The sequence below is a fragment of the Lemur catta genome, chromosome 19 (genome assembly GCF_020740605.2).
Source record: "Lemur catta isolate mLemCat1 chromosome 19, mLemCat1.pri, whole genome shotgun sequence".
NCBI lineage: Eukaryota > Metazoa > Chordata > Mammalia > Primates > Lemuridae > Lemur > Lemur catta.
In genome coordinates, this window is record NC_059146.1 from 31,386,061 (window position 1) to 31,452,343 (window position 66,283).

The window sequence follows — 66,283 nt, forward strand, 5'->3', positions numbered from 1 at the left end:
TACATTTTGAGGGCATTTCTCAAGTAGCATAAAGTTTCATAAGGATTGATTCACTGTACTTTCTCCAGAGGATATCTGCCAAGTTAGTGTCCAGAGGAAAAGACGGCAAGACATGCTTTTGAGGCAAGGTGCATTCCTCAGCAAGAAAACATTGCCCAAGCAAAAAAGCCGTGAATGTATTAAGTTTGGGAAAATATCACTTCTGAGCACTGATCTTTTCTCTTCAATTCAAAGCCACAATAACTGGGACCCTTGTGGAATAAGTTTAAACCATAATTTAGACTTGATTGGTTTTAAGAGAAACTGTGCAAAAAAGCAAGATGAGCGTTATGGATATGGGAAATTGTTACAGTATATAAATCACGATAGAAGACCTAATGGAGAAAAATCCTGGGAATGCAGTCACTGTGAGGAGGCTTTCAGCCATAACCCAGCACTTACATGTAAACCAGCAGTAATCAATTCTCTTGTATATAAACGGAAGAGGGTTCCACCTACAGAAAAACCTCATGTCTGCAGCGAGTGTGGGAAAGCCTTCTGCTACAAGTCTGAATTCATTAGGCATCAGAGAAGTCACACTGGGGAGAAGCCTTATGGATGCACTGACTGTGGGAAAGCCTTTTCACATAAGTCAACCCTCATTAAACACCAGAGAATTCACACTGGGGTAAGACCCTTTGAATGTTTTTTTTGTGGAAAAGCCTTCACCCAGAAGTCACATCGCACAGAACATCAGAGAACGCATACAGGAGAGAGACCCTTTGTGTGCAGTGAATGTGGGAAGTCATTTGGTGAGAAGTCATACCTCAATGTACATCGAAAAATGCACACAGGAGAAAGACCCTATCGTTGCAGAGAATGTGGAAAATCTTTCAGCCAGAAGTCATGCCTCAATAAACACTGGAGAACTCATACAGGAGAAAAACCTTACAGATGCAATGAGTGTGGCAAAGCTTTCTACCAGAAACCAAACCTCAGTAGACATCAGAAAATTCATGCTAGGAAAAATGCCTACAGGAATGAAAACCTAATAATTGTGGGAAAGCCATGAGCAAGATGTCCAGTTTCATTGTACAAAAGGGAATTCATCCTTAGAAGAAATCTTATTGATTTAATGAATTTGGACAAAGTGTTTTATCTTAACAGAAGTCATGCTCCAATTGTGATACAAACTTTTATAGAAAAAACTTGCAGAAAATACTTTATAAAACATAAACATGGTCTGGCATATAAAAGTTTAAAAATATTTTAAATAGAATGACAACAGAATACAAAATACATATGAAGATACTTAAAAGTATACTATAGTATGTTCCACAGTGAGCCACACAATCAGCACTATTTGTATTTTGGAGTGGTAAATGGGAATGTATCATACATAAATTGTGAGTATAAAACACATATGTCACATAGGATGTAGAATGCCATTCACCAAACTTTTCCACTCTAAATATCACCATTGTCTTTTGATGTCTTAACAATACAAAAAATAAGGCCCAGTATTTTAAAAAGAACTTTATTGTACCAGCTACATTTTCTCCACCTTTTTGTAATAAATGTTAATGGCTATATAGCAGGTGTTATTGAGCCCTTTTTGGAATAACAAAGCGATGTTTTTTAATATCTTTTGATAAACCAGCCAAAAACATAGTTATTTATGTTGAAAATGCAAGCATGCAAAGCTAAGGAATAGTTTATCCTGATAGTCAGTAAACCAAACACTGTAAACTTGATTACTCAGCACATTGACTATTTGACAAAAAGTAGAGTTGCCCTTATATATTAATATTATCCACTATTCATATTTTCTTAGTCTTGCTTAAGATGTCTTGCAGCAAATTAGTAGAAGAGATACAATACTCTTTATACAGGTCTTATAACTCGGAAGTGTTTCATGCTGGGACCATGAAGAAGAATTTATTTTCTTTTTTGAAAATTAATTAAGCAATATCCATTTTTATTCTCTATAAATTTCTTTGGGAATGTCCTGGACACTAACCCCCAGGTTTTTCATTATTCCAATGTTTGGGGAAAAAATAACTTTTCTTGAGCTGGCATGTCATCCATATAAAAAAAGAAATGGTTGGTAGACTTAATCATTCAGCAAAAAAAAAAAAAAGAAAAGAAAGAAAAGAAATGGCTACTTGGAATCGATATTTTTCAAGATTTGCCTCTGTGTAAGGCTGCCTGAACCAGAATGAGAAAGAAGACATACCACAGATATAGACATGATTTAAAAAATGATAGAATGATACCTCATACAACTCTAGATTAACATTTTTTTTTTTTTTTTTGAGACAGAGTCTCGCTTTGTTGCCCTGGCTAGAGTGAGTGCCGTGGTGTCAGCCTAGCTCACAGCAACCTCAAACTCCTGGGCTTAAGCAATCCTACTGCCTCAGCCTCACGAGTAGCTGGGACTACAGGCATGCGCCACCATGCCCGGCTAATTTTTTCTATATATATTTTTAGTTGGCCAGATAATTTCTTTCTATTTTTAGTAGAGACAGGGTCTCGCTCAGGCTGGTCTCGAACTCCTGACCTCAAGCGATCCACCTGCCTCGGCCTCCCAGAGTGCTAGGATTACAGGCGTGAGCCACTGCGCCTGGCCGATCAACATTTTTTTAAACAGAGGAAATGGATGCTTTTCTAGCGAACTATAAGTTATGATAATTGCAATAAGAAGTAGAAAACCTTGTAGAACAGTTACCATTGAAAAATTTGGATAAGTGATTGAAGATCTATAATGGAAAAATGCTCCAGGCCCAGATGATTTTATGATTAATTCTATCTACTCTTTTAAAGAACAATACCCGTGTTATTTATTATATGAATATAATATAGTCCACAAACTGTACTTCCCATTTAATTTATGAAGTCAGAATAAGTTTAACACCAGAACCAAATAAAGATAGTTGGAAAAAAGAAAACTCTAGATGAGTTTTATTCATGAATATAGAAATAAAAATTATAATTAAAATAATAGCAAATAGAATTCAGGAATATATCTAAAGAATGACATACTATTATGACCAAGTAAGAGTTATGCCAAGAATGCAAAGCCAGTTCAGCAATAGGAAATATGCCAATAAAATCAATATCTTAAGAAGCATATGAACTGTCAATAGATGCTGAGAAAGCATTTAATAGAATTTGCAAACATTTCTGGTCTAATAAAATATAAATTAACCTGTAATATATGACAACCAAAGAGATTTTTTTTTAACCAAAACCCCATAGCTATATTGTGTCACAGCCATTTTTTTATAAATTAGGAATTTAATATTGTCTTGGAGGTTTCAGTGAAGGTAATAAAAAGAAAATAATTGGTATAAGCAATGGAAAATAAAAGGTAAAATGCATTTTTTGCTGATGTTATGGTTGTATACTAATAAATGATAATTTTTAGTATCTGATAATTTTTTTTGAGTTAAGATAAATTTTCTAAGAAGGCAGGGTGCCAAGATGAAGAGCCATTCTCCATACTGACAATAAACACCTAAAAATGTGTATGCATTTTTTGGTAATTACACTATATCTTCTTTTTTTTTTTTTACTTATGTGAAATGATCTAAAATTTCATATGGAAAAAGAAATACCTGAGAATCTAGATAAGAAAAGTATGAAAAAGAAAATACCCTACCAGATATCAGAAGATAACATGAAGGTATTCTGATAAAGTTAATATTGTGTTGGCAAAGAAACAGATATTAATAAATATATCAGTGGAACAGAATAGAACATTCAGAAATAGATCTTGGTATATATGAGTTTTTTCATGTATGCAAAAAGTGGAATCTCAAACCATAAGAGAAAAGAGTAGTTTATTTAAAAAGAATTCTGGTACAGTTGGCTTTTAATCTTGAAGAAAGTAAAGTTGAACTAACAGTACGAACTACATCCAAAAATAAGTTACAGGACAGTTTAAGACTTAAAATTTTAAAATAACAAAAATTTTAAAAGAAAATCAAAGGAGACTACATCTACAGTCTACAGGTTGGGAGAGATTAACTTTACCAACACAGGACACTCAAAAGCTATTTAAAAATAAGTATTTGACTACCTACAAAGGGCAGTCTTTTCAATGGCAAAAGATGACATCAGTCTGGATGTGTTGGCTCAAGCCTGCAATCCCAGCACTTTGGGAGGCCAAAGTGGGAAGATTGCTTGAGGCCAGGAGTTTGAGATTAGCCTGGGCAACATAGTGAGACCCCCATCTCTACAAAAAATTTTTTTTTTAAGTTTTAAAAAAATTAGCTGGGCGTGGTGGTGTGCGCCTATAGTCCCAGCTATTCAGGAGGCTGAGACAAGAGGATCACTTGAGCCTAGGAGTTCGAGGGTGCAGTGAGCTATGATCAGGCCACCGCACTCCAGCCTGGGTGACAGAGCAAGACGATATCTCAAAAAAAAAAATAATAATAATAATTAAAAAAGAAGTGTCCCTCTCTAATCACCATGGAATTTTAAAAAATGACAACAAAGTCAATAGATTAAATAGATTGGGAAAAATATTTGCAGAGCTGATCAGAGGAGAAAGCACTCTTCAAATTGACAGGAAAAAGGTAACCAATAGCAAAACATGGCAAAAATTTGAATAGACAAATATGAGAAGAGCAAATGTTAAGTAGCTTATAGACCAATCCAAAAATGTTTAGCCCTAGTAGTTGTTGAGGAATGCAGGTTAAAGTTATAATGAGATAACACTATGCAAAAGTGATTTTTGCTGTGAGAACAAAGGGTATTCTTATACACTGTTGGTGGAAAGAAATTTTGAATAGCAGTTCAAATTACTTTTGAAAAGCAATCTGGTAACATCTGTTAAAACTGTAAATACTGTACCACTTTGGAGAATCTTCTTAGAAGCATTTTAATAAAAGCCCCAATATATAAAGGACAGATGAACATGGACATTTATTATAAAATTGTTCCTAATGGAAAAAAAAACAAAAAATGAGAATCAAAGAAAATAACATACCCATGAATAGGGAAATTGGAGAAAGAACTACACCAGTGTACCCATTCCATGGAATGTTTATAAAGCCATTAAAGTGGACAAATTAAAACTATGCTAGTGGGCGTGAATGGAATTCCACAGTATTTTCTTTCTTTCTTTCTTTTTTTTGAGACAGAGTCTCACTCTGTTGCCCGGCTAGAGTGAGTGCCTTGGCGTCAGCCTAGCTCACAGCAACCTCAAACTCCTGGGCTTAAGCGATCCTACTGCCTCAGCCTCCCGAGTAGCTGGGACTATAGGCATGTGCCACCATGCCTGGCTAATTTTTTCTATATATATTTTTAGTTGGCCAGATAATTTCTTTCTATTTTTAGTAGAGACGGGGTCTCGCTCAGGCTGGTCTCGAACTCCTGACCTCGAGCGATCCACCCACCTCCGCCTCCCAGAGTGCTAGGATTACAGGTGTCAGTCACCACGCCTGGCCCACAATATTTTCTTGAGTGAAAAAAGCAAGATAAATATTAAGTGTGTAAAATATGACCTCATTTTTGTAAATCATTAGCAAAATATCTGTGTCTATGAGTGATAAACATGTATCCATATATGTTTATGTATGCTTTTATATGCATAGAGAAAAGTATAGAAGAATATGCATCGGGTTTCAGGGAGGTGGGTGATGCAGGTAGGTTATGGGGGAGTTAGAGGGAGAGGAAAAAGGAAAACCAAAAAGAAAAATAAATAAATGACTGAACCAAATATATCACAAATGTTTGAGTAAGTAAAGAAATTTGGGTGGGAGAGGAGAGCTACAATTCTACTAATTTGTGGGGACATTCATGGTATGTATTGTTAAGTGAAAAGGGGAAATTGCATAATAAATGATTCTATTTAAAAAAATTAAAAGGCCTGTATATGTACATGTATACGAACAAAGAGAAAAGTATGGAAGGATATGGACCAAGGTGTTCATTAACATGGTTACCTTGGAAGAGAAAGATAGTAAGTTGTTTAATTTATATATCATTGTATTGTTTTTAACTTGTTAACAACATATATTGCTTTTGTAATTTGAAAAACATAAAATAAAGGGGGAAAACATTTCAGAATGCATGAAGCCTTGAAAATGTTTCTGTTTTCTGACAAGATGGCATCCTGGCTTGGTCTAATTGCCTTTCCCCCAGCTCAGTCCCGGGGATATCACCAGAGTAAAGGGAAAGTATATAGATCTGAAGAGCAAAAGGAAAAACTTTGTGAAACTCGCAAGTAAAGTCTTGTTTTTATTTATTTTGAAATAATTTTAGACTTACAGAAAAGTTACAAAATAGAGTTCTCATATAGCCTTCACCCAGCTTCCCTTAATGTTAACATTATATATTTTATATAATGTTTTGTATATTTTTATGTATTATATAAAATTTTATATACATATACATGAAACATGTATTTTATATAAAATGTTATATATTTATATGTAAAATTTATGTATAAATATATAGTTGAATATATAACATATACAATTTTTTCTTATATATAAATAAATATAAATAATGTTATATTACATATTTACATATAATTTATTTATATATAATAAAAATTTTGTATATATTTAATTATATATAAATTTTACATATAAATATACAACATATTTTATATAAAATACATATTTTATATATGTATATAAAATTTTATATAATACATTATATAAAAATTAATATACATAATAAAAATTTTGTATTTTATATATTTTATAACTGCAGTACAATTACCAAAACAGGAAATTAGCATTGGTATAATACTCATAATTAAACTATAGTCCTTATTTGAATTTCACCATTTTCACACAAATGTTCTTTGTCTAGTGCAAGATCCAGTCCAGGACCTCACATTGCATTTACTTGTTATTTCTCTTTAGTCTCCTCCAATCTGTAACAGTTCCTCAGTTTTTCTTGTCTTTCGTGAGTTAGACATTTTTGAAAAATATTGGCCAGTTATTTTGTGGAATATCCCTCAACTTGGGTTTGATTCCAATGTCTTCTCTAATTATATGGAGGTTATGCATTAATTCAGAAATACCACAGACGTGATGTGTGCTTCTTCAGTGTGTCGTATCAGAGGGTACGTGATGTTTATGTCTTTCCCCCTCCCCTGGCTTTTTAAAGGTATTTAATATGATTGACAAAAATTATACATAATGGTATACAATGTGATGTTTTGATATATGTATACATTGTGAAATGACTAAGTCAAACTAATTAATATATCCATCACCTCCCTTATTCTTTTTTTTTTTTTTTTTTTTGAGATAGAGTGTCACTTTGTTGCCCGGGCTAGAGTGAGTGCCGTGGCATCAGCCTCGCTCACAGCAACCTCAAACTCCTGGGCTTAAGCGATCCTACTGCCTCAGCCTCCCGAGTAGCTGGGACTACAGGCATGTGCCACCATGCCCGGCTAATTTTTTCTATATATATTTTTAGTTGTCCAGATAGTTTTTATTTCTATTTTTTTAGTAGAGACGGGGTCTCGCTCAGGCTGGTCTCGAACTCCTGACCTCGAGCAATCCACCCGCCTCGGCCTCCCAGAGGGCTAGGATTACAGGCGTGAGCCACCGCGCCCGGCCACCTCCCTTATTCTTTAGTGGTGAGAACATTCACATTCTAATCTCTTAGAAATTTTCAAGTATCTAATACATTATTATTAACTGTAGTCACCATGCTGTAATATGGATCTCCAGAACTAATTCATCCAAACTGAAACTTTGTACCCTTTAACCAACATCTGTTCCCCCCAACCCCAGCCCCTGATAATTACCTTTCTACTCTCCACTTCCATGAGTTCAACTTTTTTAGATTCACCATGTAAGTGATATCATGCAGTACTTGTTTTTCTGTGCCTGGCTCATTTCACTTAGCATAATGTCCTTCACGTTGATCCATGTTATCACAAATGACAGGATTTCCTTCTTTTTCAAGGCTGAATAGTATTCCATTGTATATATACATCACATTTTCTTTATCCATTCATCTGTCCAGTGAACCCATAGGTTGTTTCGAAATTTTGGCTATAGTGAATGAAGCTGCAGTGAACATGGGAGTGCAGATATCTTTTTGACATACTGATTTCATATCCTTTGGCTACATAACCATAGGTGAGATTGCTGGATCATAGGGTAGTTCTAGTTATAGTTTTTTGAGGAACCTCCATACAGTTTTCCATAATGGCTTACTAATTTACATTCCCCCCAACAGTGTACAATGGTTCCCCTATCTCCACATCTTTGCCAATACTTTTGTCTTTTGATAATAGTCGTTCTAAAGGTGGGAAGTGAAATCTCATTGTGGTTTTCATTTGCATTTCCCTGATGCCTAATGATGTTAAACATGTTTTCATTATACCTGGTGGCCATTTGTATGTCATCTTTTGAGAAATCTCTATTCAAATACTTTACCTTTTTTAAAAATTCGGTTGTTTTCTTGCTATTGTTTTGTCTTACTGATGATGTTAACCTTGAGCACTTAGTTAAGGAGCTCACTGCCAGATTTCTCCACTGTAAAGTTACTATTTCTTTCTTTGTAGTTAATAAATATTTTGGGCAAGATACTTTGGAGAGAGTTTTTTAAAATACTTATTAGCAGGCTCTAGTACCACATTATTTAAATCTAATGTTTTAAAAGGAAAGCAAACAAAAACACATTAAAGTTTCATTTAGAAGGCAACTTTTACAATTGCAAATCTTCCAAGGGAACCATAATGTTTATTGGTAGTTATTTAGCAAAATGATAGTTGACCATAGAAAACAATATTATGACACCATTAAAAATAATGATAAAGATCTATACCTACTTCAACAGTAATCATAGTATATTTTGGCATGATAAAAGTATGTTATAGTACAGCATGCATATTATGATTACACTTTTAAAATAAAGTCAGGAAAAGATTTGTTGTAAAAATTTGAAAGCAGTCACCTCTGGTAGGATTACACATAATCCTTTTTATTTTTGTGTTCGTCTGTTCTCTCTTTACAATAAGAAAATATTAATTACACAAAAGGAAAAAACAGAGCTGCCTTCAAAAACAAAATTACAATTCTGCCAAGAACTAAGACTCTATGTAACACAATTTATAGTGGAGTATTGGCAGAAGCACAGATCTATATAGGTCACAGCAACAGAAAAGATGACCCTAAAACATATGCTAAAATAAACACAAATATATTAAGAAGGCAGGATAACAAATGATGAAGGAATTGCTGAATAAGTAGTTCTGAGATAGAATCTTTCTTTTTTGAGGAAAGGGAAGTTTATTTTAGACCTTAAGTTTACATTTTAAAATATATCTGATTAATAAGTTATATATAAAATTTATAAATATATTAGACAAAAGTATTAATAGGGTGTAATGGGTTGAACTGTGTCCCCCCTAAAATGATACACCCTAACCTCTGGTACTTGTGAATATGATCTTACTTGGAAATAGGGTCTTTGCAGATATAATTAAGATGAGATCATTAGATGACCCTAATCCACACACTGGTGTCCATATAAAAGGAGAAGAGACAGAGATACACAAAGAGAATGCAATGTGAAGATGGAAGCAGAGATTGGAATGATGCAACTAAAAGTCAAGGAATACCAAAGACTGATGGCTGTCACCAGAAGTCAGGAGAAAGGCATGGAACAGATTCTCCCTTGTAGTCCTCAGAAGGAACCAACCCTATCAACAAACTTGATTTTGGATTTCCAGGCTCCAAAACTGTGAGACAATAAATTTGTTTTATGCTACCAAGTAATTGGTATTTGGTACTTTGTTACAGTAGCCCTAAAAAACTAGTACACAGGAGAACCTTTGATCATGCACATCCTGACTTATCTGTTTTAAAAAATATTATAAAGGTAAACAAAAGGACCTTACTTTCTTCCATTCAACCAGTATGAATTCCCTCATGGCGAATGAGGTCTGAGCGACTACCAAATGCCTTTCCACATTCCTTACAGTCAAATGGCTTCTCACCAGTGTGAATTCTCTGATGTCTAGTAAGGTTTGAGCCTTTATTAAAGGCCTTCCCACATTCATTACATTCATATGGTTTTTCATCTGTATGGATTCTCTGATGTTGAATAAGTTCTGAGCTCTGAATAAAGGCCTTTCCACATTCTTTACATTCATAGAGTTTCTTGCCAGCATGAATTCTGTGATGGTTAGTAAGTGTTGAGGCACTACTAAAGGCCTTTCCACATTCCTTACATTCATAAGGTTTCTCACCAGTGTGCATTCTCTGATGCTGAATAAGCCTTGAGTGCTGAGTAAAGGCTTTCCCACATTCCTTACATTCATAAGGTTTCTCACCGGTATGAATTCTCAGATGTGGAAAAAGTTGTGAACTTTTAGTAAAGGCTTTTCCACATACTTTACATTCATAGGGTTTCTCACCAGTGTGAATTCTTTGATGATCATTAAGGTTTGAGCAATAATTAAAGGCTTTTCCACATTCTTTACATTCATAGGGTTTCTCACCAGTGTGAATCCTCTGATGTTGAGAAAAATATGAACTACAACTAAAAGCCTTGCCGCATTCCTTACATTCATAGGGTTTTTCACCAGTGTGAATCCTCTGATGCCGAGTAACAAGCGAGCCACGACTAAAGGATTTTCCACACTCCTTACATTCATAGGGTTTTTCACCATAATGGATTCTCTGATGTTGCATAAATTGTGAGTTCTGGTTAAAGGTCTTTCCACATATCTTACATTCACAGGGTTCCTCTTCATTATTATGATTTTTTTGATGTAGAGTGAGAAAGGTAGGTTGAATAAAAGTGGGCATGTCTTCATGAGTAAGTATTACTTGTCTGAAATGTCTCTCCTTTAGGGACAATATCTTGGTCTCACACATTGATTCCAGATCTGAAAGAAAATAAAAAGGCAAATACTCATTTTTTCTATTCTGAGGAAGTTACCTAAAAAGGATATGGAAGGATTAAATTGAAAATAATATGCAAGAAATTAAATGCTTAGGCAATTTTCAAATATGGCTAAGCAATTTATAAAACGGACAGGAAAGGAGCAGACATTAGAGATGTAATAGAAGAATCTGAGGATGGTGATTAGGTAAGTATTAATATTAATAGATGACCTCTATCATTCTCACATTTTGGTGTAGATCAGAATCACCTTAAACCTTGGTGAATACAGAGTGCTCAGGGTCATCCTTGATATTATACAGCAATTCCAGTCATATATACATGTATATAAATATATACTCATATATACAGAGCACCATATTGTATGTTTTACAATTTGTGGATAATTGTCAGACGTACATCAAAGGACTATTCATCCAGCAATCTCACTACTGGTTATTTATCCAAAGGAAAGGAAATCAGTATATCAAAGGGATACCCGCACCCCCATGTTACTGCAGCACTATTCACAATAGCCAAGATACAGAATCAACCTAAGTGTCCATTAACAGATGAATGAAGAAAATGTTATATATACAGAATGGAGTATTATTTAGCCACAAAAAAGAACAAAATCCTGTCATCTGCAGCATCATGATGGAACTGGAGGTCATGATGTTAAATGAAATAAGCCAAGCACAAAAAGACAAATATTGTATGTTCCCACTCATGTGGGAGGCAAAAAAGCTGATCTCATGGAAGTAAAAAGCAGAATCATAGTTACCAGAGGCTGGGAAGGGGGTTGGGAATGAAGAGAAATCGGTTAATAGGTACTAACATACAGATAGATAGAAGGAGTAAGTTCTAGTGTTTGAAAGCACAGTAGGGTAACTATAGTTAACAATAATATAGTGTACATTTCAAAGTAGCTAGGAAAAGATTTGAAATGTTCCTAACACAAAGAATTGATAAATGGTCGAGGTGATGGATAACCTAAATACCTTGATTTGATCCTTATACATTGTATGCATGTATCCAAATATCACATGTACCCCATAAATATGTATAATTATCAATAAATTAAAAAAAAAATCTTGTTAGAGATCTAATGTACAGGAGGGCTATAGTTAGTAATATTGTATTGTATACTAGGAATTTGCTAGAAGAGTAGGCTTTAGGTATTCTTACGATAAATAAAAAAAGAAAAGAAGAACAGTTATAGTTATGTGAAATTATTTGCTTGACCAGTAATTACTTCAGTATGTATATGTGTATCAAAACATCATGTTGTACATTCATACAATTAAAAATAGCTTATTCATAGAAAAAATAAAAATAAATTTAAATAAAATATATGGTTGATTTTTGTTATTCATAGTATTTATGTTCTATGAATTCACTGTGAACACTGATTTAGTGAATACTGAACTGCTTTTGTCAGTTGATCAATATATAATGGTTTAGATATGCTTCTGTTTAAAGACACTTTCTTTAATATGTATTGTTGATTGATTACCACTGAACCCATGGCCAACAGCTCTATAACTCATGCCTGAATAAAGTTTAGCTAACACATATGTTTTCTCCATAAGGCACATTAGTCTTCATGTGCCCAGGGATACTAGGCAGCACTTCAGCACTATGCCTGGGAGGTGATTTTAAACATTGAATCATGAAGAAAAGCACAAAAATGCAAAAGTTGTGCCCCTAAATAGACTACAAAAAGAATACTTTTTTACAGATTGAGAGCTAAAACAAGAAGGCAGAGCAACACCTTGTTTGACCTTACCTGGGAATGTGTGCGTTAGGAGACTCAAATTTCTTGAACTGTACATATATCCACTAAAGCTCTGCAAGTATTGATATTGGGGTTACAAATAAATTTTAGTGAGTTGGTGAATTTGTAAATACAGAATCTGTGAGTAATGAGGAATGACTTTATTTTTAATAAAAAAGGGGCATAATTTCTATTAAAAATGGCAGATTATACATATGTATTTACTATTACTTGTTCATGAATCCACAGTAAAATTATACTAAAAGCTTAACAAAGGGAGGTCAGGAGTTTAAGACTAGCCTGAGCAAGAGCAAGACCCCATCTCTACTAAAAATAGAAACAAAAAATTAGCTGGGTGTGGTGGTGTGTGCCTGTAGTCCCAGCTACTCGGGAGACTGAGGCAGGAGGATCGCTTTAGCCCAGGAGTTTGAGTTTGCTGTGAGATAGGCTGACACCACTCTGTCTCAAAACAAACAAACAAAAAATGTGGTGATTGTGGGAACCCAGCCCTCAACTACCAGAATAAAGTATCAAGAAATACTTTTATAATTTCATGTATCACAAAATTTCAAAATAAGCATACTATTCAAAACATGAAGGTAAGTACCAGAAGTATCAAGGTAAGAGTTGAAAATGTGTTCATTTTGATGAGAGGGACTGGGGCAGTCTGGGTGGGAATATATAGATGGAAAAATATGCTGCTGTTTTTCAATATAAGCTTTTTAACACTATGTGATTTTAAATGCTGTAAATGTATTACTTTAATAAATATCAAACTGAATCTAAAAAAATGAAAAAGGAATAAACAGGGACCACAAGTAGAATGATATGAGGGTCAAGGGAAGATAGAGAAGGGCTCGAATTATTAGCAAGCTGGTAGGAAGGAAAAGTGGTAAGAGAGAGACAGAGAGAAATGAAATACTTAAGGGCTGCTGAGACCAACTGATAGCTGAGAAACAGTGAAGATTCAAAAACTGCCTATGTTCCTAGAGCTTTGTTGAATCCAAATTCTTTCTTAAAGGAGGCACAGATCTTCTATTACACTTCCAAAACGAACTCCATAGGTGACAATATCTGCTTCTCTAAGTCTCCAACTATTAACTTACTACTTGGATCAATTTCACTTCTATATTTTTTGACTGTTTTATAACTTTCTTCTGAGCTTCCTCTTTGATATTCTCATTGCTGAATCCATTCTGTGGAAATTATTTACAGAAATGTCCTAGCTCCTACATTGGACAATAAGTTTCTTAATAAGCCTACATATTTTCTAAACTGCAGCACCTAGAAGCCTACTTAGGTAGTTTTTACAAATCAAAAAGTCAGGCCGGGCACGGTGGCTCACACCTGTAATCCTAGCACTCTGGGAGGCCGAGGCGGTTGGATTGATTGAGCTCAGGAGTTTGAGACCAGCCTGAGCAAGAACGAGACCCCATCTCTATTAAAAACAGAAAGAAATTATATGGACAACTAAAAATATATAGAAAAAATTAGCCGGGCATGGTGGCACATGCCTGTAGTCCCAGCTATTCGGGAGGCTGAGGCAGAAGGATCCTTTGAGCCCAGGAGTTTGAGGTTGCTGTGAGCTAGGCTGATGCCACAGCACTCGGCACTCTAGCCTGGGCAACAGAGGGAGACTCTGTCTCAAAAAAAAAAAAAAAAAGGTCAAATGTTTTTAGAAGATCTGCTATTTAAAAATGTTGATTCTCTACTGAGAGATTTATTTCAAACTGAATCAAAATGCCAAGTTATTTTTTATGAGAATATTAATAAGCTAGTTTTAAAATTTATATGAAAATGCAAAAGACTAAGAAGAAGCAGGAGAACTTGCTCTACTAGATAAGATTTATTACCTGCTACAGTATTAATTTAGTATGGTATTGACATAAAGGTAGACAAATAAGCCAATGAAAAAGAATAAAATTCAGAGATAGAATCACAGATATATTATAGAAACACAGGATTTATGACAAAGATGGTCCTACAGACAATGGGGATAGGACAATCATTTCAATAAACACTGATGGGTCAATTAGATATTCACATGGAAAAAACTTAAATTTGACCCCGACCTCACAACATACACAAATATCAACTTCAGGGAACTAGATGTAAATGTAACAGGTAAAACAATAAAGCTATTAGAATGCAACACGGGAAATATCTTCATGACTTTGGAGTAGGCAATGATTCCTACCCAGAATACAAAAAAGCAACTATAAAGAACATTATAAAGAAAAAGATAATAACCGACTACATTAAAAATTAATAACTTCTTTTCAACAAGACACCACTAAGAGAGTAAAATGGCAAGTGGTAGAAGATATTTACATCACATATAACCTACAAAGGGCTCATATATGGAATATAGAAACAACTTCTCCAAATCAGTAAGAAAAAGATAGACAACCCAATAAGTTTAGCTGAAAAATTTAAACAGGCACGTCACAGAATACACACACACACACACACACACACACACACACACCCCAGAATGACTAAAACTAAAACATCTGGCAATACCAAGAACTGGCAAGAATACATAACAATGGCAACTTTCATACTGCTCGTGTAAGTGTAAATTGGTATAATCACTTTGGAAAACTAGTATCATTTATTATACCAAAGTTGAACATACACTTATCCTATTATCTAGTAATTCCACTCCTAGGTAATTGCTCAAAAGAAATGTGTACATATGTTCACCAAAAGGCATATGCAAGAATGTTCACATTAACATTATGTATAATAGCTAAAAACTGCAAACAAACCAGCTGTCGGTAGTAGAAAGGATACTTAATTTATAATAATAATGAAGCATGATTTAAGATATATTTACAGGGTGGAATACAACATATTCAATGAGAATGCACTAACATCAGATATATGCAACATCATTAACATATCAAATAAAAACAATGCTGAACAAAAAAAGCCAAAGGCAAAAGACTAAATACCATATGATTCTATTTACATAAAGCTCAAAAACAGATAAAATTAATCCATGGTGCTAGGATGATGTTTACTTTGGAGGAGGAAAAAGCAATTGGGAAGGGGCAAAGAAAGAGTTCTGGGGCATTAGTAATGGTTCTATTTCTTTTCCTGAGTGGTGGTTACATGGATACATTCACTTCACACAATTCATCATGCTGTAAAATCATAATCATGAAGTTTTCTGTATGTATGTTATATTTGAATTTTTCAAAAAGTAAAAAATAATCAAATGTTGACAAATGAAAGAATGTACTGCTAAATCTAGGACAAACTGAACAAAGAGGTTAAATAATTGGAAAGCAAATAAAATGAAAATTAGTACAGGGAAAGAAAAATACACATGTATTTCTTTAGGGTGGGACTATCAACTGTTACACAAGTCTAAATGCAGCATATCCTAAGTAGGAATGAAATAGAAAATGTAGGTAGAATAACTGCTTTCCAAATGAAGAAGGAAATTAATATTAATATGCTGTATTGGACTAGAAAGAAAGTGTAAGAAGAAAAAAAGTGTGGTAGCTCACATGGAAGAGGTCTTGGGCCTTTATGGCGAGCTTCCTGATAATATCTCAGAGGTAATGGCCCTGCTCTTGCCCTACCATCTATCATCTATTACTTACCTGAACAGAGGCCTCTGGTCAGCTCTCTCTCAACCATCCATGGCTCTTTTCCTTGTTCCAATAAGGAGATCACAGCTGGCTTAGAATTTGAAAGTCCTGCTCACAAGAAAAGACATGGGACATGGTTATGCTGTGGGTGTCCCAGAAATCAGATCAGTTCCTTGGTGATCAAGGAAGAGATGCCACTACAGAAGGCCCAGAGAAAGATGGAGAAGATGAAGCTTCAGTCACAGCCCACTGGAGCTGCCTATTTCCAACTCTTTCATTCCATTCCAGCTCAAACCACTCCTTGGGGAACAGGGAGTACAAATTCAGCTGGTTACTTGAAGTGAATATTTAAAACGGAGAAAGGAGACATTCTCAAGGGCAGATTTTGAATTTTGGGGGATAGTGATTCTTACCCACTGAAACCAGGTTGCTGAAATTCTCCAACATCACTTCTTTGTATAAATTCATCTGACCAGAGTCCAGACATTCCCATTCCTCCTGAGAGAAGTCTATGGACACATCCCTGAACATCATTGACCCCTGAAACAACAAACATGCTTCTCAATGAAGGAGTGAAGAAAAGGATGGCAGTAGAGGAGATGGCAGAAGGCCCTGCAGGAAAGGACAGAGTAAGCAAACTGAAGGGGCTGGGACTCTTACATATTAGTAGAAGACATATCTCCTGTACACAGAGGGATATGTCTAGGAATGTGCAAATAGATGAACTTTTCCACTGATGTGAAGCAGCAAGCATTCCGCTCAATTCCTTCTCTATTCCTTTTTTCCCTTTAAGCCCCAAGAGAAGGAAATATCTGATGGACTTTCAAAAATATCTTACAAGATATTTTGGAGTAACATTTCAGAATGTCAGGGGAAAACAGAACTTTCTAAAAGCTTCCAGGAAAACACAGATCATATAAAAATGTTCAGGAATCAGAGTGGAGATGGAATTTTCAACAACACCATTAAAAATAAGAAAACAAGCAATTACTTTAATATTACAAAGGAAAATAAATTCTGACCTAGAATTCTATGTCCAGTCAAATTACTAAGCTAGTATGAAGATTAAATCAAAACGACTCTAGATCTGCAGGGAATGATAAAATTATCTCTGATGTAGCTCTTCTTAGGAAGCTACTGGACTATGTGTTTCATCAAAACTAGGGAGTAAATTAGGAAAAAGAAAAGGTGTTATAGTCAGAAACTGGAAACTAACATGAGAAGGGTAAACAAAGTCCCAGTATAATTGTAAAAGGCAAGTCCAGCATAGTATCTGGCAGCAGATTTAGAGAGCAGCATCTAGGAACAGAAGAACAGAGGACTATAGGAAAGAGGTCTCCAAGGAAAAATACGAAGCTAACATATTTAATCACACGGAAAATATTGATAGGCAACTGACAGCAATGTTGGAGAATTTGAAAAAAAATTAGCAACACATACATGAAACCAGGCAAATGAAGAAATAAGGCAATTTATTCTCAAAAAAAAAACTCTACTAGAAAAAATCCAGGATTTAGCATACTAATTGGCTTATAGCTACACTAGCTACAAGTCCTAATCACAAGCATAGCAATGATTTTTTTAATTGTGATATAACTCTATTGCAGGGTCAGAAAATGAGGACTGTGGTATGGGAAATCTCAATCCACATTTATCTACCAGGAAGTCACCAAAAATGTCTATCAAAAAATAGCAATACAGGAATAATAATTTGAAATATAAGAAAAATGCCAAGAGAAACAGCAAAAAGAGTTCAGAGTAGCCACCTAAGGAAATGGGATTGGGTAGTGGCACAATGCCTTGTCATTTTTCACAAGTCTTTTAACAGGTCTTGAATTTTTTAAATGCAAAATTGTTCAAGCATTAATTTAAAATATCAGTATTTTAGACAAAAGCATACTTCAAATTTTTTGAAAACTGTAGTTCTTTTAAGACTGTTACAAGAATTATTTGCTATTAGCATAAATTCTTTAACTTTTATAATTTTATGGTAGCAGAAATTTCTATAATACAAATATTACTGAATAAACCTTGTATTTCAGACATTTTGTTAGGCAAAATCCTTAAGATCCTTCCCAGATATGTACTCCCTTCCCCATACCTTGTCCTAAGCATCTCTTCCATTTTGCTGCTCCTTAGTTACATCTTTTATAATAAAACTATAATCGTAAGTATACTGCTTTCCCGAGTTCTGCAAGTTGTTCTAATGAATTGTTGAACCTGAGGGAGAGTCATGGGAACATCTCAATTTGTGGTCAGCTGGGCAGAAGTTCAGTGCCTTGGGGATAACCAAGACTTGTGGCTGGTGTCTCAAGTAGGGGCAGTCTTGTGGGACTGAGCTCCTTTAACTTGTAGGGTTTGTGCTAACTCTACGTAGTATCAGAATTCAATTGAATCGTAGGACACTCATAAGTGTCCAAGAATTGGTTGTTGTTTGGAAAAGGACGCATAATACCATCTGATAGGGGAAATGAGGCCAAGTAACGGAGGCCCTTTAGACTCCAGGGTCCAAAGTGGAATGATGAGATTCTTCGTGAGAATTTTTGCTATATTCTCTGGAGTTTGGAGGGCACCAAGACTGGTACCTATTCCTCTCCCTGGACCAGGCATGGACCCAATGAAGGGACAAAAGGACTTCAACAAAGAACTGGATCATAGAATGCCAAAGTATATGACAGGTATTATAAGTAGCCATTTCAAGATGTGCTGCCCATATCACAGAAAAAACAATTACAGGTTTCCAATAGGGACTTCTCTGAGAAACCCATAAAAAAACTCTATTAGAAAAAGAGTGTTAAACATCCATCAAGGAAAGAGAGATCAACACCAAAACAAGTCAAGAAAGACTTTCCTTTTCCTTACCTCCTTGTCCCTGCCCCTGTTCTAATCTCATAGGATCCAGAGACTGCCTATTGGGTGGGAGAAAGAGGAGCTCAGGATAAGGAAATTGAGAAGTTTAATATGTCCCTCTTTCACACTGCAAGGTTCTAGCCTGAAGCAAGCCTGAGCTCAGAGAAGAGGCTTTAAATAAAACTTACATATTATTCCACTGAGCTAGGGTTGTAATTAGTAAAATGAGACTGATCTTGTGACTGAAAACCATCAAAGGATACCAAACAATGATCAAAACAATTATAGAGCCTGCACAAGTTTTTATCCAGGGCAACAAAAAATTAGCCCACAGAGATGGTTGAGAGTAGAAATTATGATGATAAAAAAAGCAATTTATTTTGCTTACTTAATAAAGAGTCTTGCTTATTTCAAAGTGCTAGTTAGAAGAGGATTTGCTTTTCCAGGTACAAAGTCATATCACGTATTAAAAGAGAGAATCTTATATTCTTTTTATAATTTTTAACCTATTTTTTTCTTGTGTAAGTGTTTTAGTTAATGTCTCCAAAACAATGTTATATAACATCAATAGTGGTGTATATCCTTATTTTTTTTACAATGGTCAAATATTTCCTGGATTAAACATTAGGTTAGCTTCTGAGAACAAAATTCATTTTATTCCTTTTAAAATTTAAATTCCACTGCAGTATACTGCTTCCCTAGTAATCTCCTTAATATTGGGCAGCAATCTTCACTGTAGAAATGGTGAGTGTTATTAGAGGCTGATGGGACAGAGGAATCAGATACTCTATTTGGGCTTCAGCACTGGAGACAAGATTGAGAGATTCAATCCTCTTATAAAGAAACTCAGATAAAAAGGCCTTACACTGAATAGATTTAAGAAGATTTATTCTTATTCTGATTCTCTTTGCGTCTGTATCAAACACATACATTTTAAAAATTGAAAGTAAGCCCACTCAGAGTTCCAAATTTATACCTTGAGAAAAAAAGATTCCTATTTTGAGTCCTCTACCCTAATATGGATCCTCTAATTTTTAGATAACACTATCATATGGTGAATGGATAACCTTACAATTTTGTGAGTTCCCCAAGATTAGAAGTGCTGAAACACAAATTAAATAAGGACATTTTTACTACTACTTGGGGGAAGAATCCAAAAACTCTAGTTGCCTGCCATGTCACTGCCTCCTCATGAGATGAGGTAAAGTTCTTTTGTTTAATATTGCTTTGACTTGAGCTAAAAGTATCAACTGTAAAAACCAAAAAGAGACTAAGAGGGAAAAAAAAAGAACAAGAAATTATAACCTATGTTTAGTTAGAATCTGAAAAGGAGAAGAAAGAGAAAGAATGAGACATGGGCTCCTTGAAGGGGTAATAACTAAGGATTTTCCTGAACTAACAGTAGACCCCTATACACAAATTAAAAGACTCCTACAAATCCCAAGCAGATAAATAAAAAGAGAAGCATACTTACATATCTTACACTAAAATCACAGAGAACCAAAAACAGAGAGAAAGTCTTTAAAACAGCCAGAGAAAGAAAAGATAGATTACCTTCAAAGAAGAGCTAAATTAATCAAGACTTTGTGATACTGGCACAGGAATATATAAATAGATCAATGCCACAGAAGAAAGAGCTCATAAATATATCCCTGCACATAGAGACACTGGATATATGTGAAGACCAGTACCAATATATGGTACTGAGAAAACTGGGTATTAATAAGGTGGAAAAAATCTGACCCATACCTCATAGCATATACAAAGGCCAGTTACAAGTGGATTAACTATTTAAACAGGAAAGCAAAACTTACAGCTTTAACCATAAGTATAGACGAATATTTGCATGACCTTGGGACAGGTAATGGTTTCTTAAATAAGATACAAAAAAGCACTAACCAGAAAGGAAAAAAATTGATAAACTCAACTTTGTTAAAATTAGAACTTCTGTTCATAAAGTCATCTTAAAGGAAGTGATAAAACAATCCAAATAGTAGGAAAATATAATCAATAAAGGCCCCATATCTAGATTATATAAATAACTCCTATGAATCAATAAGAGCTATTCCAAGAGAAAAACAGGTAAAGATTTGAATAGACATGTCAAAAAAGACACCCTAATAACCAACAAACATATGCAATGGTGTTTGATCTCATTATTAACCATGGAAATCCAAGTTCGAACCTGTGGGGGGGGTAGTGTATGTATCAAAAAATATATATTTTTTTCTTTTCTTTTTTTTTTTTTGAGACAGAGTCTCATTCTGTTGCCCAGGCTAGAGTGCTGTGGCATCAGCCTAGTGCACAGCACCCTAAAACTCTTCGGCTCAACCAATCCTCCTGCCTCAGCCTCCTGAGTAGCTGGGACTACAGGTGCATACCACTGTGCCCAGCTAATTTTTTCTATTTTTACTAGAGACAGGATCTTTCTTTTGCTCAGGCTGGTCTTGAACTCCTCAGCTCAAGCCATCCTCCTGCCTTGTCCTCACAGAGTGCTAGGATTACAGGTGTGAGCCACCAGGCCTGGCCATAAATAAATATTTAAATAAGGATTTTAAAGTCTGACACATATGATCTGAAGAAAAGTATAAACCATAGTTATCTCATACAAAGAAATATATATCTTTGAAAAATGGTATTTACCAAGGCCACTTGATGACACAGGAGAATATTTATGATACTGTTTAGTGAAAATGCAGGATATAAAATGGTAAATGAAGTAAAATTTGATTTTGGAAAAATAATGAAAATACATTAATTTTAGTTATTTGAATGGTCAAATTTTATTTTTTCTTGGTAATTCCATGTTTTTGAAATCTGTAAAATAATCATGCTTTTATTTTAAAATCATATTATATTTAAAAAGAAAAAAATTTAGCAAGCATAAGTGGAACCATTTTTCAATAATTGAACATTAGGTATATGGAGGGTATTGGGCTTTAATACCAAGCTCAACAATCCTTTTCTGCAATGGGGAAATTATAGGGACCTATAATCTAATGACATATCTTTATTAAGCAAGAATTTTCAGATAAAAAAGAAGAAACTCCAACACACCTTCGATATTGCTTGTAGGAGTTCATCATGCATTCTTCTCTTCTGAGTGACTCAACTGGAGAACCATGGAAGTGGAAGAGGAAAAAAGTAATTGCGAGACAGCAGGCTTTTCTTAGTACCCAAATGGGTCAGGTCGGAGGTCATCCCCAACCCCATCCCCATTACCCACCACACACAAGGAATGGAGATCAGAGGAGAATGAGGGAGGCATCCTGTCCAATTCATGAAAATCAGGGAAAGGCTGAGTTCACTGTCGTCTAGGGCTAGAATCTGATCGGACCTCAGAAAGGTTTCCTAGGGACAGAGTTCTGGAGTCACAAATGACACAGCTGACAGGAGCCCCACAGCCCTACACACAGTGCTACATACATTTAGGCACAGTCATTCATACTTAAACCATGGGGATACACACGGTAATACAGCTACAATCACACACCCATCACGGGACACACAATTAGAGTCGCTGGCACCCTACAGTGTCGCACACAGTCACAAGACAGACACACACAGTCACAACCCCACCATGACAGGCATCCCATATCCGCACATAAAACCGGGGTGTCACCTCTATTTCACAGACAATTCCACAACCTCCCCTCTTCAGGCCCCTCCACCCGCTCAGGCCCGAGGCCCCAGCTCCCCACTGGCCTTGGGTATTCTCACCGAAGGCCTTTCCGGTCTTTCAGGATCGGAACCTACAGACCGAGCCGGTTACCCGGGGAACCAGAATCTCCCACCTCTCTGATCTAACAGTCCCGCCAGGCGTGACGAAACATTCAGGTTCCTGTGAGAAAAGAGGACACCAGGCCTTCTGGGAAATGTGGTCCACAGAAGAACCCAAGCCGATTTCGTCAGCGCCCCACTGTGCCCACCCGAAACTACTGCTCCAGCAACTCTCAACGTCCAGCTGAGGCTCAGAGTTGCGCGTCGCCGTAGCGCCGCGGACCCGGCGCACCCCAGCTCCTCACATAGGAAACACTGAGTGCTTCCGGCCGGAAGTCGGGTCGGGCCGCAACGCCTTCTGGGAGGTGTTGTGCTCTGGAACGTCGTGGGAGCTGAGGGATGGTTTGGTGTTACCGGCGTCTGTCCAGGTCTCATCTCCCGGCCACCTTCTCCCAGCCTCTCAGAAACTGCGAGCTCGATGCACATTCTGGCGTTTCCGGCAGGTGATGCTGCGGAGTCCCCGTAGCGAGGGGTGAGGGAGGGACTCGTACAGCCTGGACTCGGGACCATACCGGCCGCGGGCGGCTGACGGGACGGAGCCTCGTAGGCCCAGAGTGCCCGGAGTAGCAGCAAGGGGGAGGGCTCGGGGTGCGAGTACGCTACTGGAGAGCTGTTGGAGCAAAAACTGTGGTGGGAGTTAGTGTGGGTGTGTGATTGTGATGCCATGAGTAATTGTGAGGGAGTGATTATGATGTGGATGTTTGTGTAACGGTGATGTCTTTGGTTGTGACTGTGGTGAAGTGTGTGATACGTATGTGATTGTGATTAAGGGTGTTGTGTAGTGAGTGTGAGCGTGGCGAAGTGTGCGTGTTTGTGATAAATATAATGGTTCTTTTCTTACTTGAATTGACTTCTCTGTAGCATTTGGTATAGGAGGTAACCGCTTTAAAAAAATTCTATTTTTTAGTGATTCTTCTTCTTTTTTGCCCACCCCTCCTTAGTCTCCTTTGCTGCTTTTTTCCCCCCCAACAGTCCTTGGCCCTGTTCTGTAGCTTTCCACTTTTCCTTGGTGATCTTCTTCAGGTCCATTATTATTTTATGGCTTGCTTCCTTTATTTTGTGTATTAGTTAGCTATTGCCATGATAATAATGATGTTTAACAAATCTCCCCTAAACTTAGTGGCATACAAGGGCAAGTATTTATTATGTTCATAGGTTTGCAGGTTCCCTGTGTTCAACTGTTCTAGGCTGGACTTGGCTGAGTGGTTGGGCTGCAGGATGAGTTCAGATCTGCTTGGCATGTGTTCTTTCTGGGGCTCAGGCCAAAACGACAGTAATTACCAGGGCATGTTCTTATAATGGATCAACAGAGCACAGGACAGATCATGCAAACACCCTTAAAACCTCTGCTTCCAAATGGACTAATATTACATTAACCAAAACAAGTCGCATGGCTAAGTTAATATCAATTATACCCACAGGTGGAGGGCAAGGCAAAGTTACCTGGCAATGAGTGTTAATGTATTAGTATAATTCTATTAGAGTGGGGTGAGGAATTGGGACCAAAATTGCAATCTGCCACACTAAGAAACATGCCTCTTTATCCTGGTGAGTGCCTTTTAGTCCAAGTTCTCTTTTGTCTGATAATATTGCTTTTCAGGTTTTGTTACTGTATTTGTCAATAATTTAATTTTGTAACCACTTAACTATGTCCTTATGTTTCAGATCTGTTTCTTATAAAGGAGCATATTCCTGGGCTTTTTACCCTTTTATCCTGCTTGACTTATTTTAATAGGTGGGTTTGCTTCAGTTGCATTTATCATGATTGTTGATAAAATGTTTTATTTTCTATTACTTTGTATTTCTTATACCTTTTTAAGGAAATTTTTATTGATATATAGTAGTTGTATATATTATACCTTTTTAATATACATTATACCTTTGTGCAGTTTCACTTTATCCTTTTTTCTTTCTGTGCTAGTTTGGTTTCTGCTTTTATTCTTGAATTTTTAACATGCGTATTTAACAAAATCCAAACATGAGTAAGACTTTAGAACACTTGAACTCCAAACTACACACTAATTTCTATGTTATTCTTGTCTGATGTATTACTTTCTTCTAGTTTTAAATCCCCAAATTAGCAGTAGTAGCTCATTTGTTCTATATACAATTGTCCCTTGGTTCGAGGACCCTCCACAGATACTAAAATCCGCAGATGCTCAAGTCCCTTATATAAAATGGTATAGTAGTATTTGCACATAACCTACACATATCATATCTTGTCCCACAGGAAAGTTTTCAGGGACAATAAACTGCATAGAACTGTCATAGTCTATGACAATAACACTGCCTTCTGGAATACCTCCTGAAAGACCTGCCTGAGAGTGTTTTACAGTTAACGTTGCTCTTGCTCAAGCTGGTCTCAGACTCCTGAACTCAAGTGATCCTCCTGCCTTGGCCTCCCAGAGTGCTAGGATTACAGGAATGAGTCACCACACCAGCCTGTATTATCATTTTAAGTATTATATACTGTACATAATTTTATATGCTACACTTTTATGTGACTGGCAACAAAGTAGGTTTGTTTACACCAGCATCACTACCAATATGTGAGTAATGCACTGCAGTAAGAGATGTTACAACGAGGACAAGATGTGGAGGTTAAAGACAGTGATATTGGTGATCCTAACACTGTGTGGACCTAGACTAATGTGTGCGTTTATGTCTTAGTTTTTAACAAAAAAGTTTAAAAATAAAAAAAATTTAAATAGAAGAAAGCTTATATAATAAGGATGTAACAAAGAAAATATTTTTGTACAGCTTTACAGTGTGTGTTTTAGCTGTGTTATTGCAAAATAGTCAAAAAATTTTTAAAAATTTAAAAATTTGTAAAGTGTAAAAGTTACAGTAAGCTAAGGCTAATTTATTATTGAAGAATGGAAAATATATTTTTATAAATTTAGCATAGCTTAAGTGTGTATAGTGTTTATAAAGTCTACAGTAGTGTATCATCGTGTCTTGGGCTTTACATTCACTCACTACTCATTCATTGACTCACCCAGTGCTATTTTCAGTCTTGCGAGCACCATTTAGTAAGTGCATACATACTAAAGGTATACATACCTGTATACCTATACAGGTATACCACTTTTTATCTTTTATTGTGTATTTTTACTGTACCTTTTCTATGTTTAGGTATATTTAGATATACAAATCCTTAACAGTGGTGTTACAGTTGCCTACAGTATGCAGTAAAATAACATGCTGTACAGTTTTGTAGCCTAGGAGCAATAGGCTATACCATATAGCTTAGACGTATAGTAGTCTATACCATCTAGGTTTGTGTAAGTACACTCCTTCATGTTTGTACAACAACGAAATTGTCTAATGACACATTTCTTAGAACGTAGCGCCATCCTTAAATGACGCATGACTGTACAACATAGTTTGTTAGAAGGTGGTAATCGTCATGAAAATAATGATAACCATGTGAGGGGTATTAGGAGTATATCCCAAGCATAGCACTTCTTAAAATTTATTATAATTTAATGTTTTCTGTTTTATTATTTCTGTTCTATCATGTAGGGCAAAGGTTTACTTTCTTATGAATCTTTTTTTACCCTTTGCTCAGTAAAGGCTCATAGCAGTTGGTAAATTAATATATCTTAGCTTACTTAGTAGCCATTTCTTTTACTCATTCAATATCATTATGACATGGATATAATTCTTATTTCAAATGAAGGGTCTTGGAATTCTAAATTGCAGCTCTCTGTACTTCAGTTACCAAGGTACCTCAGATAGGAAATGGAATAGCTGGACTTTTAGTGAAGCTCTCTTTTGCTCCATATCTGGAGTTGCTGCAAATCTTAGCATTTTTTGACTTAACTTTATATCTTTCACTGCATTGAGCCTACACCTTTTTACTCATAGAGGATATTTGAAGAGCAGATAGGTGAACATCACTTGTTTCTAGAATCTTGGTGTTTCTGTTGAATACTTGCTTTAGCTTGGATTGGATTGCCTACTCTTTGAGTTTTCCTCCAGAATCCTGCTAGTCTTTGCATTCAGCGTCTCTGGTCAGTGACTTCAGAGAGTATGAGTTACAAACAAGGAAAATTAGTGTTTGGGACTGTTTTAGTTATCTATTACTGTGTAATAAATTACCTCAAAACTTAGTGGCTTAAACAACAGTAAACATTATTTTATGGTTTCTGTGGGGAGTGACTTAGCTGGCTATTTTGGCTTGGGTATCTCATGAAGTTGCAGTCAAGATGTCGTTAAGGCTGCAGTCATCAGAAGGCTGATGTTTCCAAGGATGGCTGGCAAGTTAGTCGATAGGAGGCCCCTCCCTAGGGCTGATTGAATGTCTTCATGGTATGGCAGTTGACTTCTCTCAAAGTACATGATCCAAAAATATTAAAGACAGAAGCCTCAATGTCTTCTATGACTTAACCTTGGAAGTCACACACCATCATTTCTGCAATATTGTATCGGTTATATAGGTCAAATCTATTCAGTGTGGGGTCTACAAAAGGCATGAATACCAGAAGCCCATGATCATTGGGGGGTTACCACAGGGAGCCAGTGACTGAATAAGGCATCAGGTAAGTTGGATTTATGTCCTAACCTACAGGTCCTGGCTCCACAAGGATAAAACAGATCTATGGTTTGAGTAGAAAGAAGCCTGAGGAACAGAATCATGGAAGGAGACCTTCTGACCTGAGACCTGCCTCCGAGGCTGGAGAGTACTGGGAAGGAGTGGATCCTGGAGTTGCTCCACCTACAGTTTATCTTGACGCTTCTATCCAGAGCGGGGAAGGTGTGAATGACTTCTCAACCTTCAGAGATCAGCAATAGCGATGTGACAATGGAGCATTTGACCCAGATGTTGGAAAGGAGAGGTGAGGTGGCTCAGAGGTGGGCAGAGCTTAGGAGAAAAGGGTATATGTTCAGGGACAATGTAAAAGAGTTAGGAAATTCAGTACTCATAGCAAGAAAGTTCACATGGGTGTTATTGACTGTGCGAGGTAGATATTTGTTTTTTATTTTATTCACTTGACTGTTTGACTTTTTAAAATAAACTTTTAGATATTTCTATTTTTTTAAAGGGCACATTTAAATATATTTTTAAATGCTGTTATTAATATATAACTACAAACACAAGTTTCCTATCCCATCCCTCCTCATCCTCTACTTTCATTCTCTAGAGGCAACCACTTTGAACTTTTTTGTCTGGATATTCTGGTATTCAACACCGTTTTTCTGAATAACATCCTTATACTGCTAATGCTTGATTTCTCAGGTTTAGATATTTTCTGTTGTTTTTTGACAAGGTAAGAATTTAGCTCTCTTTTACTACCTAACTCCTTCCTTGTCACCTGCACACCAATACACTCAACTCTTTGTTCTTCTTTCTGATATGGTTTATTGGAGGTTGAAGGTTGTCAGGATCTATAGGCGTTTTCTTTTGGGCTAGTCAATTTTCCCAGCAAGAAGTTCTAAATATTGCTTGAGGAGAGTATAAGCTGGAAATCCTGCATTTTGGGAGGCGAACAAAGGAAGTGGATGGGGGAGGGGGCAACTTATCTTACAGTATGAGAACTTTCACTTCATTCTTTTTTCTCTACATTGCTTTGGCCCCACCTTTATCTGGGTCTGCTATGCCTGAATCCAGAGCCTATCTCATTCAGTATATCTAGAGAAAAAATCTCTAATTTTCTGTTGCCATTGTGAGGGAAATATCACCATACTATGTGAGGTGAAAAAAGGCATCATGTGGTCTTAGCATCTTCTTATAACATTTTACATTCAGTTCCCTGTTTTTCAGCCCTACTCATAAACTCCTGACTGCAGATGTACTTAGTACCTCCATTCCTGAGCCTTACGGGAGTCCTGCCATGGCTTTCCTGCCCTCCCCTCACCCTCACTTAAGCTTCAACTGTTTCTGGTTAAGTTAGATAACACTCATCTGTCTGCTCTCATTTTGCTGACATCACTTATATGCTGAACTCTTCTATATTCTTTGTCCTTGTGAGTTTTAGCTTCCTTTGTTCTTTTACTAACATTGTGGTTGGGTTTGGGAGAGAGCAGAAATAAATGCAGGTATTCTATCATCCATTTTTAACCAGAAGCCCCTGAATTTTGGGGGGTAAAAAATAAATCAGGTTTGTAAAAAAAAGTCATTAAAGTTATGACTGTATTTCATTCTACCATATGAATATTCCACATTGCCTATAACTAGTCTCTGATCAAAGTTTTTTTCTAAATTCTTTTTTTTTTTTTTTTTTTTTTTTTGAGACAGAGTTTCACTTTGTTGCCCTGGCTAGAGTGAATGCCGTGGCGTCAGCCTAGCTCACAGCAACCTCAAACTCCTGGGCTTAAGCGATCCTACTGCCTCAGCCTCCCGAGTAGCTGGGACTACAGGCATGTGCCACCATGCCCGGCTAATTTTTTTTTCTATATATATATTTTTAGTTGGCCAGATAATTTGTTTCTATTTTTAGTAGAGACGGGGTCTCGCTCAGGCTGGTCTCGAACTCCTGACCTCGAGCGATCCACCTGCCTCGGCCTCCCAGAGGGCTGGGATTGCAGGCATGAGCCACTGCGCCCGGCCTCTAAATTCTTTATGGTAAAAAATATCTTTTTTTTTTTTTGAGATGGGGTCTTGTAGCTTTGAACTTATCTACTCAATCTTCCTATCTCAGCCTTCCAGGTAGCTGAGACTAGACACATGCACCACTTTGCCCAACTTAAAAATATCATTTTAAAGGCCATCCTAATCCTTAAATCTTTCTGGTGTTTATTATTATATACTTAAGATAAATTTCTTATTAGGAATAAAACAGCAAGACCCTAGTGAAATACTATATTGCCAATAGATTCATTGAGTACCCTCTACTTAGCCCTTCATAAATCTCTGTCAGACCCCATATGATTAAATTAGTTATCTGTATACATTTCAGTGTCTCTGTAACTATATGGTTATTAACATTTCTAATGGCTCTGAGGATCATTCATCTGTATGGGGTCTTATAGTCACCTGGTACTGAACATTTCTGTATTTCTTTTTCTGGAACTCTTGAAGCAAATCTGTTCTGTTTCTTTTCCCTCAGGTTGGTGTTCTCAGGACTCTGCCCTTTCTGAGGAAGAAGAGGATACAACCAGATCTCTTGTACGTTTTAAGCATTTATTTGTTTCCTGCATTATTTTGAAATGCAGTTACAGTGTGTTACTGTAACTTACCAGTTAAGTTAGAAAAACTAAATCAATGAAAATCAAAATGAGGAAAAATACAGATAGAAAATTAGAACCAAGGAAAATTTGGGATATGGCTATATAATGCAAAAGCCAAATACATGAAGAATTACTAAAGTTGAGTTCAAATTTGAATATGATCTGAAGAGTCGAAGTAAACTGGAACACAAAAGTTTATTTCATAATTTGCACTATTTATGAGGAAAGAAACTTAAAACTATTTAAGGAAAGCAAAACCTTTTCATTGGCACCTAGCCAAAAAGAAATTCTAAAATACAGTCAGCCTTCCATATGCATGGGTTCTGCATATATTCAACAAACTGGGGATCAAAAATATTAAAATGGATGGTCGCATGTATACTGAACATGTACAGGCTTTTTTCTTGTCATTTTCCCCTAAACAATACAGTATAACTATTTACATTGTATTAGGTATTATAAGTAATCTAGAGATGATTTAAAGTATATGGTAGGATGTGCATTGGTTATATGCAAATACTACATCATTTTATACAAGGGACTTGAGCATCTGTGGATTTTGGTATCTGTGTAGAGTCTTGGAACCAATCTCCCATGGATACTGAGGGACAACTGTAATTCTATAATTCTTATAATTTTAAGCTTAGTTTTTATGAATCTTTGCCGAAGATCAAAAACTAAAATTATCTAGAAGAATAAATGGAACATGTGTTTTCAAATGATCCTACGTATATATAGTCTTCACTTGAGGTTTTAGTACATGTTGAGCTAAATTATGCTAATATTCTATGACAAAGTCTTGTAGTTCTGATATCTGTAGCTTTTACATCTTCTTTATGGTCATAGAAGATGCAGTGTTCTTCATTGTCTTTACTAAACTATTCTCCTCTGCTCTTAATTCTTTTTGTTTCCACCTCTGAAGTAAGTCACACTCCAGTGTTTTGAACATTTTTCACTTCACTGCCTCTTTTTCCTCAGCTCATATCTTTCCTATCATGAAGCACACACATACATCTTTGACCATATGATCATATGGCTTATCTAGTTATTTCTCTTGTTGGTATGGTGGGTCTCTGGCCCTGGACAGACAATGGGTTCAAATCTTGGCTCAGTGATATGTAGAAGTGCATGACTATGGGCAAGTTCCTTAATCTCTTTGTGCCTTAGTTGTATCATCTCTAAATGGGAATAATAATGGTGCTTATTCCATAGGAATGTTGGGACAGTTAATGCACATAGTAAGTGCTCCTTAAATGATAGGTATTGTTCATTATTATTAGCTATATAACCTTTACTGCCTGATACAGTCTTTGGATGTGTTCACTGTATTCATTGGCCTCCTTTTTTAGTTTAACATGTATCCCATAAGATGAAAGAGAAGGTTGCTTGATTTGAGTTTATAAAATTAATCTTTTTCTTCAGTAAACCACCATGAACACTGTAAAAAGACAAAGCTGGTAATAGTTTTTGTAATGTATATATAGCAGAAATAATATCAACAATTCTTAAAAACCAGTAATTAAGAAAATAGAAAATTGGATGAAGAACATGAAGAAGCAATTGGAAGAAATGTAGGTGGGCAACAAATATTTAAAAATAATATCACAAAGAAACTGACAATTCAGATTTGCAGATATATTTTTCAGGCATATTTTGAATTTGGGGTTAATGACCATCTTTTATGAGAAAATCCTACATTATTAGTTTACACATGCATTTTCTTTACAGAGTAAAAAGCTGGAAATTGTGTCAAAGGAATTGTGATCTATAAGTGGGACACTCTTAGCTGTCAAAAAGTTCTGCAGTTTCTTCCAGATACCAGAGCCAGATGGTTTGGTTTAGATTATCAAATAGAAATGGACTGCTTGCATTTGAGACCATGCAGGTTCAAACTCATTCTAGAATCTTGATGTAAATATATTCTGTGATAGCTCTTATTTATATGTGAATAGCATACACAGCAGTTAGAAAAGTCCTCTACAACAATAAGTGTGCAGTCATCCAGTGGTATCTGTGGAGGATTGTTTCCAGGACCCCCCACAGATACCAAAATCCATGGATGCTCAAGTCCCATATGTATAAAATGGCATAGTATTTGCATATAACTAACACACATCCTCCTGTGTGCTTTAAATCATCTCTAGATTACTTAATACAATGTAAATGCTATATAAGTAGTTGTTATACTACATTGTTTACAGAGATGTTACTCTTATGTAGCTCTATTCCCTCTTCTTCCATTTTGTACTATACTGTTATACATGTTACAAATTCAACTCATTATTATAATTATTACTGTATATAGTGGTATATCTAGTAAAAAAGTAGAGAAGAGAAAATAAGAGAAAATATATATTTATTTATAACATTCGTTATATTAACCTTCTTATTCACCATTTGTTTTTGGCGGTTCAAGTTCTCATGAATCTGCTGTCATTTGCTTACTCCATTCCAGCTTTGCATTCAGGATTTTCTCTTTGACTCTCACTTTCAGCATTTTTGCTATGATATATCTGAATGTGGGTCTCTTTTACTTGGAGTTCATTGAAGGTATAGATTATTGCTTTTCATCAAATTTGGGAAATACTCAGCCATTTTTTCTTTGAATTTTTTTTAATCTTTTTCTTTCTCTTCTCCTCTGATATCCCCCTCCCTTTATATATTGGTGCACTTAATGGTATTCTACATTTCTCTGAGACTGTTTATTTTTCTTTATTCTTTTTTCCCTTTGTTCTTTGAATTGTATTATCCCTATCAATCTGTCTTCAAGTTTGCTGCTTCTTTCTTCTGCCAGTTCAGATCCAAGCCCATCTATTGAATTTTTCATTTTCGTTATTGTACTTTAAAATTGCACAATTTTTTATGACTTCTATCTCTGTATTGGTATTCTTTATTTGATGAAACATTGTCATCATGCCTTCCTTTCTTTAATCATGACTTCCTTGAGTTCTATATCTATAGTGGCAGCTTTGAAGTTTTAGTGTGTTAAACCAGACATCTGGGCCCTCTCACAGGCAGTTTCTATTGTCTGCTTCCCTATTGTATGGGTTTCCCTTTCCTTTCTCTTTGCCTGTCTGGTAATTTTTTGTTGAAAACTGAACGTTTAGGTTATATATTGTAGCAACTCTGGATACTGATTCCTTTCTCCTCTTTTCTTGTTTTTGTTGTTGTTTGTATAGTTACTTGCCTAGATTATCTTAGTGAAGTCCATTTCCCTCAAACTTTGCATGTTCAAATTTTCATATCTGTCCTTCCTCCTGCCTTATTTTTCTTCCCTTGTATGCCATGTTCCCCTTCTCCCTAGATCATACAACCACCTGGGCAGTTTCTGAGCCAGTTACCTATGAGTCTTTCAACTCTTCATCTCTGTCACAGCCCAATAAAAATCAGTGACCATTGTCTGCAGCTTCCTGCATAGTGTTGAATTATAAGATTGGTAACTCAATAATTAACATATTCTTACAGTGTAGTTCTACTATAGTTTATTTTCCCCCACAGTATCACATAAAACTTGGTAGATACGAATAGCTGATAAACAGTTTTTAATGAATTCTGACCCCTGAATACTAGCTAAACAAGTTCTTACGTGTTTTGTTCATAATGCCTAATTTTGATGACTTCAAATTAATCAGGAATTCCTCTGTTTTTTACAGGTGACAGTGACATTTAAAGACGTGGCTGTGGACCTCACCCAAGAGGAATGGCAGCAAATGAAACCTGCTCAGAGGAACTTGTACCGGGATGTGATGCTGGAGAACTATAGCAACCTAGTCACAGTGGGTAAGAGTAACTTTGTAATTTAACGGAGAATTCCTTTCCATTTCAGAAATGTGTAAAGACTTTAATTTGCCAGATGAGCCTAATCTTTGCCTTCTTCACATGATTGTATGTGCTCCAGTCTTAGGGTAAAGGCTAATTACTTTGTATCATTGTGGGAGTTCATTGTCCTCCTTCATAAGCCCTCAAGCTTGGCCTCAGCTCAAGATCTGAATGGTTGTCTCCAGCATTAATATCCAACTCCTTTGCTGTTTCCCATAATAGGCTGTCAAGTCACCAAACCGGATGTGATATCTAAATTGGAGCAAGAAGAGGAGCCATGGGTGATGGAGGAAGAAATGTTTGGGAGGCACTGTCCAGGTAAAAAAGTAAAAAACAGCTCTGAATGAGAAAACCACATGATAGTTGTTCAGTGAAGGGTTGAGACCATTTCACATTTTCTAAGATTTTCTTAAAGGCCCTAGTCTTCTAGAATGACAAATGGTATGGAATGCCTTGGATTCCTGTGACATTTCTAGATATTCTTTCTGTATTGCAGATATTTTCCTTTTTCAAATTTTGGAGGGCCAGCGGCTCTATCCGATTTCAGGATGACAACCTTCACTAATCCATTTGCAGCTTTAGTTTGAGGATTTATTGTCCCTCTCAATGATCCTTGGGCTTTCTCTTTTTTTTTATGATCTTGGTTTTATTTCCTTATGCATTCAATATTTCATGGTTGTGGAGTATTATTATAAAAACATATCTGTTTCACACTTAGGTTCCTTTTAATTTCTTTTCTTCCATTTCGAAAAACATCAAATTACAGTTGGTAACAATAGTCTTAATTCCCATTGTATTTTTCAACTCTCACAATCCTGTGCCTTAGACATTTAAAAGTTTCTGGCTGAGAAATCTCATGGTGTCTCCTTCTTGCTTATTCCCACCTTCTAGTCCTTTAATTATTTGAAAATATAGTATATGCATACTTAGTTAAAAAACATAAATACTCCAAAAGATACACTGAAAAGCAAGTCTCCCTCTTTTCCTTGACACTAAATCCCTTCCTTTCTTTTATTGCATACACTTCTTTTTCAGAGTTATCCTGGCTATTCTTCATTGTTCATTTTACAATATGAATTTTAGACTTAACTATCTACTTCCAGAGAAAAACCTGCTACAATTTTTATTGGGATTGTGCTAGATGTATAGATTAATTTTCAGAGATTTGACATCCTTATATTGCCAAAGTTTTCTATCCAAGAATGTACTCTGTCTTTGTTCAGATCTTTATAATCTACTTTTGTGTCCTTCAGAAATGGAGCTTTCTAAGTTTTCCTTTTGTAGCGTTTGTATATTTCTTGTTAAGTGTATATCTAAGAATTAGACAAGAGAACAAAATCAGTACTTTAAGAATTGGAAAGAAAACTATAAAAACATCTTTATTTACTGATGATAAGACTGTATTCCTGGAAAACACAAGGGAATCAACTGAAAAAGTGCAACAAATAATAGGAGAATCCAGTGAAGTTGTAGGATATCAGATTAACAAATAAAAATCAATAGCTTTCATATATACTTCCAACAACCAAGTAGAAGATATTAAGGAAAGGAAACCACATTTGTAGTAGTAACAATAAAGATAAAATATCCTTCTGGGGATGAGTATATAACAGTATAAAAAACAAAATTCTGTCCGCATTAACCTATAATTTAGTGGAAACTAGAGGCTTTTTGTGTATGAAAGCTAAGGTTTTCCATATAAGAAAATATCTTTTTTTAAAAAATACATTTGGTTGATAGTTGGCTGTATATAAAATGTTTTTGTAGATAGTTTCTTGAAGGCTTTAGACAGTTCTCTGTTGTTTTCTAGTTTTGAATTTTGCTTGGAGAAGTCTGAAGCCTAATTATTTCCCCTCATAGATGACTTGATTTATTGGCCTGGATGCCCATAGGTTTCTTATTCTTTAAAGCTTTAGAGCTTTATTTGGCCATGTCTTGGTATTGATCAGTCAGTAATCGTTTTTCCTTTCAACTTGTGAATTCAAGTTTTTTATTTCTTGTAGCATCATTATATAGATTTGATGCTGGTTTCTTTTACAGTTATCATTGTTCATCTTTGAATGAGTGTATTTCCTTCTGGACCCACTATTTACAGAAGGATAGTGTTGAAGATTGTCCAGAAAAATGCTCTGAGCTAGTAGGAAGCCTCTACCTCACACTGGCCTCCTTTATCAAATACAAGGTTTTGTGTTGAGAGTTGGTTTATCCTTTTCTTCTAAGTTGAAGAAGAGATTATCATTTGTGTACTTCATGTAGAACTCAGTGTCTTCTACCTTCCTATGCCAACAGACTGTTTATATAAGAACACTGCCTTTTTGCATCTCCTTGTTCAGCCCTGCCTTCCCTATCATTTGTCAGGGCCAGTGAAGTCCATTATGTTCTGCCACCAGTCTCAACACATGTGGATCCCATTGTTGCAAAAAATGATTTGTTTATTCTGCCCACAAGGTTGCGCGTCTGTTTTAGAGAACTCTGTTCCTTGTGCTTTGTGCTTTCTGTCTAAGATAATAAACACTGTCTCTGGGTTTCTTCCCTGGCCTGATCCAATCTATCCTCTGTTCTTTCCTCATATTCTGGAGATGGAGTTTAGCTGCCTTTTAGTTCACTGAAGACATATTTTCTTTTTCTGATTGTTCCTCTTTATTTTTGCAGAGTGGAGAGGAGACAGAGATGTTTAATTCCACCATATTAAAACAGGAAGGTCTCTATGTTATATTTGATCCTATGAATTATCCTTCTTGGAAGTATCTTTCTTCTTGTCTCTAAAGAATTCTGATTTCTCCTTGGTTCCTGTTTATTGTTTATTTCTTCTTCCTTTATGAAATATCTTTTCCATGGTTCCTTTTCTCAGCTCTCACTAGACATTACCCAAAGCAGTTCTAATTTACATATGGACTCCTTTTTCCTCCAAGTATCTTCATGATATATCTGTTCATGCCATTAAATTGATACTTAACTCCAGAAATGACAGTATTAGAATATATATCTTTAATGCCTCCAAAATTGTGAAACTCTTTACATCTCTGCCTTTAATTGAGAATGCTCTTACCTATCTAGGTTCTAGTAGTTATTTAACTTTGGCACTATTGCCATTTTGGAGCAAATAATTCTTTGCTCTGGAGGACTGTCTTGTGCATTATAGGGTGTTTAGCAGCATCCCTTGCCTCTACTCACTAGATGCCAGTATCACCATTCCTCTTTTCCCCTCCTCCTCTTCCCATTTATGAAAACTAAAAATGTCTACAGATATTCCAGACATTGCCAGATGTCCCTTAGGAAGCAAAACTGATCAATCTATCTGTTACTATTGGTTTCTTTATATATGTTAGTTTCAAACTAACAGTAATACCAATACTACTAACAAAAAAAGATAACTAAATGTAGTTTAAGATTTCTTTTATTCTACTATGGATATACAAACTGCTACATGTAAAGTCACTTGAAGTAATTCTTCTCCGTGTGATTATGGCCTTAATTTGATAAATAAATTTACTTGTTTCCATTTGTTTTCAATTTTTAAGAGTTACTTTGACTTTTCTCCTTTTTTAATTTAAATTTTGTTATGTAAAACATGTACATGATGCCGGGCGCAGTGGCTCATGCCTGTAATCCTAGCCCTCTGGGAGGCCAAGGTGGGTGGATCGCTTGAGATCAGGAGTTCGAGACCAGCCTGAGTGAGACCCCGTCTCTACTAAAAATAGAAATAAATTATCTGGACAACTAAAAATATATATAGAAAACATTAGCCAGGCATGGTGTCGCATGCCTGTGGTCCTAGGTACTCGGGAGGCTGAGGCAGGAGGATCACTGGAGCCCAGGAGTTTGAGGTTGCTGTGAGCTAGGCTGACGCCACGGCACTCACTCTAGCCCGGGCAACAAAGTGAGACTCTGTCTCAAAAAAAAAAAAAAAAAAAAGTCAAAATTATAAAGTTGCAGTAAGAGAAATCATGGTTCCATTCAGGATATATAAGTGAAAAAAAATCAATGTGCAGAACAGTGTTTAGAATATACTACCTTTTGTATAAAAAAAGGTTGGAAATATGTGTGTGTGTTTATGGAGTTATATATATAGTAATATAGGTATGTAATAAAGTTGACCCTTGAACAACATGGGTTTGAGCTGCATGTTATATGCTGATTTTCTTCTGCCTCTTCTACCCCTGAGACAAGACCAACCCTGTCTTCTTCCTCAGCCTACTCAATGTGAAGACGATGACAATGAAGATCTCTATGATGATCCACTTCCACTTAATGAATAGTAAATATATATTCTCTTCCGTATCATTTTCTTTTTCTTTTTTGAGATAGAGTCTCGCTCTGTTGCCCAGGCTAGAGTGCAGTGGCATACTCATAGCTCACTGTATCCTCAAACTCCTGGACTCAAGCAATTCTCCTGCCTCAGCCTCCCAAGTAGCTGGGACTACAGACATACATCACCACGCTCAGCTAATTTTTCTATTTTTTTTTTTTTGTAGAGATGAGATCTTACTATGTTGCTCACACTGGTCTTGAACTCCTGGCCTCAAGTAATCCTAATGCCTTGGCCTCCCAAAGTGCTGGGATTACAGGTGTGAGCCACTACGCCATTTTCTTAATAATATTTTTTTCTCTATCTTATTGTAAGAATACAGTATATAATATAACATACAAAATATATGTTAGTTGTATGTTATCAGTAAAGCTTCTGGTCAACAGTAGGCTACTAGTAGTTATGTTATGTGTGGTTTTTCAAATGTGGGCGGTCGCACACCCAATCTCTGTGTTCAGGGGTCAACTGTATATGTGATATATATGTGTGTGTATGTTATATATAAATAAATGTATGCTGTCTATGTACGTGTGTATATGTGTATGTTGTTTTAAATAGTGGAAGTATAATCTAAGAACTAATAAAAATGGTTACATGTAGGGCAAAGGAGGAATCAGTGTAGAAAAGGGTAGAAGCTAGACTTCCCTGAATATATTGCTCTTTGATAATTTCCCAATTTTTATCAACTTTATATAAATGGAAGATGAGGTTTAGTACTCTTACAACACCACCACCACTTCTCCTTTCCTTTTTTTCTGAATATAGATACATCACAAATTTTGGCTAGTTTAATTTCACTGCTTACTTTGTTATGATTGTGGACATACTATTTACTACTGAGCCAAGAAATAACTATTAATTACGTATCCTTGTATAACTTCTTGTCATTCTTAGAGTTTCACTTGCCTTATTTTTCTGTTTTCTTGGTTTTCTATGTATTTTTAATTTAAATGATACTCTGAAAATCTTTGTTTAAATAAGGAATTCATCAGTGTCATTAGTTTACCTCACTGTTGCATGAAGGGATAAAAGGGAAATTATAAAGATGTTGTATTTCACAAAGAAATTTGTTATACTTTTTTGACTAGTGGACTGTACTGTAGAATGGTTGAATCAGAACACAGAAGTTTTGTGTGTAGTTTCAAATGCCAGTACCTGTAGGGCTTTTATTTTTTAATCTTTTCATCTCCTTCCTACCTGGAGGTAAATGTCAGCATTCATGAGGCTAAGCAACAGAAAGGGATTGGAAGTCTCTCGCTATTTAATGTATAAATATTCACATAATTTTACCTTTTTAGTTAATATGAGATGTCTCCTCTGCATCTATCTGCTTCACTTGTTCCTAAGTCTAGAGCTTCTCTGGTTCATTTTCTCTAGAAGGTAAGCCATCCTTTTCCTGCTTGCATTGTGGAGACATGGCCACTTCCTATGTGAATCAGGGGGTAGTAGTATATTGTTCAAAGTTTTAGAGAAAAGAGCATACTAGCTACTAGTTTAAGAAGGAAAGAATTTATACGAAGATATTAAATGGCTTACAGAATCTTTGGGAGCACTGAAGAGACAAGCTATAAGAAGATAAGCTTCTAGGCATGAGGTCTCAAAGCTCTACGCAAAAGTAAGCTTCTAGGGGGAGTTCATTCTCCCAGTATGATCAAGAAGTTGCTTTTGGTTGAACCAGGAGAATGCTTCTACAGCTGTGAGCTCTAGAACCTTACCACTTCTATTACAGTGTCATAAGCAAAATTGTCATGATGTCATAAGCAAAATGCCCACTCTCTTTCTTCTCCTAATTTAGTTCTGAATTAAAATGTTGTGTGAGTGCATGGTGAATCTAAATCAGATGAGAACCTTACATGTGGTTATGTCTAGGAAATGTAGTTTTAACTGCCTTAGCCTTTTCAAGATGGAAAAATAGTAGGAGATTGGAATAGATGTTACTTAAGCATATCCATAACACCTGACTTGCAGTCTAACTGTTCCTTATTCAGACTTTAAGTTAATACTCTTCTTTTTAGTTGCACTCTTATCCTACTGTTTTTGTTTTGTTTTGTTTTTGAAGCATGGTCTCACTGTGTTGCTCAGGCTGGTCTCAAATTCCTGGATTTGAGCAAGCCACCCCAGTAGCTGGACCTTCAGGTTGTGCCACTGTGCCCAGATTTTTTTTTTTTTTTTTTTTGAGACAGAGTCTCACTTTGTTGCCCGGACTAGAGTGAGTGCCGTGGCGTCAGCCTAGCTCACAGCAACCTCAAACTCCTGGGCTTAAGCGATCCTACTGCCTCAGCCTCCCGAGTAGCTGGGACTACAGGCATGAGCCACCATGCCCGGCTAATTTTTTCTATATACATTTTTAGTTGGCCAGATAATTTATTTCTATTTTTAGTAGAGATGGGGTCTCGCTCAGGCTGGTCTCGAACTCCTGACCTCGAGCGATCCACCCACCTCAGCCTCCCAGAGAGCTAGGATTACAGGCATGAGCCACCTCGCCTGGCCAATGCCCAGATTTTTTAATTAATAAACTTTATTTTTAAGATCAGTTTTAGGTTCACAGCATAATCAAGCAGAAAGTACAGAGACCCCTTGTACCCACCTGCCACAACCCATGCACAGCCTCCCCCACTATCAATATCTTGCACCACAGTGGTGTATTTGTTAAAATCGATGAACCTATGCTGACACATCATTATAACTCAAAGTCCATAGTTTACATTAGGGTTCACTCTGGGTGTTGTACATTCTATGGGTTTTGACATAGGTACATTATAGTATCATACAGAATACTTTCATTGCCTTAAATCTGTGTTCTTCTTCTTTATTCCTCCCTCTCCTGTAACTTCTAGCAACCATTAATGTTTTTACTATCTCCATGGTTTTTCTGTTTCCAATATTTTTGGAATCATATAGTGGGTAGCCTTTTCCAATTGGCTTCTTTCACTTAGCAATATGATTTAAGATTCTTCAGTGTGTTTTCATGGCTTGACAGCTAATTTGTTTGTAGCATTGACTAGTATCCCATTGTCTAGATGTGCCACCATTTATCCATTCACTTACTGAAGGACATCTTTCATGTTTTGGCAGTTATAAACAAAACTGCTATAACTTCCCCATGCCAGTTTTTGTATGAACATAAGATTTTAACTCATTGGAGTCAATACCAAGGAGCATGATTGCTGAATGATATGGTATGAGTATGTTTATATTTTGAAAGAAACTGCCAAACTGTCTTCCAAAGTGGCTGTAACATTTTGCATTTCTACCAACAATGAATGAAAATTCCTATTGCTCCACATCCTTGCCAGCCTTTGACTTATTAGTTCAATTTTTTTGTTGATTTTTTCAAATTTTCTACATAAAGATCATGTCATCAGTGAACAAAGACAGTTTTAGATTTTTTGTTCCTTCCTAATCTATATACCTTTTATTTCCTTTTTTTACCTTACTACATTAGCTAGGACTTATAGTGCAACGTGGAAAAGCAGTGATGAACGGGAATATCCTTGCCTTGTATCTGTTTATCCCTACCTCTGAATACCTGAATCCTCTAATTCTTTTTTTTTTTTTTTTTTTTTTGAGACAGAGTCTCGCTTTGTTGCCCAGGCTAGAATGAGTGCCATGGCGTCAGCCTAGCTCATAGCAACCTCAGACTCCTCGGCTTAAGCGATCCTACTGCCTCAGCCTCCCGAGTAGCTGGGACTACAGGCATGTGCCACTATGCCCAGCAAATTTTTTTTCTATATAGATTTTTAGTTGGCCATATAATTTCTTTCTGTTTTTAGTAGAGACGGGGTCTCGCTCTTGCTCAGGCTGGTCTCGAACTCCTGACCTCGAGCAATCCACCCGCCTCGGCCTCCCAGAGTGCTAGGATTACAGGCGTGAGCCACCGTGCCTGGCCTGAATCCTCTAATTCTTAAGCTTTTCCAGTGATATTTGGCCAAGTCACTTTGGTGCATATTAGGATTTGCATCTTTATGATACTTTAACTTCTTAGTGCTGCTATCCAGTTTATAGTTCCCTAAATGCCTTTTATCTTGGAGTATTTTGTTGAAATCCCTTGATAACTCTATTTACACTTCTATATCCTTTTTCTTATGGGTTTGACCCTTTATTCTTTACTATTAATTTTAAAGGAATTTTAGGAAGAAGGAGTAAATAAACATATGCATTCAATCCAGTGTGTTTTATCACAATGTTAATTTTATTCTCTTATCATTTGACTCCCTATCCATTTTTGTGTTCACCCTTTCATTTTTATTCTTCATTTTACTGATTTCTGCACTGTACAAGAACACTTTTAAAGTCGGTCAAAGATACTTGGGCCTATGATGTTTTCTATAGTAGTTAAATTCTCAGACCTTAGAAACATTTCACCTAGATTTCTTTTATATTGGTTAACTACAGCCAACATCAAAGATTAAACCCTACACTAGCAAATGTCTGAAATGTTATTAATAGTATAGTGGTAGAAAAATATATAAGTAACAATTTTTGGTCCTCCGTTTTAGAAGTTTGGGAAGTTGATGAACAGATCAAGAAGCAACAGGAAACACTTGTGAGAAAATTCACACCCATCTCCAAGAAAACTCTGATTAAAGAAAAAGTTATTGAATGTAAAAAAGTTGCAAAAATATTTCCTCTGAGCTCAGACATTGTTACTTCGAGACAAAGCTTCTATGAATGTGACTCATTTGATAATAGTTTGGAACATAATTTAGGCTTAAATAGTTATGAGAAAGACTGTATAAGAGAGAAAAATTATGAATGTAATGAGTATGGGAAACCATTTTACTGTTGTTCATCCTATGTTGTATCTTCCTTTAAATGTAATCAGTGTGGACAAGACTTCAGTCATAAATTTGACCTCATGAGACATGAGAGAATTCATGCTGGAGAGAAACTTTATGAATGTAAGGAATGTGGAAAAGCCTTTAGCAGGAAGGAAAATCTTATTACACATCAGAAAATTCATACTGGGGAAAAACCATATAAATGTAATGAATGTGGGAAAGCTTTCATTCAGATGTCAAATCTTATTAGACACCAGAGAATTCATACTGGGGAGAAACCTTATGCATGTAAGGATTGTTGGAAAGCCTTCAGCCAGAAATCAAATCTTATTGAACATGAGAGAATTCACACTGGAGAAAAACCCTATGAATGTAAGGAATGTGGGAAGTCCTTCAGCCAGAAGCAAAATCTTATTGAGCATGAGAAAATTCATACTGGGGAGAAACCTTATGCATGTAATGAATGTGGTAGAGCTTTTTCTCGAATGTCATCTGTTACTCTACATATGAGAAGTCACACAGGGGAGAAACCCTATAAATGTAATAAATGTGGAAAAGCTTTCTCTCAATGCTCTGTATTTATTATACATATGAGAAGTCATACTGGTGAGAAACCCTATGTATGTAGTGAATGTGGGAAAGCTTTCTCTCAAAGTTCATCTCTTACTGTACATATGAGAAATCATACATCTGAGAAACCATATGAATGTAATGAATGTGGAAAAGCCTTCAGCCGGAAAGAAAATCTTATTACACATCAGAAAATTCATACTGGAGAGAAACCTTATGAATGCAATGACTGTGGGAAAGCCTTTATTCAGATGTCAAACCTCATTCGACACCAAAGAATTCATACCGGTGAGAAACCCTATGCATGTACAGGGTGTGGGAAAGCCTTTAGTCAGAAATCAAATCTCACTGAACATGAGAAAATTCATACTGGAGAGAAGCCCTATCATTGTAATCAGTGTGGGAAAGCTTTCAGTCAGAGACAAAATCTTCTAGAGCATGAAAAAATTCACACTGGAGAGAAACCATTTAAATGTAATGAATGTGGTAAAGCTTTCTCTCGAATCTCATCTCTTACTCTTCATGTGAGAAGTCATACGGGGGAGAAACCTTATGAATGTAATAAATGTGGAAAAGCTTTTTCTCAATGTTCATTACTTATTATACATATGAGAAGTCATACTGGTGAGAAACCCTTTGAATGTAATGAATGTGGGAAAGCATTCTCTCAAAGAGCATCCCTTTCTATACATAAGAGAGGTCATACAGGTGAGAAACACCGAGTGTACTAAGTGAAGGAAGGCCTTCTCTTAAATTCAATATATGTTTTACTTAAAATATCTTGGTGTAAGCTCAAAAAAATGAACAAGATCTTTATGGAAAAATTATAATACTTTGTTGAAGGTTGTAAGACTTCAATAAATGGAGAAAAATACCATATAAATAGTTAAAGAAGCTCAGAATCATAAAAATCTCCATTCTAAAAATCTGTAGAGTGAAGTTCAAAACAAAATCTAAAAATAATTTTCTAGGATCTTTACAAAATGATTCTAAACTTTATGTGAAATAGAAGTCTATGGATTGCTGAGACAATTTTGAGAAAGGGCAGAGGAGAGACCTTCACCATATACTACACATATAAAGTTATAGTCATTAAAAACGTGGATGGTATAAGTGTATCAGTAGCTACATAAGCAGATTTTAAAGAATAGAGTGTCTAGAAACAGACCTGTCAACTTGGTGTATATTAGACCTGACATCATGAGTTAGTAGGGAAATGATGACATGACCTAGTCAGTAAAAATTGTTGGTGTATTTGACTCTCCATGCTGAGAAAAATAAAATAAAATTACATACAACCTTACAACATGTAAAGAAATAGTATTCTAATGGAGTTGAATACCACAATGTGAAAAGCCAAACTCTGAAAATAGAGGGTATTGTTTGTGACCTTGAGGCAAGGAAGCATTTTTTTTTAAAGACAAAAAGACCTTACAATTCCACTTCTGAATATATATTCTATAGAAACTCAAAAATATATATCTAGCTGGGTGCAGTGGTGCATGCCTGTAGTTGTAGTCCCAGCTAATTGGGGCTGAGACAGGAGCCTCACTTGAGCTCAGGAGTCTGAAACCAGCCTGGACAACATAGTGAGATCCTGTCTCTAAAAAAAGGAAAAGAAAAAATTATATATATATATAATACACACACACATATATATATATGAATTGAAAACAACCTAAATATTCATCAGTAGGATAATGGATGAATAAAATGTGATATATTCAAATGATAGAATAGTATACAGCAGTTAAAAGCAATGAACTAGATCCATATTGTATAACATGGATAGTTATCTAAAACAATGTTGAGTGGAAAAAATCAAGATACAAATGAAATGTTGTATAACGATATTCTTGTAAATTGGAATGAAATAATTTATGAAGAACAGAACTGTTTTTATTATTGAGATATGTCTGTAAAACTATTTAAATGGACTAGAAGGATACATACCAAATTATTGATAGTGTTGTTTATGGCAAGAGATTGTATTTGGGGGTGTTGGTTAAAGGGGACCTTTAGCTTTAATTTGTAATTTTTATGCCTTAAAAAAGACTGGTAGCATATAAAATAAATCATAAAAGGTAATGATATGCAATGATAATATGAATGTCTTGTTGTAATAGTGTTTTTCTAGTTATTTCTCAGATGTAGTGGGCCTGGGGAAGTTTGTGCCCATAAAAAGAAATGTTATAATTGATTCATATCTCCTATCAGTTGCTAAACTATTTCATCACAAAATTTCTGGAAAATTAGTAATTAGAATAATCCTGTTTACTATATAACGTGAAATTAGCATGTTTTATCAATTCTGTGGTGCTTTTGTTACATTTTAACATTTCTAAAATTGGACTCGTCTTTCAACTGATGTATTAGATTTAAGTAAATATTTAATTATTAAACATTTAAGAATCAGATGCCAGTGTAACAAATGAAATATATTTTTATTCACTAGTTCAGGGCATGATGGTCTAATCATGGTCCCCTACCTCTTTGTGTGTCTAGCATTATTTGGCAACAATTTTTTTAGGTTTATAGGTAACTAATTAGCAATGTGTTTAGAGTCCTTAGGGAGAGAATAAAATTTACTTGAGAAATTGACTTTGAAATATTAGTTTTCTTGCCCTGTGATTTTCCATATAACCAGCATAGGCATTAATATTATTGTCATTGTGATATTTTGAAATGAGAAATTGTATTTCCTGAGATGGCCACAAGCAATTGTATAAAGTTGTTTCAATCTTAACCTACAGACCATTTTATTCTTTTCACAACCCTTGACTTATACAATGTATCTAGTTTTGGTTGGAAGTAATGGTGCACCCTGAGCAGTAATAATAGAATTCCTCTAAATGAGTCTCATTCTCTGTAACAATACAAGAATCAGCCCTGACTCGTGTAATTTTTTATTATGCCATCTCTACAATATTTGATAAACAGAAAAACCAGTAGCCTTTTTAAAAAAGATAAGAATTGAGCGTTAGTCAAAAAGGATCTTTAGCTTTTATGTTTGAGCATTAACTGCATTTGTTTAAAGTTGATTTCACAAAAGTAAATTTTTCTGAAACTAAAGTTAAAAAGTACAACCATGACTATCAATTTTGACTGTTATTAGGTATCTTTGAAGATTGACAGTGACTTGTAATAAATAGGGGCTGATTTTAATGAAAACAAAACTTACAATTTACCAAGACTTAAATATCTAAATGAATATTGTCATTTCATAGTCTGTTCTTAAATAGGTTTTGTGCTAAATCCAGTTTTGCCAGCATACCTAATATTTGTTGACCTTTTTTTAAAAAATAGTTTTCAAATTTCATGTGTTATCTACATGAGAAACCCTATATAAATATTTGTAAGACATTATTTTTTGCCTAAACTATTGTTTTCCTTTGTGATTTTCTTCTCCATGTTTCTTTATTTGGCCCATACTTCATTCATTAAATTTTCTGCCCCTTTCTTTATGGACATTTGGAATCAACAGAGAAATTTAAAATTTTGCGTAAGGTTCATAAGGACCTTAGGTCTTTTTGTTTTGTGTTTTTTGTTTGTTTGTTTGTTTCATTTTGGTTTTGGCCTCTCTCTCACCCAAGTAAGACTGGCTGAGCTTATCAGGTGAGATAAAGTGCCTGAGAGTAAACACGAATCTGAAGTCTAAGAAGGGTGTTTTACTGATTGTGTGTCAGCAAGCAGATGATCTGGTCTCTATAAATTCATTTTTTCCCTATGTTCTAAGGGGTGGATATAATAAGGTAGGTATAAGTGACTGAGTTAACATCTGACAAAATCATTAATCAAATCAAAGTTAATTCCTCTTTACTAGGACACACATGAACTGAGAGAGATTCCATTCTAGATTTCAAACTTAAGATTTGATTCCTGTGAGTGACCTTGGAAGACACAGAATAAAACATATTACATATATATATATACTCGGGTATCCACCTCTCAGATCAAAAAATGGAATGTTTCTATTCCCCCAGAAAGTTCCCTTGGCTCCTTCATAGATAATAACTACCATCCCCATTGTGAAGTCACTACTCTTCTGATTTCCCTCTCCATAGATTAGTTTTGCCTGTTCTATAACTTTATATAAATGGAATTATATAGTATCTGGCTTCATTTGCTTAGCTATTGTGAGGATCATCCATATTGTTGTATGTCTTGGTAGTTTTTTTGAAGTGGGGGTTGTGTTTTGCTTTTTGGGTTTTTTTTTTTTTTTCTTTTTCTTTTTTTTTGAGACAGGGTCTCACCATGTTTCCCATGCCGGTCCCAGCTCTGTTTGTTTTTGTGGCTGAATAACAGTACCACAATTTGTTTATTCAATCACCTGTTGATGAATAGTTGGGTTGTTTCCAATTTGGAGGCTATTACCAAAAAGCTACCATGAATATTAGTGTACAAGTTTTTGTATACACATATGTTTTTGTTTCTCATGGATAAATACCTAGGATTAGATTGGCTGGGCAGTGTGGGAGGCATATATTTGTGGAAATTCTTAATTTTTAGTGCTGTCAGTTCAGTCTCAGTAGTTTCATTTTTCTTAGCTTGCTAAGCCATGTAAATACTAACCACAGTGGCATGTCATTTTCACTGATAACTTTAGGTACAAATACAGATGAATGTCAGCCACACTAGGATTTGGGTAGAGTGCCAGTGCAAAAGCCAACGCAAAGGCTCAGCACCTGCTTCTGGAGCATAATGACTGTGTCCTAAAGACATTTTAATGTTACCATATAACCAGCTGCTGTTGCTCCTCTAACTAAATTTAACAACTGACAGCAGCATGAACAGCCATTTTACAAAATACTCCCAATATAGTTTCCGTTAAATGTGCTTGGCAGAGGGCTGTGCTATGCCTGGTGCCCTATTTCAGAGTTGTTTCTTATCATTGATGATAACCTTTCACACATTAGAGAGGTCAAAGTCACATACAAATTTGTTATATTAGCCTCAGAACCTTTGTGAAATATTTCTTCTTGCATGTTAGACAGTAACTTTCTAATATATCCTGTGTCCGGAGTGCGAGCTTGATTTCTGCTGTGTCTGGGCATTCCTCAAAGAGATAAATACTGAATGCAGAAAATAAGCCTTAAGTATTATCTGAAATATGAGGCATCTGAGCCTGATTTTCATTGAAGTGAAGGTGGAAGGTATCTATCTTTATTATTTTGAGCTTGCAGCAGATGACAAGGCATGTCCCATCAGTGACTGATGCCTCTGATGTTAGAGGTGGAAGAGGACCACCTCTAAATAAATCATCCTCTGCACTCTCCTATTTAAGACAATGGTCTTTAGTCTTTGGGGATACACAAGTGCTACAGGAGGGACTTGTATCTATACAAAGACTTGTACAACTGGGCTTCAAATTTTCATTAAAGATGTAATCCTATTTTCCTGGGAGTCTTTGTTCATTGTTATGGTTTGAATGTTTATTCCCGCCAAAACTCACATTGAAATTTAACTGCTAGTGTAACAATATTAACAGGTGGGATCTTTATGAGATGATTAGGCAGTGAGCACTCCATCCTCACAGGTGGGATTAATGCTCTTATAAAAGGGCAAGTTTGGCTCCCTTTTGTCTCTTTGTTCTTCTGCCTTCCACCATGTGAGGAGAACCATGTGATGTGAATCTGGCCAATGAGATATGAGCAGAAATACTTGGGCGTGAGGGGTGTTTGAAAACATTTTCTTTCTTAGTAAGTGTAGTAGTAATCAGCTGGCACAGTCTTTCCTCTTAATTTTTGTCAATAGCAGACACATCAGCATTGAGTCCCTGATACTGTATCATTCCTTTTTGGAACCAGCTGGCCACCTGGTAGAAGGCCAATTACGTTGGGCCTCTTTTATCATGGATAGGACACAAATTCATCCTTACAAATACAGACAAATATTCTGGATATAGATTTTCTTTTCCTGCCCATAATGCTCTTGCCAGCATCACAACCATGGACTCACAAAATGCCCTTGTTCTTAGGAGATAACACGCTGATGTATTTAGTACTGAATATAATGGTACTTGAATTTATTTTCAAATGAAAGAGACAGAGAATCAAAGTGGCAAGTTGTTAACAATTAGTGAATCTAGGGGACAGGCACATGTAAGAGTTCTTTATATGATTCTTTCTATGCTTCTGGAGATTTACAATTTCTCAAACAACTGAAGTAAATGTGCCTATGAGGTGATTCCACTCTGCCACATAAGGAGAAATAAATGTGGGAAGGCACTGAGTTCCTTGGGGATGAAGCCAAAGGCCCACTGGAACAGACTAGGGAATTTGTTTCTTTAAGAGACGAAGTTTCAGGAGAAGGAATGTAAGAGTTTCTATATCTTAACTGGGGGAGGGTGAAACAGTTTCTCAAGTAAGGAGGAAGGAAAAACTTATCAAGGACATGGCTTTCTGATGAATGACAGGTCATTCCCACCTTTTCCTGCTCTGAGGAAAGATTTCCTCATCCAGAGAGTGAGATCAGACTCCAAAATGGGTCCTGAGGGTGTTAGTAGAATTATGTTCCTTCTGTGAGGTCTAGGGGAGAATCTATTTCCTTGCCTTTTCCAGCTTCTAAAAGCTGCCAGCATTCCTTTGCTCATGGCCTCTCCTCCATCTTCAAAGCACATCATTCCAATCTCTGTTCTGTTATCAGATCTCTTCTCTGACCCTCCTGCTTTCCTTTTATAAGGACCCTTGTTAGGCCTACTCAGATAATCCAGGAGAATCTTCCCATCTCAAAAGATCCTTCATTGAAGCATACCTGCAAAGTCTCTTTTGCCATGTAAGATATATTCACAGATTCTGGAGATTAGGATTTGGACATCTTGAGGGGCAGGGCATTATTCTGTCTGCCGCATCATCTTGTTAGCATCGTTTGATATATGAATTTCTTTTTTTCCCTTTAATTTGCTCATGCAATGCATTTTATCATCAGAGTTCTTAATGTTCTTCCAATACTAGAAAATCTTTCAACATAATTCATTGTACAAATTTTATACATTATTGAAATCAGCATTTTATTTGAAATTTTTGTATGTATAACCACAAGTGAAACTGATTAATATTCATCTTTTGGCCTGTCTTTATTGGGTTTTATGCTAGTTAGACAAAATTCATTACAGAGCATAAATTGGATATAAATGAATTGAATAATCATTAGTCTAAAACTTAGCTAAAACTCAGCTGTAACCATCTGGGTATGGTTCCTTTTTAATTGTACATATTTTTAAATATCTTTAAATTTTATTATGGTTATTCTGTTCAGGTTTTCTACTTCTTAGTAGAAATTAGTAATTTAAATTTTAGTAAAAAAATCTACTTTTCCTCTACTGTGGTTATAGAGTCGTACATCATAACAACTAGAAATATTCATTTTATATTTAACAAAATTTAATAAGTAATGTTTCACAAAAAGGAAATAATAATGGCCAAAATAGAAGGGAATATAATACTCTTAAACTGAAAAGAAAAAAGTCATTCACAATTGCATATCCCAGAATCAACTACTGTTAACAAATGTTAGTGTAACTTTACAGATACTGTTACCCAAGTGCCTGTCTTTCCGTGTTTATTTATAAAAATTCTGAACAGTATTACATAGTATATAGAGTTTAGTAATACTTTTTCCACCTAAAGTACTTCTCGAACATATTTCTGTCATTAAATATCCTACAACTTAATCTTAAAATAATGACATATTAATAGCATTCCACTACATTCACGTTCCATTACTTCCAGCCCGGACCCAGTGTTATCCCTCTTTAACTTCCTCCAGTCCCTTGTTCTCTATCCTGAGCCCGAGGTGGTGTCACCGCGTTCCGGCTGCAGATTGCACTTCCCAGCGGATCACTGTACTGGAGCTTGAATTCCCGGCCAACTTGGCCTCCCGGCTTTATTGGGATTGTGGCGCTCAGGGCTGAAGTGCCCGGTCTGGGAAGGCTCCTGATTCGTGGCGTGGCAGGGAGTCATCGTGCGCGGCTCCTGGTGGCGGGAACTCTGAACGGTCTGCTCCCTGGCTTTTAACTGCAGTTCTTAGCGGTCCCCGGGCACCCTCCCCGCTCGGACGCGGCAGCGGGCTCACCTCGCGGACTCGGGAAGTCCAGGCGGCGGCCCGCCCCGCCCCTCCCCGGGTTTGGGCTGCATTTCCCAGAACCCCCCACAGCCCACCCCCTTTTCCTTCCCCTCGGCGGCCGCCGGTGGCTGTCCCGGCCGGCCGGTTCGCCCAGGTCCTGGGGGAGGCTCAGGCGCGGCTGGGCGGGCTGGACCGGACTTCCCCAGGGAGGGTTTGGAAACGGACTCGACTCGGCGGAAGGGACTGCCATGCCGGCCCAGTCCGGGGTGGTTCTCCCCCACCCCGGGACTGCGTTTCCCGCGGGCTTGACCAGTTGTCTGGCCTGTGGTAGGTTGGCGCGAGTCAGGATGCAGAGGATCGGGACGTTGCGGACGGGCTGGCTGCCCGGTTTGGGCCGAGCTTGGCCAGACCGGAGCGCAGGGACCCTGAAGCAGTGGACGGTGAGGCGTCCCGGCGCGGGGCTGGGGTTTATCTGGAGTTTAAATGCAGGCGGCTCTCCGGCGCGGCGGGCTGCGTGCTAAAGGACGTCCGAGCCGCGCGACTGGGGAGGCAAGAGTGTCGGGCTGTGCCATCGGGATGGGAGGGGAGGATCCGGGTGGTTCGTCCACGCTCGGGCGAGGGCGGGTATCGGGGCGGTGGGCCTGTGTGGGTGGGTGTGATTTGAGACCAGCGCAGGAACGGGCTGCGAGAGTATGAAGGCCTAGGGTATTGCAACTGTGTGCCTTCTTACAAGGACAGAAAGTCGGTGCGCTACTCCCTGGACGTGGATTGTGGGCCCGGCCCCAGGTGTTCGGCGACCAGTGCCTGCGGGGCTGTGGTGGGTTCCCTAGCTGAGCGGGACTCTGTGTGGCCCTGGCTGTGTGTGTGTGTGTGTGTGTGTGTGAGAGAGAGAGAGAGGGAGAGAAGAGCTCCCACCCCATGTGGCTGTGGCTGTGTGTGTGTGTGTGTGACAGAGAGAGAGAGAGAAGAGCCCCTCATGTGACCGTGTCCTCCACTCTGCCTTTGGGAGAGCTGGAAGGCCCTCGATGCATATTTTTCAGGACGGGGTCTGCCGGTGGATGGGTCCCGGGCATCTAGCTAAAACCCAGCTGCGTTGTGAGCCTTTGCAGCTCCCATTGCACTTTCAAGCCCAGCCGGAATGCACACAGCCGCCTCCACTCAGTCTCCAGGGCCTTGAACGGTGTTCCCCTGGGAGCTACCTGTGGTATGTGTTGGGGGGTTGGGGTGGTTCTAGAGTTTGTAGCTGGGGAGCCTCTGCTAATTCCACTTCTCTGTTTTTTTTCACCCTAGTGTTTGGGGGATCTATTCCTATAGAGATGCCCTCAGCCTAAAGGACAAGAGTGAGGTACCCTGACAAGTGGGTCCACTTAGGCTGTGTCTTGGAGCCACAGACTTGGGCTTAGCGTAAAATGCTGGGCCTGAAAGTTCCCCACCTCAGGTTCTTAAGGAAGGAAGAAGGCTACATACAGTCTGGGAGTCTCTCCCAGGACTCCCGTTTGGGCCCCTAAGGTCGCCTGCTTTTCTTTGTGAGGATGGGAGAGGGTAATGGGTTGCAGGCTTCTTTGGCCTCCCTTTTAGTGCCTGGGGTGGGGCAGGGATTTGTTCTGACTTGGCCTCCTCTGGGATTTAGGAAGGGACTGTTGTCTTAGGATTTCTTAACCCTTTTCCACCTTTTTCTTTAAGAACCCAGAAGAGGAGGAGAGAAGAATTGCTGTGCAACTAAAATCATGGCGGTAAGTTGCATTTGCCACTTTCTTCTTGGAAAGAACTTCCTTGGTTTTCAGGACACTGTCTTATTTCAGAAATCAATCCAAAAGGTTTACATTAGTGATTTGGAGAAAGGAGAAGAGGAGAAAACTGCATGTATGGAGCAGTTGTCCTAAACTAGCCCCACGGCTGTCTGTTTTGCGTAAGTTGTCTCAGCTGATCTAGAATTTCCACTTTGGATTTTGTTCATTCTCAGAACATTCTTTTTTTTTTTTTTTTTTTTTTTTGAGACAGAGTCTCACTTTGTTGCCCGGGCTAGAGTGAGTGCCGTGGCATCAGCCTAGCTCACAGCAACCTCAGACTCCTGGGCTTAAGCGATCCTACTGCCTCAGCCTCCCGAGTAGCTGGGACTACAGGCATGAGCCACCATGCCCGGCTAATTTTTTTGTATATATATTTTTAGTTGGCCAGATAATTTCTTTCTATTTTTGGTAGAGACGGGGTCTCACTCTTGCTCAGGCTGGTCTCGAACTCCTGACCTCGAGCAATCCACCCGCCTCGGCCTCCCAGAGCTAGGATTACAGGCGTGAGCCACTGCGCCCGGCCTCTCAGAACATTCTTGACAGTGAACATGCCTCAGTGATTTGGCAGGAAAGTTGAAGAACAGAGTAAGTTTCTTCGGTCTCACTAATTTCTTTGTTGTCCCCTCCAGGGTCACATGCAGCAGTATTTTTGCTTACAAATTTCTGTCTTTTTAGAACTGCTTTTATTAAATACTGAATTATAGAAAATGTATAAGGTATAAAGGATGACTGAACACCATGTTTAAGAACTAGAATGTTAATTATTGTTAGAAACCCCATGTGTGCTGTGATCATCCCAATCCAGTCTCCTTTTTTAGTCTTCAGAGGTAACTATTATTCTGAATTTTGTGTTTTGCATTCCCTTGCTTTTCTTTTTTTTTTTTTTTTTTTGAGACAGAGTCTTGCACTGTTGCCCAGGCTAGAGTGACTGCCATGGCGTCAGCCTAGCTCACAGCAACCTCAAACTCCTGGGCTTAAGCAATCCTACTGCCTCAGCCTCCTGAGTAGCTGGGACTACAGGCATGCACCACCATGCCCGGCTAATTTTTTCTATACAGATTTTTAGCTGTCCAAATCATTTCTTTCTATTTTTAGTAGAGACGGGGTCTCACTGTTGCTCAGGCTGGTCTCGAACTCCTGACCTTGAGCGATCCACCCACCTTGGCCTCCCAGAGTGCTAGGATTACAGGCCTGAGCCACCACGCCCGGCCCATTCCCTTGCTTTTCTTTTCAGTTTTAACCACATGTATTTATTTTCTTTTTTAAATTTGATATAAGGAAATCATATTAGTATTCTCCTGCAACTTCATTGCTAGTCTCTCAGTGTATATTCAGGAGATTCATTCATATTGTGAACTTATCCTACTGTATACCCATCCATTGTATGAATATATATTTTCTTATTTATATTGCATATATTACTCCTGTGAACATTCTTGAACTTGTCTTTTATTATCTTGTACAAGAATTTCTCTAAGCATGTAACTAGAAATAGAATTGCTGGGACATAGGGTATGTGCATTTTCAACCTTACTAGACACTGCCTAGTTGTTTTCTAAAGTGTTTATACCCATTTACAATTCCTGTTACTTCATATCCTCACCAACACTTGGTATTGTTAAACTTTTAAATTTTCACCCACTTGTGCATATGAATTGATACATTATTTTGATTTCAAATTTGCATATTTTGGTACTAAATGAGGTTGAACCCCCTTTCATACCTATTGGCATTCATGCTTTCTAAACTTCACTGAAGTACCACTTACGTAATTTTCTAATTTTTCTATTGATTTTTATATTTCCAGTTTTTTTGTTCCCTTTAATATTTTGTAGGCATTTCTTAAATATTGTAGATTGTCCTCCTTTGTCAGTTCTATGTGCTATACATGCTTTCTCAGTTTTTGGCTTGACTTGTGACCTTTAAATAATCGTAGAAATTCTCAATTTTAATGCCATCAAATTTAAGATACTTTCCTTTACTAATTTATTTATATCCTGTAAGTGTAAAGATTTTCTCTATTGCTTTCTGTAAATGATATTGTTTTGCCTCTTACATTTAACTCTTCAATTCATTTGGAATTAATTCTAGGGTATGGTGTATGGTAGGGGTCTAATTTTACTTTTTCCATATGGAGAACTAATATTCCAGGACTATTTATTGAAAAGGCCATTCATTGCAAAGGATTAGGCAAACTGCACAGTCTGAGGGAACAGTTCCCAAAAAACTGCCATCACTTCAGACATCAGCTATAAGTTCAGGGGTTCCCACAAACCACCCTCAGATATAATAATCCACTAGAAAGACTTACAGAATTCAATGAAAGATATTATATTCAAAGTCACATTTGTAAGAGGGAGAAGATACATTCAAATCAGCAAAGAAAAGAGATGCATAGGGTGGGAACTGGGAGGATTCCAGACGTGAAGCTTCCATTGTCCATTGGATATGTTACTCTCCCAGTATTGATGTGTAGCACTATACATAGAGTATTGTCAACCAAAAAGTGCACCCAAGAAGCTTCAGTGTCCACAGTTTTGATTGAGGCTTCATCACGTAGGAATGATTATTTGAATCATTTTCTGTGTGCTTGAACTCAGTTTCCAGTATCTTCCTTCCCTCCTTGCCTGGAAGCCCAAAGTCCCAAGACAGATTACATGGTTGGTCTTTCTGGCATACCCAGAGTCATTGCATTAGCATAAACTAACAGATGTGGTCTTAGGGGTCCACTGTAAGTAACAAAGACATTCCTATCACTTAGGAAGTTCCAGGTGCTTAGTGGTTACCTCCCAGAAGCCAGGACAAAGGCCAGACTCTCTTTGGAGGCCAGATTCCTTACTACACTGTCATCCTTTCCTCTCTGTACTTCAGTGGCCAATTCGGTCATAAATTAAGTTTCCATTGGTATGTTCTGGGCTCTCCTTTCTAATGCACTAAAACCACATTGTCTTAATTAAAGACAGCTTTGTAGTAATGGTTGATATTTGGTAAGTCATGTCCCTCCACCATAGAATCTTGTTCTCTAGGAGTATCTTTTAATCATTCCTGGCCTTTGGCTTTTCCATATAAATTTTAGAATTGGCTGATCATCTTCTGAATGCATTCTTTTTGTTTTGGAAGATTTGAACAGTATATTTCTTTCTCCCAAAACTTCCTGCCTCTCTCTAGGAACTTGCTCCCCAATTCTTCCCATTCCAGTCAGTGGTGCTACCAAAGGCTGCTGTCCCTTCAGTGTTCTCCAACAAGTGTTTAGGTATTCAACAGGAAACCACTTAGCATTTCTTAAGTACATATCCTTCAACCAAGAATACCAATGGAGTAGGAAAACTGACCTTTGCTGGAAGTTTTACATCTCCCTTCTTAGAGCTGTGATTTCATGAAGTGTGAGTGAGTGGTTAAGTGGAATCACATGCTGCAAACTTGGGTTTTCCAATTAGAAGGGAATTGATGTTGACTTGTTTCAGTCTCAGTATCTGCCAGTATCTTTAGCTCTCTGAGGTTTTTAGGACTGAAGATATGGTAGGGATATGATAGATGTAGCGTATGGAGTTATGGGATATTCCCAAGGAGTCTATGCCAGATGGATACCAGTAAGTGGGTCCATTTTGAATTTGTGTTGCGTGTGCTCATCATTTTGAGTCTGGATCTTTCTCCATCAGATTTGGTAGCTTGGGAACAAGGGGAATATTATAGTTAAGGACAATTTGTGGTTACAGGAACAATTTAGCCAGATTTATAAATTATTGAGAAATAATGACTGTTATAACTGCAGAAGAATCTTAGAGAACTTCTCCAAACTAGTGCTGCAACATAAGAACATTGAATACATAAGATGAGGTGTCATGCAGCCAGTAAAATTGATGTCTATTTAAGAATTTGTGGAGACATGGAAAAGTGGTTATGATTTAGTTTCTTGAATGGAAGAATGAGGAGGAAGCAATGAGAAGCAGTGTGTGCTGAACATAGGATGTGCTATGTGCTACATGTGCTTACATGCACAGTTTCCTTTAATTGGGAAGCACCACTTATCCGGACTTCCTCTTCAAACCCGGGTGGATGGTGGAAGTGTCCAGAGTTAATCTGCAGGAGTAGGCATGCTCAAGAACCATGTGGGCACTTGACTGTGATCACCCTTGTTTCCTTTCTGACATATACATGTTGAAGGGTCCAGCACAACCTGTTTTCCCAATGAAGCTCCACTACTGAATTGCTTTTTCCATTTTCTCTTTTATACTGTATTAAAGATTTTGTCCATTAATTTCACAAATACTGTATTTACTTGTGGTTTCAGGGCTTGAAGTTCAAAGATGTCGTCATTTACTTCTCTCAAAAGGAGTGGGAATGCTTGTACTCTACTCAGAAGGATTTATACCAAGATGTAATGTTGGAAAATTACAATACCCTGATCTCACTGGGTAAGTTTGTTTATCTAACTCCCACCCCTAAATTCAGAATTAGCCTCCTGGAATTCTTATGTTCTTTATTGTGAGTTTTTCGTAAGTGCTTTTCAAGTACCTGGTTGAGTTAATGATTCTTGCTCACCAAAGAATGGTTTGTCTTTTGTGAAGTTGGAAATGGGCTGTTCCATTGGGCATCTTTATTTTCCTCATTTGTTTCTTAATCTACTTGCTCCTCTTTCTTAATAATCAGGGCCTGATTTTAATTTTGACACCTACACCATAACCTTGTTCCTTTTTTTTCTTGAGCAGGACTTTCTGACACTAAGCCAAGTGTGATCTCCTTATTGGAGCAGGAGAAAGAGCCCTGGATGGTTAAGAGGAAGGAGACAAAAGAATGGTGTCCAGGTGAGTGATAATGAATCATATTGGGGAGGCTGTGGTGACTTGTATTAAGTCGCCTAGCTGGCTGGTGAGAAGGCAACACTTCTGAGATGTTGGTAGGAAAGCTCCCTAAAAAGGACTGATATCTGGTCAAGAAAGTTAAGGATGTTTCAGCATAAGGCCCTAAAATTTTACTCCATTTACCACTCTCTCACTACCCTTCTATCATATTTCCATCTCATTTCAGATAGGAAGTGCTCTCCTCCCTCCCAGTTTTGTCCTAAGTTTTTAAAATAGCTTTATTTTAAAGATGTAATTCACATATTGTAAAATTCATCCATTTAAAGTATATACTTCAGTGGTTTTTAGAACATTCACAGAGTTGTGCAACCATCAGAACAATTTAATTGTAGAACCTTTTCATCCCCTCAGAATGAAATCCTATACCCATTAGCAGTCACTCCTCACACCCAGTCCTAGGCAACCACTAATCTACTTTCTGTCTGTATAAATGTGGCTATTCTGGCATTTTGTATTAATGATGCCACACACAATACGTAATTTGTGATTGGCTTCTTTCACTTAGCAGAATGTTTTCAAGTTTCATTCATATTGTACATATATCAGTACCTCATTTTTTTATATTGCCAAATAGTATTCCATTGTATAAATATACCACATTTTTGTTTATCCCTTCATCAGTTGAAAGACATATGGGTTGTTTCTACTTTTAGGCTGTTAGGAATAGTGTTGCTATGAACATTTGTATACAGGTTCCCTTTTTTCCTAGTTTGTTGAGTGCTTTTGTCATGAAAGGATTTTAGAGTACTTATTTCAATAACTTTTTCTCCATCTATTAATATGTCCTCTGATTTTTGTCCTTTGTTGTAATAATTTTGATATATCACAGTGATAAATTTTTGAATGTTAAACTAACCTTGCATTTCTGGGATAAATTTCACCTGATTGTGTTACATAATTCTTTCTCTATGTTGCTGGATTTGGTTTGGTTTTATTTGTTGAGGATTTTTGCATCTATATTCATAAGGGATATTGGTCTGTAACTTTCTTGTGATATCTTTGCTTTGTCTGGTTTTGATGTCAGGGTAAAACTGGCCTCAGAATTAGGTGGAAAATGTTTCTTCTGTCTTTTGGAAGTGTTTGTGAAGGATTTGTATTAAATTTCCTTTAAATGTTTAGCAGAATTCAGCAGTGAGGCCATTTGGTCCTGGGCTTTTCTTTGTGGGAAGATTTTTGGCTACTAATTTAGTCTCTTTATTTGTTATTGGTCTATTCAGATGTTATATTTTCTCAAGTCAGTTTTGGTAGTTTTGTGTCTTTTTAGGAATTTGTCCATTGTGTCTAAGTTATCTAATTTGTTGGCATATAGTATTGTTTATAGTAGTTTCTTATAACCCTTTTTATTTCTGTAAGGTCAGTAGTAATATTCCCTTTTTAATTCCTGATTTTAGTATTTTTTTTGTTGGTCAATCTAGCTAAAGGTTTGTCAATTTTTTTATCTTTCTTAAGAACCAGCTTTTGGTCTCATTGATTTTTTTTCTGTTTTCTCTTCCCTATCTTGTTCATCTTTACTGTAATCTTTATTATTTCCCTCCTTCTAAAAACTTTGAGTTTTCCTCACTCTTTATTGTCTAGTTCCTTAAGCTGTACAGCTAGACTCTTGATTTGAGATCTTTCTTTTTTTTGTTTGTTTGTTTTTTTGTTTTTGTCTGAGTAGTTCTGTATTTTCTCATAAACTTCTCCTCCCTAAAGTCCTCATTTTAGACTGAAATACACTTTTGTTTTCTCTAAAATTTTCCCTTATTTTTTTTCTCTAAAATTTCCCCCTCTTGGTCACATTTGTTTATAACAGCATTAACTCAAAATATTTGAAGGCAGCAGCAGTAAATCTACTTATATCCTTAGACTATTTTTATGCATATTATATACAAAAGAATAGCCATGTTTCCAAATTGTACACCTAAGCATTTGTTATTTACTTTCCAGCTGGTATAATGGGAGTAGGATGGTAAGTAAAGAAGAGGTAGGCAAGATTGAAAGCTCTGCCTCACAGCATTTTAGGGAATAGTGGCAAAAGTCTTTCATAATGGTATGGAGAGGCACTATTCAGATGACAAAGTTGCCAAGCACTGAGTTTACTTTTAACATTCTTTACCCTCCCCCATGGTATCCAGTGACTTCACGAGCTCTTAATTGCAAAGAACAAGCGTCTCTATCTACAACTCTTAGGCTATAAAACCTATGCTCAGGTTTGAGATTACAAATTGCCTGTTGCCCACATCTACCCAGGGATGTTTTTTAGTTTGGCCTGCAGGGTTTGAAGTGATTAATTTGACATTAATTGAACATGTGCTGGGGACTGGTAATATCATGGTGAGTCAAAGAAATATTACACTAGTTCTAGGCCACTTTGGGGGAAATGATAGCAGTAGATAAACTGATGAAGAAATAAGCATGTAATTCCAGGATTGAGGAAAAAGATAGTAAGGACAAAGAACAGGGTACCTGACAGAAAATTAAGATATTTAGAATGAGAGAAGCTGCTTGTACAGAGATCCTAGAACAGAACATTCACAGGACTGAAACATTGTCTCAAAGAGTCTAAGATGAGAAAGCAATAGGCATGATACAGGAGTTGAATGGAGGGGAGTATAGTGGACATATGGTAAATAAGGGTGAGACTGCCTGAAAATGAAAGTGATAGGGATGTAGGCTTCAGATAATGCAGAGTTTTGCAGGTCTGGTAAGAAAGTTTAGATTTTATTCTAAGTACAGGGGGAGGGCACTGTATTTAGACAGTGAGTCTCACACTTGCAGTTGCCTCAGAATCATTGAGGGAGAATAACAAAAGTAACAGTGGCTGTTCATTCATGGAACAAATAGTTATTGAGTATTTACCTTATGCAGGCACAGTGAGGGGCAGACAGACAACACAAAAGTAAACAAGTTAAAGTATAACATAATCTACTGTTGAGTTTAGAAGTGAAGTATACAAATGTCTGGAATATGGATTGATGGATGGATAGATATTTGATAAGACAAATAGAGCCAGATGTTTGTTACAGAATCTAGGTAGTGGGAATATGAAGGTTCTTTTTCTGTATGTTTGAAAATTTTTATAATGTTGGGAAAATAGATAAGATGATGTGACGATAAGTGTGCTATGGAAAAATAGGGTAAATAGAGTGAGTGGGGTCCTGTTCTGTAAAGGGTGGTCTTTTAAGTTGGCATTTGAATAAAGGTCAGAATGGAGTAATTGAATGAGCCATATTGATATCTTAGAGAAGATATTTGCAGGCAAAGATCCTGAAGGAGGGTGTGCTTGGCAAGTGAAGAACATCCAGTAGTGAGGGAGCTGGAGGAAAGTCAGCTAATAGGAGAAGACAAAAAACAAGGTCAGAAAGAGGTAGTGTGGGACAAGTTTATGGAAGGCCTTTTAGACCAGTTAAGGACTTTGACTTTTACTCTTAATGAGGAGTTCCAGTGGAGGATTTTAAACAGAAAAATGATAGCTATAACTTATTTTGACAAGAACACTCTGGCTACTGTGTTAGGCATGGAATATTAGGAGTGCAACAGTGGAAAAAGACCAGTTAGGTTAGTATTCTGTTACTCTTGGTGAGAGATGGCTTTGGACAAGATGGCGGAAATATAGGTAGAAAGGAGAAGTCAAAATCTGGATAAAGTTTGAAAATGGAGATAAGAGGATTTGCTGTTGTAAATGTCTTAGTCCTTTAGATTTTTATGAAAAATCACTGCCTTTGCCTTTATGAGCTCTCTTCATTTTCTCATTCCCCCTTCCCTTTTTTTCCAAATTGCAGTGTAGTGTTAAGAGTTGTTTAAATTATTCACTATTTTTAGTTTGTCATTTGTGTGTTAGAAATTTTTTTCCTGCAATGTGGAAAATGCCTCCTGTTTTCTTTCTTGTTGCCTTACAGACTGGGAGTCTGGAGGAGAAACCAAGACTTTATCTCCAAAAGACGACAGTTATGAAATTAAATCACTGCAGCAAGAGATGGTCAAAAATAACAGAAAAATCAAATGCCCAGTGGAGAGACAACAAGGGTATCAGGAGGGACGTTTCAGACAAGCTGTAATAACCTCTGAAGAAAGGTCCATGTCTATTCAGTGCACAGCCCATAGAGAAGATCAGGGAAATCGTACTGGAAAGAAATCCTATGACTGTAAGCAATGTAAGAACACTTTCAGGTGCCAGTCACATCCTATTCAACATGAAAGAATTCATAATGAGGAAAAGGTTTCTGAATGTGGAGAACGTGGGAAAATCTTTAATAGTAGATCAGACTTGATTAAGCATCAGAGATGTCATGAAAGCAAAAACTGTAATGAAAATAAGAAATGTGCCTTTATTCATGACTCTGGAATTACTCAACCTCAGAACATTAATACTGTTGAGAAATCTCATGAGCGTAAGGAATGTGGGAAGGCCTTTCATTCTAGTTCACAACTTAGTCAACATCAAAGGATGCATATAGGTGAGAAACCCTATAAATGCAAGGAGTGTGGGAAAGCTTTTCCGTCTACTACACAACTTAATCTACATCAGAGAATTCACAGTGATGAGAAATACTATGAATGTGAGGAATGTGGGAAGGCCTTTACCCGTCCCTCACACCTTTTTCGACATCAGAGAATCCATACTGGTGAGAAACCCCATAAATGTAAGGAATGTGGGAAAGCTTTTCGTTATGACACACAACTTAGTCTTCACCAGATAATTCATACTGGTGAAAGATGCTATGAATGTAAGCAATGTGGGAAAGTATATAGTTGTGCCTCACAGCTGAATCTACACCAAAGAATTCATACTGGTGAGAAACCTCATAAATGTAAGGAATGCGGGAAAGCTTTTTTCTCTGATTCACATCTTATTCGACACCAGAGTGTTCATACTGGTGAGAAACCCTATAAGTGCAAGGAATGTGGGAAGGCCTTTCGACGTGGCTCAGAACTGACTCGACATCAGAGAGCTCATGCTGGTGAGAAACCCTATGAATGTAAGGAATGTGGAAAAGCCTTTACTTGTAGCACAGAACTTGTTCGACATCAAAAAGTTCACACTGGTGAGAGACCCCATAAGTGTAAGGAATGTGGGAAGGCTTTTATCCGAAGGTCAGAACTTACTCATCATGAGAGAAGTCATAGTGGTGAAAAACCCTATGAGTGTAAGGAATATGGGAAGGCTTTTGGTCGTGGCTCAGAACTTAGTCGACACCAGAAAATTCACACTGGTGAGAAACCCTATAAATGTAAGCAATGTGGGAAGGCATTTATTCGTGGCTCACACCTTAGTCAACATCAAAGAGTTCATACAGGACAGAGGAGTGAATAAAGACATGTGGGAAGGCTCAGAATTTCATTGAACCTTCAATAAAATTCAGAAAATTCATACTAGTTTGAAAGAAAACAAATGTATGATTGTAAGGAACTTGGAAAACATTTGAGTCTAACAATTTGCTAAATATCAGAATTCCTACTGTAGATATAAGGCCTGAAAGACCTTTATTTAAGGGCCAGAATTGATTTGACATACGTTACTGATGAGAAATCTCATAAATGTTGGAGTTGGGAGGGGTTTATTTGTGTTTCTGAATTTATTAGACATGAGTTCAATTGGTAAAAAATTGGAAACTCCATGAATGTTAGAAAAGTGAGAAGGCCTTTTCAGTGGCCAAGTCAACCTCAGGGAATTCATAATGGGGAGAAGCTTAGGAAACCAGTGAATGTGTTAGAGAAATTAACCATTCAGACTTTTGTCAATATCAGAGTTATTACCGTTAGGGGAAATCAGCAGATTCATAATATTAATGCCATATATGTGGGATACCAATTTTCTTTAGCTAACAATTCATCTGAGTATTGGTACTTGAGGAGTCCTACATTACTGTTAAAAATGTAGCACATTCTTCCATCCCACTCAAATCTTGTTAAATATTTGCAAGCTGATTCTCTAAAATTAACCTGAACTGAATCAACATAGGAAAAGATTTAACCAATGTTTACTTTTTACTCACCCTCACCATTATAACTCATTTCTTATAGGGCAAATCACTTAACTACATCTAAATTTTCTCATTTATACATTAGTAATACTAACATATTTCTTACTTGCATTGTGAGGGTTAAATACATTTATATCCTTTAGAACAGTAGCTAGTATTGAAAATGTGCAGAGTGAGAGCTGCCTTTATTATTCTTCATTATTTTCATAATTGTGCATTATTACAGGTCATATGAGAAGGCCTTATATGTGCAGTGACTATAGAAACATTTTGCATTATCTCTCTCTCTTTTTTTTGTTTTTTTGAATGTTAGGTATAACAATTACTTCTGGAGAAAACTTTAAAACTGCACAGCTTTCATTCGTAGTTCTTCCTTATGGGATTCATAATTTAAAGATACCCAGTAGAAAGACGATGAGTTCCTGTGACATCAGGGGGTAGATTTAGGTTATTTATTAAAACCTTAAAAAACAAGATATGCCATAATATCTGACATCTGTTATAGAGAGTTAGAAAATAACACAGCCTTAGCCAAAATCTATTTCTCCACTAGTATAAATAATTTTCATATTAAAAAGAAAGTCAAGGCAAATTGCCATTAGGAATGAATGACAAAGACAACACTATGTGTCAAAATTTGTAGTATGTGAACAAAGCTATACTCTGAGGAAAAACTAACTTTTTTTTTTTTTTTTTTTGAGACAGAGTCTCGCTTTCTTGCCCTGGCTAGAGTGAGTGCCGTGGTGTCAGCCTAGCTCACAGCAACCTCAAACTCCTGGGCTTCAGCAATCCTACTGCCTCAGCCTCCCGGGTAGCTGGGACTACAGGCATGTGCCACCATGCCCGGCTAACTTTTTCTATATATATTTTAGTTGGCCAGATAATTTCTTTCTATTTTTTTTAGTAGAGACGGGGTCTCGCTCTTGCTCAGGCTAGTCTCGAACTCCTGACCTTGAGCGATCCACCTGCCTCGGCCTCCCAGAGTGCTAGGATTACAGGCATGAGCCACCGAGCCCGGCCAAAACTAACTTTTAATATGTGTAGAAAACAGAGAGGATTAAGGGCCAGGATTCACTCTGACTTCACAACACCTGGTGCATTACTTATTTCTAGCAGATTCTCAGTAAATATTTGATCAAAGGAATGACAGAGTGAATGAATAAGCATTTAATTTTAGTATGTATAGAAGCTCTAACAAAATAAATGCAAGGCAAAAACAAAACAAAAAGCTTTTGAAAATTTTTTTTTGGAATGAAAAAGATTGGACTCTTATAAAGAAAAAATTCAAGCATTGTGAATGAGAAAGGATATGTAACTATAGAAATGGAGGAGATGTTACAGAAATAATGCCATAATGTATTAGCAGACACTCGGTTGCCTGTCCATTAGTGTTAACTGTTCTCCCTTTCCCAGGATTGCCTGCTGCTCACCGAAGTCTATAAAATGCCAGGTGCTTGCTCTCCTAGCTTGCCTTGCATATGGTCATATGTATACTAGTTCTGGACAAAGAAGATAAGAGCAAAAGTCTGAAAATGGACTTGTTAAATTTTCTTTCCTAACAAAATAGGAGGAAATGGTCTCCTTAGATACAGGATGTATGTCTGTGTGATACCTGGAACTCTGGCCATTATGCAACCAGAGGGTTAAGAGGCTGAGATTGGCACAGGCAATAGATTGGAATTACCTGTGTCCTTGACATTTCTGATCTCGTGCAACAATTTGGAACTACCCTGTCCCTGTACTTGTATGAAATAAGAAGCTCCATGCATTTGTTGTAAGTTTATACTCAACTCTTTACAATGTATCTGAGTCCTGGAAAATTATCCTTTTAAAAAATATTTTCAGATATACACACATTCAACTTTAGCAAAATGCTAAAATGTTCATGTTTATATTCAGCTTTTTATAGTATATCTGATATTGTAGAAAAGCATTATTTTCTTAAATATTTTCTTATATATAGTTGAAATATATACATATATTCAACTTTGATATAGTAAGATATAGGAACTATTTACATTCAGCATCATCTTATAGTGTATGTTTATATTCAGCTTTTTAAAATATGTCCAAAATCCTGTAAAAGTATTATTTT

General features: G+C 36.8%; 4 protein-coding genes across 5 annotated transcripts in view; 3 read left to right on the forward strand and 1 right to left on the reverse strand.

Annotated features, from left to right (window-relative positions):
- The window catches only part of ZNF793 (zinc finger protein 793), a 15,167-nt gene extending 13,789 nt beyond the window's left edge, over window positions 1–1,378 (forward strand). For both annotated transcript variants that reach the window (XM_045532198.1, XM_045532197.1), the window contains exon 6: window positions 69–1,378. In XM_045532198.1, coding sequence (XP_045388154.1) covers window positions 69–1,051 — 983 coding nt within the window. In that variant the 3' untranslated portion in view covers window positions 1,052–1,378. The remainder of the gene's footprint in view (window positions 1–68) is intronic.
- An 8,315-nt stretch (window positions 1,379–9,693) lies between these two features.
- Window positions 9,694–23,136, reverse strand: ZNF829 (zinc finger protein 829). Its single transcript, XM_045532200.1, has 7 exons — window positions 23,007–23,136; window positions 22,798–22,918; window positions 22,304–22,428; window positions 22,135–22,189; window positions 16,641–16,767; window positions 16,240–16,335; window positions 9,694–10,852 (listed from the first exon to the last, which is right to left on the reverse strand). The coding sequence occupies exons 4-7, from the start codon at window positions 22,165–22,167 to the stop codon at window positions 9,870–9,872; spliced, it is 1,239 nt and encodes a 412-aa protein (XP_045388156.1). The 5' UTR covers window positions 22,168–22,189; window positions 22,304–22,428; window positions 22,798–22,918; window positions 23,007–23,136; the 3' UTR covers window positions 9,694–9,869.
- A 203-nt stretch (window positions 23,137–23,339) lies between these two features.
- On the forward strand, window positions 23,340–44,985 carry ZNF568 (zinc finger protein 568). Its single transcript, XM_045532199.1, has 6 exons — window positions 23,340–24,592; window positions 27,431–27,698; window positions 29,910–29,968; window positions 33,684–33,810; window positions 34,072–34,167; window positions 42,658–44,985. Exons 2-6 carry the CDS (start codon window positions 27,623–27,625, stop codon window positions 44,238–44,240), a joined length of 1,941 nt encoding a protein of 646 aa, XP_045388155.1. The 5' UTR covers window positions 23,340–24,592; window positions 27,431–27,622; the 3' UTR covers window positions 44,241–44,985.
- Window positions 44,986–53,283: 8,298 nt separating this feature from the next.
- LOC123624420 (zinc finger protein 568-like) lies at window positions 53,284–63,585 on the forward strand. Its single transcript, XM_045532201.1, has 4 exons — window positions 53,284–53,306; window positions 57,655–57,778; window positions 58,073–58,168; window positions 62,104–63,585. The coding sequence occupies exons 1-4, from the start codon at window positions 53,301–53,303 to the stop codon at window positions 63,516–63,518; spliced, it is 1,641 nt and encodes a 546-aa protein (XP_045388157.1). The 5' UTR covers window positions 53,284–53,300; the 3' UTR covers window positions 63,519–63,585.
- Window positions 63,586–66,283: the final 2,698 nt, after the last annotated feature.

Bases quoted from the DNA above. Each gene is read 5' to 3' on its own strand.
- ZNF829 (XM_045532200.1), bottom strand. From the start codon at position 22,167: ATGCATGATGAACTCCTACAAGCAATATCGAAG. The intron at 16,768-22,134 runs GTGTGTTGGAGT...TTGTTGTTTCAG, and splicing joins TCCTACAAGCAATATCGAAG to GGGTCAATGATGTTCAGGGA. The intron at 16,336-16,640 runs GTAAGAATCACT...TCTTGTGAGCAG, and splicing joins CAGCAACCTGGTTTCAGTGG to GACTTTCAAATTCTAAGCCA.
- ZNF568 (XM_045532199.1), top strand. From the start codon at position 27,623: ATGACTTCTCAACCTTCAGAGATCAGCAATAGCGATGTGACAATGGAG. The intron at 29,969-33,683 runs GTACGTTTTAAG...TGTTTTTTACAG, and splicing joins AGGATACAACCAGATCTCTT to GTGACAGTGACATTTAAAGA. The intron at 33,811-34,071 runs GTAAGAGTAACT...TTCCCATAATAG, and splicing joins TAGCAACCTAGTCACAGTGG to GCTGTCAAGTCACCAAACCG.
- LOC123624420 (XM_045532201.1), top strand. The intron at 57,779-58,072 runs GTAAGTTTGTTT...TTTCTTGAGCAG, and splicing joins CAATACCCTGATCTCACTGG to GACTTTCTGACACTAAGCCA. The intron at 58,169-62,103 runs GTGAGTGATAAT...GTTGCCTTACAG, and splicing joins GACAAAAGAATGGTGTCCAG to ACTGGGAGTCTGGAGGAGAA.